The following is a 71,878-nucleotide window of genomic DNA, read 5'->3' as shown; positions in this document are numbered from 1 at the left end:
TTTTTTCATCATTAGTTTTTAATTATTGAACAACGTCGCTTTTCTCTTTAGACTTCTGTTAATCCTTTTTCTTCCCACACAAACTTAAGTTTAATAATGAGTAATCACAAATAGGAATGCTTGTAAAGTTATTTTTTGGATACTAAAAAGTATGAGTTTGAGCCAATGGTGCTAAGTTATATTAGACATTTATCTAAATATCGATTAAACCACCTTCTGGTTATTTCAAATATTAAAGCTTCGCGTAGCCAGACTGCTGAAAAAGTTGTCTATATGTACTATCTATCATAGCCTTATCATTTTGGTCTGTGTGTCCGATTGACCGACATTAGGCTAAAGTTTTGGTTTACTGTAGTTCACATCAACTTAAAACTGAGAGACATATGTTAGTAAGGAAGTGAACTGTTTAATATGTCTAATATTTACTCCAAATTGGTCTTTACCTTGATTTTACGAGTTAACAAAGTTTGATAGGTTAAAGTGTTGGTTGTAATCGGGTAGAGGTTTTGGTTAAAGATAGTTTGCGATCACATCAATTTGATAACATATGTAGCAAATAATAAATCACCAAAAAATCGACAGTCAACTATACAATCATGGAAATGTGGTAGTGCAAGCTGGGCATAGTTTCTTACGGACACATATCATTTTTTCTTAATTAAAGATATAAGGATTGTAAAAAGAAAGTGTCACGCTAGGTGCTGGAATTGTTAACACTTGTGAGCATCTTAGATAACATTCGTTTGAGTATATTTATCAAAGGTACCAGGATTATAATTTAATACACCAGACGCGCGTTTCGTCTACATAAGACTCATCAGTGACGCTCATATCAAAATATTTATAAAGCCAAACTAGTACAAAGTTGAAGAGCATTGAGGATTCAAAGTTCCAAAAAGTTGTGCCAAATACGGCTAAAGTAATCTATGCCTGGGAAAAGAAAATCCTTAGTTTTTCGAGAAATACAAAGTTTTGTAAACAGGAAATTTTTAAAAATGACCATGTTATTGATATTCTTGTCAACACCGAAGTGTTGACTACTGGACTGGTGATACCCTCAAGGTTTGGTTCACAAGTATTGTTTTAAACATGTTAAAGACTGTTTTTCATCTATTCGTTTTTTTCGCTTTTTTAACATTGACGGTTCTTTTTTTTTACTTCAATGAGCCTTTGGTACCGAAAGCCTTTTTGTCCTGATCGCAACAATTGTTTTCAACTGCCATTATTCAACAACTTTATGAAATATCAGGTTCGGATCCAGGAATTAAAAAAAAAGATATGCTGGAAAGTCAACGTTTGGAACATACTTGTAAAAAGTCTATTCATTAATTATATGTATAGCTCAATAAGGATACCAAAATCCTCCTTTAAATATGTTATTATCAATGTATACTTTTACTGCATGACAGGTATATTAACACATAACTTCGCAAACATTTTACTGTAAATAAAGATCAGAATTGATTAAATTTAAATGATGGTTTAAAAATTGGAGTTCTTTTAAAATCAACGTTGCAGGTCTGGAGTAAAAGAAAATGATTGTTAGTTATTTAAACAAAAAGTGTTATCTTGCATGTGCAAGGCCATATAGATTATGTCTTAAACTGCGCAGTTGGAACACAATGCAGTGTTTAACATGTATCTTGGTGTTCTCCGTGTTACATTGGACAACTTATGAAGCAAGTAAGACATTCAAACACATATTGTTATACTAGTAAAACAAATGTTTCATACGCGTAAAGCGCTATAAATTTGATAACCAGACGCCTATCTCAGAACAGAAATTATTGCAACAACATAATTTTATCTTCTTAAATATGTTGCATAAATGAGATATTTAGATATTGTTCACAATAAAATTCATATGTCCAGAGAATAGATTTGACTACTGAATGGTGAACGAATGCAGATTTCTTGCTTCGGATAAGCAAAAGTGGCGAGGCTATACACATATTTGCGTCAAACCGTCTTCTTAATCTGTGATATAAACTTAAAAGGACGACATAAAAACCGACTTATGAAATGTCCTTGGTTTATCGGATCGATACAAAAGCACAAAAAAACACACCTACAAAATCACCAAAGACGTAAAGTAATGATCTGTGAGTATATATGAGAAACACATCTGTCTACATGTATTAGCTCTAAAACGTAATATTTAGTGTCAGTCCATCTTTCTGTTGCAGACTACTTAAGATCTGCTGGTATTGGTTCGACAGCATCTGGTACAAATTCAGCGGTAATTTTTCCCGCCATTAAGCAAACTGTTACAACTACTAGACCTGTAACAGAAGGGACACATCTCAACTATATTGAAAGCAAATTTAGTCTAGGGTCAAGAGCAACTGGGAAAAACCCTGTGAACTTTATCGGTAAAAATATAAAAATTATGGTTATATTGACACTCTATTCTTTAATATCATTTTTATCAGAAACACAAGAAAATGCTAGACTTCAATTTAATACGGATATTTTTTGTGGTGATAATTTTTATTTGACTTTGATTCGGTCCTCTTCACATCTTAAATTATCTTTTATTTTAGATATTGCATTTAATTTTCAATTTTGACATTTTGTTATAATTGAGAGTAAATATATTTGATTAAACACCTTTTTTCATTTAACAAGATATTCGGAGGCAGATGGTTACATGGGTCAATAAGAAATGATTTATGATACAGAAAAGATGACTGTAAATTGTTTACCTGATTTTCAGATTTTGGTTATGGAATATTAGACCTGATTCTAAAGGTATGTTTGAATGTTATTTATTTTTATATAACCTTCATCGAATTATCTTTCAAGCAACTGATCAACAAAAGCTGAGGGTACAGATTTAAATAATTCTCACTAAGTTTATTTGATTTTGGATAGGCACATACAGAATGCAGGCTTCAAAGACGCGTATTTTCTGCAAATTCAAATATCCCGCACCGTTCAACTGTGCCTTTCTTTGGCAAATGTTTAATTACCGTTTGGAAGAGGACTGAGTGATAACCATATCACTATACTCCTGCTGAACCCTAGCGTTTGATTGCCAATATAAATATAAAGCAATAAATTCTTGTTATAAATGGAATATTGTAGTTTATTTTATTCGAGTACTCGATACTGATTGCGCGTTGCTGTGTGTTTATTCATGAAAAGTCTTCATTCTGTGCCAACATATCCCATTTATTTATTATGTGTTCTAATGCAAACAGTATATTTATTCAAAACAGGAATTGTCATGCTCTGTAAGAGTTGTGTATCCCTTTTTTAACATGAAATTATATTAAGATAAAAACAATAAATAATTGAAGTAAGCTTGTTGATTAGATTTTGGCTTTTTTCTCTTTTATGCTAGATGGAGATTGTAGATACCTTTACAAGAAGAATGTTACTTCAACGAATTTCGTCACATTCAACACAGGCCTAGGAACCTCAGTGAGCTTTTATGAACAACGGAAGAACCTTATCATCGAAGCTTTACTTCAGTCTGAAGCAGATGTGTTATGCCTAAATGAGGTATGTTTTGAATGGTTTTACACTAGTCAGTTTTGAGCTCTTCATTGCTTGCTTATCGGTGTGAGCCAAGACTCCGATGAATGTAAAATAAAAAATCAAAGATAATTTCTACTTTTAGATAGACAAAAAAAGGTGAAAAATAGCATGCGGAAAGTCGAAAGCAAACAAACAATGCCACTGTAAAAAAAAAACAAGAAAAAAAAACAGTACACAGTACACAAACAACATCGAAACTTCCAAAAATCCATTCGTAGTGTTAGATCTTTGGAAAAGCTAGTATTCGAATATTTGAGTTTCCGGATAGTGTCCAATTGCCAATCGAGTCTTAATTAAATGAGTATGGCTTTGCAAGGCTGGCGATGCATGTATAGCAAGAGACGTTTACAAAGTCAACAAATCAAGATTTGTGCCTTTTACAATAAAAGTGATTCCCTTTATTTTAATTTGTTTTCTTAAGGATGTATCTAAGTGAAGTTTAGGAATTTGTGTCTGGTGTTCGGAATTCTTGTTTTTCCCCCATCAAAATGTGTTAAAATCTATTGACAATCTTTTTGAATAAGACTTAAATAGCTCATAAAAAGTCATTTTCCAAAATGTAAGCAGTTTCTTGATTTCTTTACATTCGATTTGAGACCTCAATAATATCAATGCAAAATAAGGTGAAAGAACGAGTCAGCCTTTTTCCCGCAATTTAACAGAAAATATCTCGAAAAAGAGCTCCATAGTCAAAATTGATATCTTATCCTGTTCCTTATGCACTTCTGATTTACAGTATATCTTCTAAATTGTTTATTTCTTTAATTTGATCTAAGAACATCCTTAATTGCTGTACGAGTTTGAACTTTACTTAATTGATGTTGCTCCATATACAACAGATAAGGTGGAGTTATCGAATAAATTTTGTGTACTTTTAAAACTTCTATCTGATATAATTCAAGGATATAAATATTGTTATATTTTACAATCAAACAATTACACATTTTTAAATTCAGTTATGGTATGTAGAAGATTTGATACAGATCCAGAAAGCCTTACAGGGCAATTTTCCTCACTCTTTCAGCATAATTCACGATGACGCTGCCATTATTAAAGACAAACACACATTAGCTCAACCTCCGTGTGCTTCTGTCATTTTTCGAACAACGATGAAGTGTTTTATGACGCACTGTAACACATCGCGAAATTTGATAGAACAAGCTGGGTGCTTCTTGGTTACTTGCAACGCATCTCGTTTGCTTTCTGTGGAATGTTTAACATGTGTTATCATTAGCGGTACACATACTGTTAATGTAATAGAAAAATGTACCAACACATCTCCATCACGACAATTCAACGCGTTCAATCTGCCTGGACTTGCATTATTCAGCAAATTGCCTTTGGCGCACAGAAACCGACAGAACCTTATCCCTAATGTGAAACGGCTTGTTCCTAGATGGGTGCTTTCGGCTGAGGTATTTTACTTTTTGTACACTGTTAATCATGTTAATATAATTAAAAATTGTAGGGGAAATGTTGCATTTTCTAATAGTGTGTTAATTTATTTATTATGTTAGCAATGAATTCGCTACAAACTTCAAGATTTCATTCTACTTATTCAAAAAAACCCGGAAAAATATTCTCTGATTCAAAAATCTCATAATGTAGTTTTACCCATTTTTAGTTGCTAGTTATCATTCAAACATAATTTTGCAGGTTGAAAAAGTAGGCAGAATTGGTTGTACTCATTTTACAGCACTTATGCCATTTTCATACGTTGACCGTAAGTTATGTTACACGTAAAAGTTGTGACATGTGGTATTACATCTAAAATAGAACAAAAACGTCAAGGGTGTTATACACATACGTTTCCTTTGTGTTTTTCATTAACTACCAACCATACTAAACATTTTGATCGATATATATTATTTTATATGCACAATCAATTACTAATAAAATAAAAATTGCTTTAAAAAAATATTCGCCTTCAAAATATTTTATAACCGAAAACGTTCAATACATCAAATGTTAAAGAAAGGCAGAATTTTAAAAACATGGCTTTCATTAATATATAGTGTACTTTTTTACTGCACCGAATTAGCATTTCGACCAAAAAAAATGTTTCTTCAATATTCTTAACTCTATTCTGTAACCATTATAACATGTCTAGTTTTCTTTTCCTTTCAAACAGCTATTGTGCCACCTTTGTTTTCAAGCTTTGAAGAAGAAGATTTGAACAATACTTTACAAATATTAGACTATTTCAAATTTGCAAAGCAATATATGTTGATGGGCGATTTCAATCAGTCACCACTCAGGGCAAATGTAACACCTACATTGTCAGGTAAGTAAATTAGTTCTTCACAATATCTTTGTTCATGCTACTTGAATTGCATAACATACATGTATAATGGTTTATTTTTTTTAAATTGTTATTTGGATGGAGAGTTGTCTCATTGGCACTCACATCACATCTTCCTATATCTATATACACAAACAGAAACAAAACAAAAACAAAAACAAAAACAAAACAAAAGAAAAAAATAACAAAAAGATAGCATAACAAAACAAACGGAAAAGCAAAAACAATAAAAGTTATCAAAAGTACCAGGATTATAATTTAATACGCCAGACTCGCATTTCGTCTACATAAGACTCATCAGTGACGCTCATATCAAAATTGTTATAAAGCCAAACAATACAAAGTTGAAGAGCTTAGAGGATCCAAAATTCCAAAAAGTTGTGCCAAATACGGCTAAGGTAATCTATTCATGAGACAAGAAAATCCTTAGTTTTTCGAAAATATCAAAGCTTTGTATCAGGAAATTTATAAAAATGATCACATAATTGATATTCATGTCAACACCGAAGTCTGACTACTGGGCTGGTGATACCTTCGGGGACGAAACGTCCACCAGCAGTGGCATCGACCAAGTGGTGTAAATAGTTATCAAAAGTACCAGGATTATACTTTAGTACGCCAGACGCGCGTTTCGTCTACATAAGACTCATCAGTGACGCTCATATCAAAATAGTAATAAAGCCAAACAATACGAAGTTGAAGAGCTTAGAGAATCCAAAATTCCAAAAGGTTGTGCCAAATACGGCTAGGGTAATCTATTCCTGGGACAAGAAAATCCTTATTTTTTCGAAAATATCAAAGATTGTATCAGGAAATTTATAAAAATGATCACATAATTGATATTCATGTCAACACCGAAGTCTGACTACTGGGCTGGTGATACCTTCGGGGACGAAACGTCCACCAGCAGTGGCATCGACCCAGTGGTGTAAATAGTTATCAAAAGTACCAGGATTATACTTTAGTACGCCAGACGCGCGTTTCGTCTACATAAGACTCATCAGTGACGCTCAAATCAAAATAGTTATAAAGCCAAACAATACAAAGTTGAAGAGCTTAGAGAATCCAAAATTCCAAAAGGTTGTACCAAATACGGCTAGGGTAATCTATTCCTGGGGCAAGAAAATCCTTAGTTTTTCGAAAATATCAAAGATTGTATCAGGAAATTTATAAAAATGATCACATAATTGATATTCATGTCAACACTGATGTGCTGACTACTGGGCTAGTGATACCCTCGGGTAACCTTCTTCTGCCCCGGCCAGAGTTGTCTTTCTTTTATCAAAACTATTACAGCGTTACATTGCCATTACTATTTTTTGTTGATAAAAATTACACATAAATAAGCTATTACAGCAACCCTGTGTGTCATATGTGGGAATCGCAGTGTAATATCAAGTTATAGTTGATACCAAATATAGTTATTGACAAGATTGACAATAAAACAAAATCGTGTTCTTAAAAACTTTAACTGCATGCATAAGCTTTAATAGTTGTCATAAGATTTAATTCACATTTAAAGACTGTGAACGTGTAAATCAATATAGATTCTATGAGTTCTAAGATGATTAAGATATTGTCCATGCATTGAATTTGTTCAATTGCTTTAACTATACCCCCGCTTTAAAAAAAATGGGGTTATACTGTTTTACCTCTGTCTGTCCTTCCGTCAGTCCGTCAGTCCGTCCGTCCCATGAATATTTTTCGTCGCATTTTTCTCAGGAACTACAATACAAGGATTTCTGAAATTTGGTTTCAGGGTTTATCTAAGTCAGCTATACCGTGTGATGCGTTTTCAGATTGATCACTTGACAACTTCCTGTTTACCGAACACTTGTATGATTTTACTCATGATAGCCAAGTTGAAAATTTTCGTCACATTTTTCTCAGGAACTACAATACAAGGATTTCTGAAATTTGGTTTCAAGATTTATATAAGTCAGCTATACCGTGTGGTGCGTTTTCAGATTCATCACTCGACAACTGCCTGTTTACCGAACACTTCATATTTTTACACTATTAATATTATCCACTTGCGGCGGGGGTATCATCAGTGAGCAGTAGCTCGCAGTTTCACTTGTTTGTATTGTAATATAAATTGCATTTTTTCTTTTGGTGTTATATTGAAATAAATTGCTTAAAATGTGTGTTTAGGGAAAACCATGGTATAATATCTTCAATTTGATGTTGTAACATACTTTCGTATTTAGATAATTTTTATGCAGCTCAACTAAAACCTAAAGTAAGAAGAAGGAACTTAGCTATGGTACAAAATGTTCATTTTCATGTTATTTATGGTTGAAGCCATACCCCTTTTATAAACGATACCCGTCTCCGAAATATTTAGAAACTGAAAAACATATAAGGTCATGAACATTTATTTGTATTTATTTTATAACAAAAAACAATCTGTTTAGTTAACGCATCAATGTAAATATAACGGAATTTGATGAGACTGTCATCAAAGTGAGAGGGTTAGCGCTATTAAACCAGGTGTAATCCACCATTTTCTACATTTGAAAATGCCTGTACCAAGTCAGGAATATGACAGTTCTTGTCCATTCGTTTTTGATGCGTTTTGTTATTTGATTTTGCCATGTGATTATGGACTTTCCGATTGATTTTCCTCTAAGTTCGTTTTTTTTTGTTATTTTATTTTTTTCATGTGTACTACATCTCAAGAAACCCTTTTCAAACTGTCTAAATACTAAGAATTGTAACGAGATCTCTTAATTTTGGAAAAAATAATTAAAGATTCTTCTTTTAGTTCTGAAAAGAATAAAATTAACAGTTCTTGTCAATTCGTTTTTGATGTGTTTTGTCATTTGATTTTGTCATGTGGTTATGGACTTCAGTGTTTTTGTGATTTTACTATTTAATACTAAAATGAAGTACCGTTAGGCGTTTCATTTGCGAAAGTATTTAATTTCTATTCAGGGAGGGGGAGGGTAACTCAAGGAAAAGGAATAAATTTCGGCTAGCGAGCAAGACAAAAAACATTTTTGAGAGATTTATCTATTTTCTATTATTCATATAATTGTGAAAAAAACATGATTTTTCTTTGGCAATCGAATAGACCTGGAGACGTACCTGTACACTTTCTATACGCTCCATGGATCTGCCACTGTTTAGTGTTTTATCATAAAATATAATTGTGTTTTAAAATAATCTGTTTATCAAATTAATAAAGTTATGGAAGAAATGCTGTTTGTATCTAAATTTAAATGTATTAATATGGATTTTTTCAATGAGATGAACAACCTGTAAAATAAAACTGATTTGTATAATATCTTGAAAATCAACAAAAGAATCCGATATTTTTGTTTACAATTTCTGATGACATAATGAAATTACCTGCGCATACGATCATACACGGGGTGCAAAACTGACTTGCACGAGCTTCCATCTCATTTGATAAAACGGTACTGTGATCAATTGTTAACATTAGTTCACGCTGTCAATTCATTTATATTACAAGTTATATTTACATGTTTGCTCATTAATATATTTAAACAAACTCATTATTTTTACAAATGTTTCCGCAATTTGATAATAAGCTTAACACATTAAAACGTTTAATGTGGTTTTGGTTTATCGTTTTTTTTACATAGATTGGCTTGCTGTTCGATGTGACCAAGGCTCCGTGTTGAAGACTTTGACCGATAATGGTTTAGTTTTACTTGGATTGAGAGTTGAATCATTGATACGCGTACTTAGATATAGTAGTGATATGAGTGCCAATGAGACAAGTCTCCACTCTAATGACAGTTTGTAAAAGTAAACCATTATAGGTCATAGTATGTACTTCAACACGAATAATTTGCTTACACCGAACAGCAAGCTATAAAGAGTCTCAAAAATTACTATTGTCAAACCATTCAAACGGGAAACCCAACAGTCTGATCTTTATCAAAAAATTAGAAACAAGAACTTAATATGAACCACATAAACAAACGACAACTACTGAACATCAGATTCCTGACTTAGGACAGGTGCAATCAATTGCAGCGGGATTGAACGTTATAGTGGTACCGAACCTTCTCCCTTTTCTGAAACTTTATTATAACATTGGTTTTCTTGTATCTTATTTCGACCGGCAGAGAACCCACGCTTAAAAGGAGTGTCCGTTTTGCTGTTCGGGATGTATATATATATCAAGAAAGCAGCTAAAGTCGGGTCATGGTGGGGATGTTAAATATCTCGCGTAAAGTGTAGACAGAAGAACCCTTGCAACAGTTCTTTAAAGTTTCATTATTTGAACTGTATTAAGGTCTTATTTCTGTCTCTAACCAATATACCCTCATTTTAAGTGGCATCTGAATTTCTCCGACCTTATCCCTGAGGAATTCAAGTACAAGACCTACCTATTGTATGGATTTATAATGTGTATGCACGACATACTTGCCACTGGACGTAAAAAAGCAATTATTCTCGATCAATTACAGCATTGAACGTTTACTTAATTTCGCATTGTCTTAGTATTGTCCGGCAATGCGTTGTTTGACTGAAAAAAAAAATTGACATGAGTTTTTCATAAAAACAAAATAAATATATACATGATGTAGAAAAACACAAGAAAGGCCATTCTGAAATTTCAGTTTTTAATATGTAATTAATAGTGAAAGCGCATACATGTACTGATTTAAATATATTTTGTTTATATAGATTAGACCGTTGGTTTTCCCGTTTGAATGGTTTTACACTAGTAATTTTGGGGCCCTTTATAGCTTGTTGTTCGGTGTGAGCCAAGGCTCCGTGTTGAAGGCCGTACTTTAACCTATAATGGTTTACTTTTTAAATTGTTATTTGTATGGAGAGTTGTCTCATTGGCACTCACACCACATCTTCCTATATCTATTATAAAAATACTTATATTTCTGAAATTCAGATCATGCAACCACAACAACAACAAAATACGAACGGAATAAATATAAAACCAAACTAATCCAATTAAGGAACTAAATAAAATAGAACACAGTAAGCATATTGAGGGTCATGTCTTATCATTGATATGCTTTTGATCTTTTCAGAGAGTATTTGACAAATTCATAGGTGTAAAAGGACATAGTATTCCTTTATCGCATCATTTTGGAGTATCTGTTACACTGCAACTGAAAAACTGTACAGCATTACCATAATATATGATTGAATGTCTTTCAGAAACACATTCATTACCTACGAAAGCCGAGAAGAATCATTAAAAATTCATCAAAATTCATAATTCATAATTCAAAATTCAAAACCCAAAAATAAATATTGCGAAAACATAACACGTGTTTCCGGTATGATCAGAATATGCAAATGACGTTTACCAGTAGCTAAGATGCGATAGATATCTAGACATTGTTTACATCACTTTTTGTAGATAAAAGTATAAACCAGATGTATGCGTTTCTCAATATTGATATGGTCCCGTCTTATCAGAGGGACATTAAGTATTTCCATTGCCCGTATGTACGTCCGCCTTTCCGTCCGTACATACGACCCGAAATAAGTTTCCATTCTCTATATTTAGTTTCCTCAACCAAATGTTATGAAACTTATTCACAATGCTTATTGCTACAGCACACAATACATAGATCAAGTGTGACTTAGGGTGGCGTCACTTCTATTGTTCAAGATTTATGCTCCTTTAGAAATTAAAAAATGCAATTTTTTTCGTCATTGATTTTAACTTAAATCACCTCAACAAATTGTATTAAACTTATGCACACTGCTTACTACTACAAATCTCAAATCAAGCAAGCAGGGCAAAATAAATGTGTGTCAGAAGGACACATTCCACCTTTATTTTTTAATTACGATTGATCTTGAATGAATACAGGAGATGTATCATAATGGTATATCAATTTGAAAACAATTCTGAAACTATTCTGATTAATATACCATTGCATTCCTTACAGAATTGAATTCGATACAGTTTGTTTTCAGGTGAAATGATAGCAAAACATAAATGCTAATCGGATTTCAATAAAAGATCTAAAATATTTTATACACACAGCCGAGCATCTCTACCTGTCTCGAGCTGAGTACAAATACCATTGATATTTCGAGACAATGTATGGTTATTCTTTATATGCTGCAACTCTTATAACTGTTCTAAATGAAGCATTTAGGGTAAAAAAAAACACCATTTCTTAATTTTCAACGGAAGACGTACAATTTCCGCGAACCTGTTTGTTTTATTGACGTCATAAATAAAACTCTACGGAAACATATTGTCAACGTCATAAACAAGGTGATATACGGTCAGTGACTGTATATCACATATGAATGTATGGTCAATGCAATTTGACTGCTCAAATAGCAAAGCAGCAGTATATAATGTGATATGAATGCAAACGTCACTACTCTCCTTGAAGACCAAATGTCCCAGACGTGAAATCTTACAGGTCATCCAATGGCCTTCGACTTGTGTATGTCATATGTCTGATAGCTATAGAGAATTGTACGCACATACATACATAACATTTATTTAGTACAAGGTTGCTTAAGTGTGTCAATTTTTATACAATGATTTATTATAAAATATGAAGTATTTTGAGTGAACAAACGATTTATACAAAACCATGAAAATTGGGAGGTTGAAGAAGTCTATGTGATTACGATCATTTCTTACCTGATGCTTTTGTCAGTTTTTGCTTTGCTTGACATCTGTATGCCGCTTTTGGGTCAAATAAGATAGTTATATAATTCATAAAGCCATCAATTCAAAACTATGTTATGTGGACACATAGTCAGTCGTCGACATGATATACATTTTTATTTTTTGAAACAAATTTATTTGCTTTTATAATATTCTACCGGTAAAGCAATGACTAAATGATCTTTCGTATCAAATTAAATATTATAATCATTCTACTGTTAGGTGTGACAGATTACTACTCGCTAAAAATTAAAAGCAGAAAAAACGACAGGTTCGTGTCCTTAGTTGTTTTTTTTTTTTTTTTTTTTTTATATAAGCAACTTTTGGTTAGAAACTATTCTCTCTAGTTTTTTCATATATATAATTTATATATATTAATTTCTCTTTCTTCTTTTAATACATAAAGAATTTGATAAAATATTAGAAAAATGCTTTGTTTTAACTATGTGCAATAAAGTTACGAAAAGAAAAGTAGAGGTTAGTGGTCAAAATATATGTCATATACAATAGCACTACTTGCAATTGGATTAAACTAGAGGATCCCGATGCAAATGACAAATACGAACAACCTTATGCCCAGCGAGTAGTAATCTGTCACACCTAACAGTTAAATGATTATAATATTTAATTTGATACGAAAGATCATTTAGTCATTGCTTTACCTGTAGAATATTATAAAAGCAACGACTCGGGTCCAGTGCTCACATAAAAAAACCACCTAGGCACAGTACGAGTTTCATTATTTGAACAGCTTTCTTGAGTTTGAAGAAACTGTTGCATGTTACGTGTTAGATTCTGTATGAAAGTACAGATGCGGATCTAGAAAATGGGGAAAACTCGTGGACTCAAAAACTAGACAACATTTTAGTGGAACCAGTAAAGTCTGGATTTATAATAAATGAAACTCAACAAAGGGATATGTCCCGCCGTTAGTGGCGGTCCCTAAATCGGCATGTAGAGCATGTTCACAATTATAGCTACTAGTATATAAAAATTCAAATCGGCATTAATAACACAAAAGAATATTACTATAGAATTATCTATATGCAAAACATAACTGGTCTGAAATATTAAAAATAAACCACTATTCACTCAGTAATTGATGTTATATCTTGCTTATACTGTTAATATTGCTTACTATATTATATTTTGGGTCCTGAATGCTCTTCAACTTTGTACTTGTTTTGCTTTATAACTTTTTTGATCTGAGCGTCACTGATGAGTCTTATGTAGACGAAACGCGCGTCTGGAGTACTAAATTATAATCCTGGTACCTTTGATAACTATTATATATCAACGTTCAGAATTAAAACATGCTCCATCACCAAACATATGATATGACTTGATTCTGGTATACAAATTAAGAATACAATTCGTCTTTAATTTCCAAAATTTTTGAAGGGAAGACGATATTATAATGAACGTTAGGACCAAGATTAAAATTCTACTGAATCATTACATGTTGGCAAAACACATGTATACATCATTGGATACTCCAAAAAAATTATTATACCATTTATATGGAACATTACAGTTGTTATCAAATAGTGTGTTTTTGTGTATGTGTGCGGTTATTTTTGTGTTGCAGTTCAGTGTTTCTGTTATTTCGTTGTTTTCCACTTATAGTTGATGTGGATTCCCTCGGTTCTGGTTTTATTGGCGGATCCAGGGGGGCGGGTCCGGAGGCTGGAACCCCCGTTTTTTTTGGCCGATCAATGCATTTAAATGGGGACATATAGTTGGACCCCCTCCTTTTCCTGGGTTGGGAACCCCCTTTTTAAAATGGCTGGATCCGCCCAATCGATTTATGACTATTTAACAAAGTATATTACTAGTGCCTTTATTTAAAGTTATAAACCATTGTCTTGTGCATTTAAATCAGCATGCACTCTTAGATCTGTTCCTACTGTCTTTTTGTAGTCGGGTTGTACAAGAACTCGGCCACGTCCACTTGTATTTTTGTTCATCTAATGAGTTACGCCTTTTTCAACCGATTTTTATAGTTCGTTCTTATGTTGTACTGTTATACCACTGTCCCATGTTAGGGGAGGGTTTGGGATCCCGCTAACATGTTTAACCCGCCACATTATTAATGTATGTGCCTGTCCCAAACCAGGAGCCTGTAATTCAGTGGTTGTCGTTTTTTTATGTGTTAAAAGTTTGTTTTTTGTACATTATTTTTTATACAAATAAGGCCGTTAGTTTTCTCGTTGGAATAGTTTTACATTGTCAAATAGGGGCCTTTTATAGCTGACCATGCGGTATGGGCTTTGCTCATTCATTGTTGAAGGCCGAACGGTGACCTTTAGTTGTTAATGTCTTTGCCATTTGGTCTCATATGGATAGTTGTCTCATTGGCAATCATACCCCATCTTCTTTTTTATATGATCCGTGCACGTTAATATTGAAAAAAGATCGATTTTTATTTTTCAAAAATGATATTACCATAGCCTTTGGAGTAAATTTCCCGACTTTCTTTAATAGCCATTATTTAAAACTACAAAATGTTTATGGTGAATTCGTAATTGATTCACAAATTAAAACCCCTTTGCTACGTAAATGAAAAAAAACACGCTTAATGACTACTAAATGTAATATTATGATAAACTTAAGTTACTACCTTTTTCTACACGCCGGACGATTTCCACTAAATATGTATATATTGTAAAGAACCTTAGTAACAGTTACTTGATTATTTCTGTGTTGACCAAGGCGAAATGATTTTTTTTCAGTGTGTTTATTTGTCGTTTGTTTGCTGTTTAATTATCTTTTACATGCAAGACAGTAAACTAAGTTTTAACTATAATTCGTCCTATCAGAAAATAAATAATTGCAGCTAATTAATGTTCCTCGAAACAATACCAACACATACTGAAAGAGGGGCTTCCGTTTGGATATGTAGGCTGCATGATAAAAACACAGCCTCATTTTGAAGGATGTTACTATTGTCTGGTGTAGGAAGAGTATACATATTAAAACATCCTTCCAAATAATCGTCGAAATGGTAATAGGTGTTCCTTAGCAATATATTTCCGCCTCTTTCCGACATACACTTTCTTTGAAGTACCAATCCTTTGCCCGTTAAACCCTCATTACAGATTTTAGCAATATGATTAATTGTAAATGTTTTCTCCTCATAAATTTTGTTTGCATGAAAGGTTTTTAGTAGAAATTCAATAACTAAATAAAACAATTCTCGAAACCATCAAAATTCTAGTATTTGAATATAGGATCAAATGTCGGGTCGTGTCTCAGGATTCTTCAGTTCATATAGAGTCGTCTTGAAAATTCATGGAATATTTGCCACTGGATGTTTAACGAACAAAAACCAATCCATCGGTTAATATATATACTTTAGGTATATGTCATTCAATTTGGTATGGCAATATGTAATCAAGCATTTTTGTCCATTTTTCAAAAATCGCTAATTATTTGTTAATTTACAGAATATGGTGAAAGGTGAATGTGAATGTTTTTCTTCAAACTGCATTCTGGAACCCATAATCGAAAGACGTAGAATTCCAGAAAGGTTATACATAAATTAGTATTTCTATATGATAAAAACATGCATATATATATATATATATATATATATATATGTAAGACTGAAAAAATGAAGATGAAATGCATGTATGTGAATATTGATAAATTTACTAATAGTGCATATGTCAGCTAAATACAAACAAACAGAAACAATGTGTGGAGTAATAACTTTTGAACTAGATTACAAAAGTCAAAAATTGATTAAAAGGTTATCTGCATTTTGCACTGTACTGCACAACTCAATCAGAAATCATGAAAGTCGTAGCATGTGTTTTGTTTGTTTCCCTTCTACATTCAACGACATGTAAAGCAGGTAATATATATTTTTTATATCAACATTCATACATATATTACTTATCTATATTTCTTACAATTTTGAGGAGAAAAAAGTAAAATCACAAAAATACTGAAATCAATTCGGAAAGTCCATAATCAAATGGCAAAATCAAATAACAAAACGCATCAAAAACGAATGGACAAGAACTGTCATATTCCTGATTTGGTACAGGCATTTTCAAATGTAGAAAATAGAAAATGGTGGATTGAACCTGGTATTAAAGCTAGCTAAACCATCACATATATCTTGCTACATTTTGCATCGTATTAGTGCTAATGAATAAACTCTGTTTAAACTTTTGCCACTTTCTTTCAATGAATTAAGAGATAGTTATGCGAATTTAAAAATTCTTCCATTTAGGCAAAAACGAGAAGATATTTTGTGTTGTTAAATCTGTTGGATAATCCTACATACTATCAATGGCTTTTACAACTGTTCAAAATATGCTTTATATACTTGTCTTCTAATCAATAAACTGTCGACAACTGTTGTTAAAAAATAAAAGTTGCTTTTAAATTACTGGTCCGGCTACACAGTTATCGTTCTTTGATTTTCACGAGTACCTACACGTGTAGTGTAAACATGTCTCTTTTTGAAGTCAGTTGATAAGATTAAAAAAATAGTATATCTGAAGTAGTTCGACTATATTGTGGACCCTTTTACATAAACAGTCTATGTTTTGTAGTAAGAACTGGTGCTCTTTTTTTTTTTTTTTTTTTTTTTTTTTTTTTTTATAGTTTTGATATAATGTATTCCAAAGGTAGTACACTACACTGTCAAACTCTTTCGAGAATGAACCGGTGCGATTTTTAAAAAATTTAATTGTTTTGTTTTAAAGAAATGCATTACACAATAACTATGTATTTGAGTCCTCAAATACAAATTGTTATATTAATTGATAGTTTATACATGGAAATCATGTCATATTATAATTTTTTGTATATCCCATATTCACTATTTCATTGTAGTACATTATTTGCCAATTCATTCTGAATACGCAGATTTATAACAGTAATTAAGATATCAATAAATGTCTTTAACAATCACATGACGTTTATAATCTGATTTTAATGATTTTAATGATTTTATCATTATTGAAGAAAATATTGATTCATAGATTTAACATCTATGTGTAACTCTTTAAAGCAAGTAAAGCAAATGTCAATTGAAAATGCACAACGCTAATCAACGTATAAAAAAGTATATTAAGTAATTATTTCGCACTCAGTATGTGTTTCCGTTGTAACATTTATCAGGTTCACTCTGACCATAAATTTACGAATGGAGAAGATAACATGAAAATAAGATTCAAAGAAGGATTTTGTCAAACTCTTTTCAAACAAAACATTTTTAAAATAACTTATTACTTGGTTGTTTTTTTTTATTATTGATCATCATTGCATTTTTACATCAATTATAATGTTAAAATGTTACTGTATTTATTGCTTTAGTTGTTTTGTCCGTATTATTGATATACGGTTATCAGTTACCAAGGGTCTCAAAAACATGGGCAAACAACCTCGAATTTATATGGTTTGGTTTTCTAAATGTTTTGATTCGAGCGCCGCTGACGAGTCTTTTATGAATTTTCTATCTTTTTTTCTTTCAGAAAGTTATACAATTTGTTTTACATTTTTACTTTTTCAAAAGAGATACATGACATTTGTACATAATTTGCTTTATATAACTCTTTAAAAGAAAGAAGATATTGAGGCACTTATTTGAACCGAAATTTTACGCATTCACCATTGCAGAATATGTTTTCCGTTTGCAACATACTTATTGGTGCAAAGAGTTTAGACTGTGCACTAGAGCAACTATCAAACATGTTGTTTAACAATCAAAAGTCCAGACAGTGCTTTGATAGATCACGCAGTGACTTATAGATGACAAGGCATGTCTGCTTCCCACGGGGAACGTTTGCTCAGATAACCCAATATTACCTGTCTGAATTGTCTTATCAGCAAGGTCATTCAAGGTGAAGGTCGTAACAAATAAAATGTAATCCGGACCATGACACAATTATCTCTAGCATTAAACTAGTTTCTCCTATCGGTTTTTGGTCTGGAAAAGGACACATATTTGCAGGCCACCAAGACCATTCTTCCAGAGTAGAAATCAAAATGAAACAAATTATGGAAAAGAAAAGTAGAGTACCCAGATCAGACCGTTAGCTCGTTGTCAATTATACCAAATGTCTTCATTTATATAAGGTATAAAATTTCGATAATCTTTTGCTACTAAATCATGAATTATATTAGATAAATTTTGTTTTGACTAGACTTTTTTTCTTTATCTTCATATAAAGCAAGCATAAATTTGATTGTGTTTTTGTGAAATATTTTGTTGGCTACTTTTTGTATTCTTGTATTTTTTTAACCATTGTTGATTGTTGACCCTATCTGTTTAATTTTCTTATCATTGTTTTTTGTCAGTTTGTTATATTGGATACTATACTAGTTACATTGTCTTATCGGGGCCTTTTATAGCTGACTATGCGGTATGGACTTTGCTCATTGTTGAAGTTCGTACGGTGACCTATAGTTGTTAATGTCTGTGTCATTTTGGTTTTTTGTGGATAGTTGCCTCATTGGCAATCATACCACATCTTCTTTTTTTTTATAGTATATTGCAAATTTGTCCTAAGTTCCTTCTTATCGAATTTATCGATGTCCAATGGCGATTTTCTATCACCCATTCTTTGTCATTTATCTGGGGGTAAAATGGGGGTGGGGCAAATGTGTTTATGTGCTGCAAGGACAATATAACTTTGGTTTGAGAAGAAGAGAATTATGTTTGAATGTTGGGGAAAGTTACACATGTTGACCACTTGTGTTACTCTTAAGTCTGACTTATACAAACATTTATTCAAAGAGAAAACTCTCTAAAATCAGTTTTTCTCACATTAATACTCATTTATCAGAATTATAGCCTTAAAGAAATCCCTGTATATACTCTAAGTTTTTCTTAACTGTACATTTTATACACCCTCCCCCTGTTTCAATTTTTTTAAACAATTTGAAATCAAGACTTTAATTATTGCCAGCTTACCCTTTTTGCATATTTTCTGATATAAAATGCCTAGAACCTGTTTAAAAGTGTTTCGATAACATATTGAAAGCATATCAGAACACTATAAACGCGTAATGTTTAGCAGTCAATCATTACAACATTCAAGATTATATAAAGTATCCAATCCTGCCTATGTCTCCAGTCCATATCTTACTGTATGCCTATTTGTCAATTAAAGTTAACATTTTCTGCCTCAAATGGTCAATTTAGAATTCTTGTCACAACAGTTTCATCTATAACCATATATCTGACACAATTTAGCCAATATATATATAATTGAAGTGTTCAAACAAAGCCATATTTGCAATAGTTGTATGTATGAAGATACCAGTGTGAGATGTAAATTCACTTAAGATGACTGCTAACATCTGATTTTTGCATAACTTCCAAGCATAGTTATTGTTTTCTATATCAAGAACTTTAAAATCATAAAATCATAGCATTTACAAGTTAAACTATTTGTTTTATGACCCAGGCAATTGTAGGCCATTTTCTATGTTTTTTTGCCCCTGTGGTCTCAAATTTCCAAAATTATTCTGCTGTTTCTAGCAATTTGAAATATTTAGTACATATTCAGGATAGAACATACTATTGTAAGTTTTGTTGAGAAATTTTTGTATTTCTAGATCGTATTTTTTATGCCGTGGTGACAAAAATGCAGATTTTTTGGTTATCGACAGGACACAAAAACCTATTACTATATTAAGGCAGGATCTATTAGTTTCAATGACTGCGAAGAGTAGATAACAATTTAACTTACATATATGCAAATATTATGATTTTTTTTATTCAGGACTTTAATAAACTATGCATACTGTAAACTGTGAATTTATGCTGAATCATCATATTTAAGGCCCAGGATTCTATCAATCTTCATGAAATATTTATAAAACTTCATATTTGACATGTTTGAGTTAATTTCTATAAAATCTGTGAGACAAAGCAAATATGGTTAAATTCTGAATGTTCTCTTTTTTCACCCAATATAAGTTGCATTAGTGTGCAATTTCCCATAGGAACTCCTTTTACGGCTAAAACTGTACCACTTTTACTATGAAGTTTTGAAAAAAATATTATCCTAGAATTGAAAGTTCATATGCACTACAATTTTTTTCAAAGGTCAAAATATAGGGCTGTGTGTCATATTTTCAACGTTTATATGCCCTGAACATCTCAGAGTTTAAACTAACACTAATTTTGCTAACTACCCCTACCTCGAATGAAGGGTTACCACAGTTTTCAAAATAAACAATATGCACATGTTTATTTACTGGTAACATTCCCAAGTTATGTCTCTTTGAGATGGAACACAGAGACCATAACTGGGAACCAGTATGTAAACAAAATTAATTTTCTATGCATATTCAAGATCACACCAAAAAAGGCGTGGTTTGAGAACAGCTGTATTTACAAAATGCAACCTATAAAATCAAGTGAAATCTATATATAGAACATAACTTATTACATTGATATTAAATGACAGAAAGGGGGATGAGAGGTGGGCATTGACTACATAGAAGGGACCGCTTTAGTCATGCTTCAGTGATTCCTTAAATAATTAGCACATGTTTTCCCACAAAAGGGGGTCCTAGGCACCCTCCCCCTAAATTCTCCTCTGACATCAGAAGCGGGTGTTTGGTAGAGAAACTATATTTGTTTTAATAATTAACGGAATTAGGAAAGGTCGTAGGATCTACAATTTCAATAAATACATGTACAATGGTGAGAATATTTTGTACATCTAATGGTAGTACCGGGGAAAGGGACTTGTACATGTATTTAGTTCACTTTATATAATATTGCCATCCTCCCTTTTCTTTTCATGAAACTAAGTTATCAAATTACATAGGTGTTACACAAGGATTTACCAAAACCTGTCAATTTATTGAAACAACAAACCAGCAGCAAACAACTATCAACAAACATCCAACAACAAACCAGCAGCAAACGATAACCACATGACCCACTGGATAACATGTTTTGATATATAAGTTGATAGTTGACACTGTTTATGATTATTATTTTCCTTCATTCCATTGTAGTCAATCGTAGATCAGTTGGAGCTGGGGCGTCGGCGTACGGTAAAAACCCAGACTTATTATTTCCTATGGTAAATGAGACTACAACTATGGCGCCCGTCACAGCTGTGACTCCTAACAACAACATACAATCAGCGAGACTGCAGGAACTTTACAAAACATTAGTCTGTTTAAATGTTGGGTCAAGTGCAAACGGTAACGATCCCGACAAAAAAATAGGTAAATATGAATTTGAATTTAATCATTTTTTTTGTGCATTATAGCCACTTATTTACAAACAAGACATTTTGAGCCTGATATATAGATTTGTATAAAAGAAATGAATACATTTATGCACTATTAATTAATAGTATTCATAAATTTAGGATACTTTATATTTTTTTAATTTCAAAGGCAAAAATTATGTCCATGTACTTCAGGCATAAATGACTATTTGACGACAAAATATTTATAAGGGCACATTTAATCACAAATTAAGTATATCATATCTGTTTGCAGACTTTGGCAAGAACAGCATGCTCCCAACATGTAAGTTTTAAATTACTTGAATTTAAAAAAAAAAAGTTTGACACATTATATTCTCAATCTTCACAAATAAAGATACACATTGTTTTCAACATTTTAATATTTTCCAGTTGCAACAGCATATCAGTTTGAATTGTATATGAATAACTCTCCTTGCCATCAAGAGACATAGTCACCGTGTTATGCATGTATAAGCCAGCCTCTCGTTGGTCGGTCAAACCATCCGAATCAATTAAAATGTAATGAATCAAAGTGTGAGATAACTCGGCCCGGAGACAACTCGGACCGTCAATAAGCCAATTAGATCATGCCACTTAAACTCTTTTTAAAGAGAAAATTACCCTGTATCGGTCGTTTGTTCGGCAGAATGGATGCATATCTTGAGCCAAGTTGTGCTTATATTTTTAAAGTTGAAGAATTTTTGTTTTTCTTCTTCAGATCCTACACATGTAAAGGACTGTTTCTGTGAGTAGACACATTAATACATATTCATACATCGCTACCATCCATTTTATCTGTATTGTTTAAATTTGTTGAAATGTTATACTCCTGCCATTTTTTATGAATACATTAAATGTGTGATTTTATTTCTTTAATTTATTTCCATTCACCTTTCTATAATGCTTTGCATTGCTCTCTTGTAGTTTTGCTTTTAATAATCAATTGCATTTATCTTGTACATTGCTATAACAATCAAATTTTAATATCTATCAGAAGACAATTCATTCAGCGTATATAAAGAGGTTGTTAAAAATAGTAGAATGTTTTGAATTGAACTCCTAATAGACACATATATTTTTTTTTCTATCTGAATTTCGTTTCAGTTAACTATAACTGCCACGAGAAAGTTGATTTAGTGTTCCTCTTGGATGCCTCTGGTTCTGTTGGAATAGAAAATTTTGAGAAGGAGAAACAATTTATTATTGAGTCATCCAACCAATTCATTATAGGGCCTAATGACGCTCAAGTTAGTGTCGTTATGTTTTCTAACCAACCACACAACCAGTTCAACTTGAGCGAGTTCGACAACATTTCATCCATCACAAACGAAATCAACGCTATTCCCTATGCAGCAGGAGGTACTTACACTAGTTTAGCTCTTCAGTTTGCTGGCGATAATAGTTTCACTGCTGAAGCTGGCAACAGACCAGATGCAATCGATGTTCTGGTGGTCGTCACAGATGGCAAATCTACTGATCATGCGCAGACTCTTAGGGAAGCAGCAGCTTTAAAACAAAGAAACATCGTTATTGTTGGTGTAGGGATAGGAAGCGGAGTTGATACACAAGAACTCAATGGTATTGCAACAAGTCCTCTGTATGTCATGTATGCTAATGACTTTGATGCACTAAGACATTTTTACAGAGATATTCATGATATTTCCTGCATCGTTGGTAAGTTAAGATAACAAATACGAACTGTCTTCTCTAAATACCGTCATGATTAAGGTTAACCCGAAAACACCTCTCATCCTCTTTAACAGTGTTTTTTTTTTCTAAGTCAAGCATCTTTCAAAATTAGTCAAAAAAAATAAAGAATAAATGAAATCAGTTAAATATATATGAACTATCATCATCATCTCTGATAAATTCATGCATATTTAAGATGTTTTAGAATTAATTTGATTGCTAGCTGTTTTCATAACGTTCAGTGTCAATATTGCATGCATAAACAGGTCGATTTGCAATTAGGCTCCTTAAAGCCATGAGCTTATGCATCACAACACTATTTTAAATAAAATGTTATTGTTATTTCAAAGTATGTCATTTTATGAAAAGAACGTGAAAAAAAATGTGAATCAAAACAAACACTTCACAAAAGACAGGGGTGATACAAACAGAATATAGCATGTATAAGTCGAATAAATAGAAAAAAATAGACAAAAGGAACTCCACCAAAAACAGGAGATTAATTTGGGTTCTACGGAAGGGTAAACATATCCCGGTCTACATGTGGTACCCGTCGTATTGCAATCATATGTACACATTTGGCGATTAGACTCATTCCATGAACTCACATTTGAAGAAAAATGGACGGATTGTGTTACCATATTAATCTAAATATCATAATCTGTGAATTAAATATTTCATACCGGTCAAATTTCGTGTGTCAAAATTAACATACATTAATGATGTATATACAGTCGAACCTCGTTGTGTCGACCTCAGTTGTGTCGAAAACTCTGATGAGTCGAAGTAATTTCTCGGTCCCGGCATAATATCCGTTTGATCAATGCATTTTAACCTCGAGCTCTAATGAGTCGAACTCGGATGATTCAAATTATCGGTTAAATCAAGGTAATATTTAAGTCCCGTCTATGTAAAATTGATGTAAATTGACCCCGGTGTCTCGAAGTTCAAAAGTAAAAAAAAAAAATCGAAAGAAATCAAAACTTTAAAAATAAAATTCATAACGGATGTTTTTCTTGTTTAACCTATTCATTTCCATAAGTGATTAGAGCTGTGTAAAATCCATAAGTGTTTAAAGCTGTGTAAACATACTTGTTTGTATAACAGTTAAAATGACATGTTTATGATGGCCGCTAATCAACACCTTTGTTGATCGTCCAAGCGGAACATGAATGTGCTGAACCTATTTCACTTGGTATAAAAACGAAACGAATTTAAATGACCCAAGCTGAGATTAGATTAACCGTTAGAATAAAAACAATAATTAGACGAGAAACACTTATGAACCACATCAACAAAACGACAATTACTGAACACCAAATTCTTGACGTAGGACATGTGCAAATAAATGCAGCGGGTTTAAACGTTTTAATAGATACCAACCTTATCTGGAACAATAGTGTAACTTCACAACATAAAACATACACACTTTAAAATTTCAATTGAAATGGCTTAACACGTCATACATCATTTCACACAATGTAGAATATCTTGTTAGTTTAAATGATGGATGGGATAATACCTCTACAATTACAATAATTATTATTTCAACTTTGTATTTTAGAACCTGTTGTGACAACACCAGAGCCAACAAGACCTCCATTAGGTATTCACATTAATTTATTTATCAATACGCACTCTTTTTTAATTTCTTTTTATACATAATAAAATTTGATGCGACTGTCATACAAGTGAGAGGTCTAGCTAGCTATACAACCAGGTTCAATCCACAATTTTCTACATAAGAAAATGTCTGAACGAAGAAACGAATATGACAGTTGTTGTCTATTCGTTTGATGTTTTCGAGCTTTTGATTTTGCTATTTTATTAGGGACTTTCCGTTTTGCACTTTCCTTGGAGTTCAGTATTTGGGTGATTTTATTCGTTGTTCATACTACGCTTTTATTTTCAACGAGTTCTCTTTGACATCCAAAAATCAGTAGAACAAATGTGAGTACCAGGTCAGAAATATGACAGTTGTTGTCCATTCGTCTGATGTGTATGAGGGTTTTTTGTCTTCGATAAGGGACTTCTGTCTTGAATTTTTCTCGGAGTTCGTTATTTTTGTGATTTTTTTTTTAATTCCCTGTAGTATTAATAACATTTATATTAAGTGATTGATTGATGTTTTCTCACCATCTGTTAGTTATTATTTCACAAGACGAAAAGAACTTAATAATAATTAGAATACGTAAGGTTCATCAACAGAGACGAAGCATGAATGAATCAAGACTGTCAATAGAACACATTTTACAAAGTAACAGGATATGTACCCATGAATCCCTTCATCAGATGTCATACATATACAGGGACACATGACATTAGAATATATATGGGCATTGCTCCGTACTGATGTATATACAAAGTCAAACGGACTCCTATTGATGATGATTCGTAACCTCAAATGGAAAACCTTGAATCAATCTATATACAACTTCGTAGCCTCGTTGTACTGTTATGGTGCAGTCAGCAAATTCAACTTTTTTTAGCGATATTACAAATTTAGAACTTTTTATATGTCTTAGATAATTATGTTAATCATGTTAATATTACATGTATAATGAACAATATAATCTTTAATGGAAGATTTTTTTTTAAATTTCAGATTGTCACGACAAGGCAGATCTCGTTTTTCTACTGGATGCATCCGGATCTGTTGGAATTGACAATTTCAACAAAGAAAAGAATTTCATCTCCAACTCTTTATCTCGATTCATCATAGGTCCTAATGATACTCAAGTCAGTGTTGTAATGTTTTCTAATCAGCCTGTCAGTCAATTTAATTTGAGCGAGTACCAGGACCGAGAATCGATTGTAAATGAGACCAATTCAATTCCCTATCAAGCCGGAGGTACTTACACAAGCTCAGCCTTGGCATTTACCAGGGACTATAGTTTTACAGCACCAGCAGGTGACAGACCAGATGCCAGGAACTTTCTGATTGTTATAACTGATGGAAAGTCGACAGACCCTACACAGACATTAGTTGAAGCAGCTAATTTAAAGCAAAATCAAATAGTGATAATTGGGGTAGGAATAGGTAGCGGAGTTGATAGAACTGAACTCTCGGCGATTGCAAGTGGTCCACAATATGTTTTGCATGTGGATAATTTCAACTCACTCAGCCAGTTTTATGGCGACATTCACCAACTAGCATGCATCGCTGGTAAGAAATCTTTACCAATGAAATATTACAACTTAACAATAGTTTTCAGTATATTATTTTTCTTTTTGCAAGTGAGGTTCAGAAATTTCTAATAGTTTCTTTAAATCATCAAACTGTGAAACTGAATTCAATGATTGAGACAGAACATGAAAAAGATCGTCAAATTAAATGTAGTTGTTGTCGTTTTTCTTTCTCAATGGGTGAGCAGTTTTTGTAGCTTAAATTATTTGAACGATACTGTCATTTTGTTGGCTCCTGTACTAATACACGGTAAAAAAAAGGGACACAGACATTACCGATTATAACGTAATTTCTATCTGTATATACCAATTGCATCAGTTGGTGATTAGATTGACATTAATATATGTTTGGTGAAAATAATTAACTGCAAATAGATAGTAATTTTACATTTTCCCCCAACAAATTAAAAGTAAGGACATAATTCTAGGCTAAGCATTGTTAATAATATAAAGGGGCGGTTTAAATCTTAACTGCATTTGTTAATAAAAATAGAGAAACAAAACTCATATATTTTAACCTGAGACATGGGACATCAAAGGTTACGTGTGTCTTTTGTAATTGTGAGATTTAGTATAATGATAACATTTGTAGTAACGAAAGAAAGATAATTATGTGTTACCGTATAACGGGTTATTTTCGCGGGTGTAAAATTTCGCGATTTTCATGGAATAAGAAATACGAAATATTTTGGCGGTTATTATGTCGGCGGATTTAGTATTTCTATCAATACCTTTGCATATGCATTTTTGAATTGGCGGAATTTATTTTATCGCTTTTGTTCTATGAATAAAAATAAGCGAAAATTAAACCCTGCGAAAATAAACCGCTATACGGTATTGTAGTTGCTTTTATTGTTTTAACAATTACACTGTTAAAGTAAATCTTGTTTTGATAAATAACTAATGATTAAGTGATTATGTTGACAAAACAATTGTGATTATTTTATCACTTGGACACCCCATGAGGTGTCTCTGTTATAAACTTTTATTTTACTTGCAGATCAAACCACTCCACCTCCAACTACACCAGGTAAAAAGTTCTTATATGCTAATATGCATACAACCACTCCTGTTAAGAAATCCAATCGTAGTAAAACTTATCCTAGGACAAGTTGAAAAATGTGTCCGTTCGGAACAAATCTAAACTCAAGTAGTTTTATGCATATCAGCCCGTTTTATTTTTCTTTAAAATGACACTGATAACCCATGTTTGATTAAAATAAGTAACATGCAAAAATTCTTAAGGTTTAAACATTTTTTGATACATATTCTGACCAGTATGATCTGCCCCCCCCCCCCCCCTTTCCCCCGATACCATTAACGATAATCTTTAGTTTGACTTTGGGATACTATAATAAAAAGAAATTAAAAAAATTGGAGACTAGTTATGTGACAAAAATTTTAAAGCAGAATAAGATATGAACATTTAATTTATATCGATTCACACTTTACAAATTCCATGAACTAGTTTAACTTAACAATATAGGTTTTTCTGAAAAAAAATTTCCGCATTTAATCTCTTTAACCTTTAATGTGTGTATAATATTAGAATGGCGTTTAAAGGTGTTCAACGATATGTTTTCACATCGACGTATAAGTTGATAAAATGATCCTATTTGGTTTGCTTTGTGTTGAGATCCCTCCGATATATCAGGTGTGAATTTATCAACAACTTGAAACATTGATAATATCTATCTGGATACTTTACTAGTGTTTGTTTAAGATAACATGTGACATTTCAGTCATTATCTTAGCGATTGTAAGATCACAAAAACTTCATGGTGATGTACAAACCCTTATAAGTTCTTTAATAATAAAAAAAATATTTGGGGAGACACATAAAAATAAGAAACTGCTTACCGTTCCGGAGTACCCCATTTCCATTCGTTTTTGTAGTTGGATTCATCACGTGTATGTTGCTGAAACTGTATATTCTCTGCATGCATATTTTGAGGACTGGTTTGCATTTCCGTTTGACTTTTCTTATTCTTTATTCTTTCTGAAAAAAAGATGGGGGATGATAGCATATGAGACAACAGTCCACCAAAACATCAAGGAACATATACATAATCACCTAAAATTAAAAGGCTATAAACAATAGCCATTTTGTGTAAAATCCCCCCAAAAAACTTAGATATGCATATAAGTGTTTCTTAATATATATCTTTCGAGACCGTAACAGATCATGATATAAACCTTAGTATTCAAAAGTCGACGGTTTTTTCTATTGGTAAAACTTTATAATTGGACATAACAAGAGAACGATTTTTTAATGATACGATATTAAAGTTTCTTTCGTTTTTCTATCATACATTATACATGAATAGGTGAGCTTTTTGACCCAGGTTGCCAAGGTGTCTGTTTGTTTTAGGTTTATGAGATTGAATATCGTGTTGGTAGTTTCCGACTATACTGAATGGGGGATAAGAATATACCAAATGTTAACAACTTGATCTTAAATCATAAATGAACTATAACTGCATTTGAATGGTTTTACACTAGTAATTGTTTGGGAAACCTTATAGCTTGCTGTTCGATTTGAGCCAAGGCTCTGTTTTGAAGACCGTACTTTGAACTATAATTGTTTACTTTTTTAAATTGTGACTTGGATGGAGAGTTGTCTCATTAGCACTCATACCACATCTTCCTATATCTATAACTGCATGTCTTAATTTGTTATAGAACCGACAACAACTGGAACTACCCCAGAACCTACAACTGGTGAACCAATTACAACAGGTTCTACCCCAGAACCAACGACAGGAGAACCAGTAACAGGAAAGAGATCAACAGGTTTGTATGATTTTTTAAAACTTTTGAATGTTGGTCAAATGTTGACAAAAGTAGGTTTCCATTAAAACATTTTTTGACTACCTACCTCCCATAAAAACATGGAATAGGAATAATAGTATTAATACTTTAGCAGACAACACACATAAGGGACTTTCATTTTTAAATTTTCCTCAAAGTTTTGTGATTTTACTTTTCAGCAGACAACATACATTTTCCTCTTGAATACTATTCTGCTTAAGATTCTTACAGATGAAAAATAATAAGAAATGTATTGCCTACCATTGCGTTCCTAAAATACGAAACAAGGAAAGCTTATAATTCCCATAATCAGTGTGTTTATTTTGTTTTTACAGGACCCGGTGTAGGCACAGGATCTGGAGTAACAGGTATGTAACAAAAATATGATATCAAAATTGAACAAATCTTTTATATGTTCCTTGAAAATTTCCTTTTGAAATAAGTATTAGGCAATTCATCTTGTGACATTGGTTTTACCAGGGATACCAATATTTACCGAAATAAATCATTAATTTATTAGACTTGTGTGTAGATGTATATTGTACTAGAATAACTTCTTGTAACGTGTTTAACTGTCATAAGATCGTACTCGTTAAAGCCAGTAACTGTCTCGCAAGAGATTGTTTTTTTTTATATTTCACGACTATGAGCAAGTATATTTTTACAGATTGGCTTTTAATTACTCCATAGTTTACTAAAAAAAATGAACAAGTGACTGTATTACAGTATTTAATCCAGTATAACAATTATATTTTAAAAACTAAAATGCACGGTAGATAAACAATAGCTTACACATATTTTCTGCCCACCATGCAAGTGATACAGGTTGACAGTCTGATTTAGAACGTTATTGCTGATTTTAACATAAAATGGCGCTTATCTCACTCACTAATTGTAGTTAACCCCATGCCTAGGTTTAATATCTTTTTATTATTTTATGCATAGATTCAATATTATCGAATAGATTTACGAATAGATCTAAGAAACTTGTAATACAAGAACATGATGATTAGTATTCATGAAAAAATAAAACTGTTTCAATTGGTGATCTGAAATAAAATTAAAAAAAAAGATAGTTATTAGCGTGAAAAAATAGAATAATTTAACTCTTTTTCTTTGTGTTAATTTTTCACAAATTCACAGTCTTAATTTGTATAATTGATATTTGATAATTACACAAATAACGGATGAATCGGCTTGTTTAACACACTATAAGATGTCAAAACTTATAAACATTTGCTATTTTTATATTAATACTAATCAGATGTGCGAGAGACATGATTCTCACTGTGTTTTTGGTGATGTTCGTATTGCTCAGGTTTAAGTATGTTTTGCAGTATTTTTTTAGAATGTGGTTTGTGTTTTCATCATTTATATATTCTGATCATGAATTTTTTTTTCTTCAACTTATGATTTTCAAATTTTGTATATGAATAATCTGTCTCTTTTTCGAACTGCCTACTAAAATATATAAGTCTTGTATATGACATATGCAAAGAACAAACCAACTTTATTTGTCTTCAAATCGCTTATGAGATTCAATGTTTGCACACATGGAGACTTACAATCAGCATCAATAAAAGCAATTTTATACCAATTCCTAGTTTGTAGATTACTTTTTATGTGAACATTATCTTAACTCTCTACATTTATTTTATGTCTTACTCCTATACTACGTCAATTGATATTAATAAAATGTGCCATCTGTTTCTTTTCGTTACTTTTATTATGCTACATGCATTATATTCAAGTTATATTTTTACTTGCAGCGGGACCTTTACCAACACCAGTATATAGATGATTTTCATTTTTTGGACAGTACAACGACTTCACAATTTATTAATACATGTCGTACATGCACATTGCATGTGTAATAAAATTTCAAATATGTACAATGTATTTTTCATTTCTAATACTAGAAAGGAGGGACGAAAGATACCAGAGGGACAGTCAAACTCTGAAATCGAAAACAAACTGACAACGCCTGGCTAAAAATGAAAGAAGACAAACAGACAAACAATAGAACACATGACACAACATCGAAAATCAAAGTATAAGCAACATGAACCCCACCAAAAACTAGGGTTGATCTCAGAAGCTTCCCTAAAATTAACTATAATGTTATCTTAAGAATATTACAGAGTCCATGTTTAACATCAAAGTATTCTTATTGATATTTTAAAGTGTTTGTGTCTTACTGAAAGAGAGGCCAAAGATAACAAAAGGACATTCAAATTCATAAGTCGAAACACATCTGGAAACGGTTTGAGAAACAAATGACCAAAAAAAATAAACAATAGTACACAAAACACAACAAAGAAATCTAAATATTGACTAATTCTGTAGCTACTGTTCCGTATCCAGGTTTTCATTTCCAGATAAGATTTGGTGGTCTTCTATATAAAAAAAAACATGGACAATCGGGAAAACAGTTTTAGAATCAACGTATGCGTCTTCTTTTACTCTACCATATATACTTGATACTATGATTTTTAGAAATGATATTCCCGTCCATACATGTATTCAAATTGTGTTATTGTTCGAATAAGATAAGACCAACTATACTAGAGGGGAGGGGGGCAATACCTTTTTGTGTTAACCTGTTATGGCCCTTTTCAAGGTGGTGTTAACTGTTATCTGAGATCAATTTAAGCTGTTAACTGTTTTCAACCCTGTTTTTTAACTGTTATCAGCATGTTTGCATTTTTTGTTAACTGTTTTTGTCAAAATCGAGGTGTTTTTAACATGTTAACGGGCCCCTATTGCCCCCCTCATACTAATCCGGAAAACTAATCGCAGTTAATAGACAATAGTACGTCAACAAACAATTCTACGCACTATCAAAACAAATTCAAAACTACAGAGTTCTAAAGGACAAATCTATCCTTATTTTTAAATACGGCTATTTTATGCCAAATACTCTCTAATTGGTAAACACTCCCATTAAGTGGTTGTTGATGGTTTGCAGTTATCTTGTTTAGATTACAAATTCGAACAATGTGTTTTTTTATAATCCGCAAAAGGTAACCATACGATTTCGACAGTTGAGTATGCTTGCGACATATTTTGTTCCTAACTAGACTTTAAACTTCACTGAGATTTAGTGGAGGGAATGGAAATGATGACCATAACATGCATAAGTTATGGAATGAATAAGTCTATTTCGTGGTCTAAAGCATTTCATTTAAATTTCATACACTATCTCCATTTATCATCCAGAAATATATCAAGTAATATATAATAACATCATTATATACTACTGTTGCCTTAATATATGTTGTATAAATTATAATTTGTACAGTATTTTTGTTCAAGTTATCAGTATTTTGTGAATCTCTTTACATAATTAGATAAAATAAGCACAGTGTCTTTGGTTAAGGTTGTCCCACCCTTTATGTCCACTGCAACATACCAAAGTCTTGCACATAGCCCCGTCACACAGTTTATTTGAAAACACTAACGAAAAGTATTCTCCCTTTGTTATCCAGAAAGTTTAGAATTTTTCCAACAATCAAGTACCATAACTTTAGAAAATTAAAAGTGAAAACGACGAAAAATCGAGTTTAACCTATCTTTACTTGAACACAATGCAACATTTCAATTTTTAATAAATTTAAAGGGAAACTTCGCAAAAAAATCAAAAATTGATATTATGTTCATTCTGTATAAAAATGCTCAAATTCATAGATATTAAAGTTTTATTCCGCTAGATAAGAGATCACCATCGATTTTAAATTTAGAGTATCAGTTCTCTGCGTTCGGCCATTTTGTCTTCTTTTCCGATTAATAACAACGATATGTCTATAAACCACAAAGGAACAAAACTACAGTAACCGATGTAGTCGTAATTGCGTGTCGATATCTTGTCAATCGTACGGTTGTTTTATCCGACTAACTAACTTGATACGGAAAATATTCTTGTTTTTTTTTCAAATTACCATGGTCTGTTATTTTTAAACTGTTAATATTGGAATTAGTGAAAATGTCAAAGTTGAAATCATAAATAAGTGTTCCGTGAAAATTGTTTTCGAAAATCTAATTTGTTCATAATTGTTTGAAGTAATAAACTTTATTCAAATAAATTCTGATCTTCCCTCATCTGATCACCAGCATGGCTAAAGGTATTACTCCAAAAGGTATTGTGAGGGGTGTGAGGTGACACGTCCAGGTATTCAAGCGATTTCCTGTCGGGCTTGCAAGTTCATGCATCATTTCACTTCTGTAGGTATTGATAAGTGTACACGGCCGATAACTTATAACTTGCCATTTTGAACTATCAGGTGTATAATATACATCTCTGTCTTCCGTGTCCGAAAGTGATATAGTATACTAGTCATCACTTAACTCATACGCTTGTTTATACATAACATTTCTGGTGTAAAGAATATTATTTATAAAAATATAAATAATACCAAAAAAAAGATTTGAAGAAATAGAAGGCTTTTTTTATTTATAAATTTATTGAATTAAAATAATTCAGTATTTTATCGTTACAAAAGTAATCAGAAGTCATAATTCATTTAAAAGTGAGCTTATGCAAAATATACAACAGCTATCCAGTTATTGTGCGACCTTATTACTCCTGTAAATTAATTTTAATTCTTTTTCTTACATTTCTGTGTCTAAAACTATAACTGACTCCCGTATATTATTGGTGTCATCCTGGTTTGCCCACTTTTAATTACATGTATATGTAAACATAGAGGGAATTGTTGTTTTAACAATTATAGTTTATTTCTGAATTAGTCATATTTTTTACCTTTTATTTTACCTGCAAATTTTAAAAAGAATATTATATTCTGCTATTAAATCATAAGGAAAATGTGCAAAACTTTTCTATATTTTATATATCTTTGGCAGGAAAATGTATTTTTATTTATAAAAAAAATAGGAAAAAATGTGCACTCAAAATGAATTATTATTCCAATTTATCAACAAATAGTTTTAATTATTGTGAACATTCGGAAAAAAAGTAAAAAGTAAAAGAATGAAACTAAAAATTTATTAGAATTAATCTCATTTGAATATCTTTGACTTTATGTACAATTTCTGTATGACCATTCTCACAAACGAACAATAAAGGTGTCAAACTGTCGTTAATTTTAATAAAATACACTTTTAAGAAATTTAATATAAAAAAAAATATCAAATTAATTCTAACAACTAGAATATAAATGCAACTGTTCAGCAGCCAAGCTATAATATGAAACATTTGAACAGTAATCTGCATCCAAGCTAACATTTTCTTTAAAAAAAACCAACAACAACAATAAAATATCTTTAAATTAATAATCATGATTGCTAACAACACCAGTAAGAATTTCAACCAGAAAGACTATTTATTGACTATGAGACAGCAACCAACAACGCAGCACAAACAGTGTGGCCAGGGGTAAATGTGAAAGACTGCCTCTTCCACTTCACATGGTGTGTTTGGCAATAGGCACATAAATATGGACTACAGTCCTATTTTAAAGAAAATGAAGACATTACTCAACTGATACGAGGAGCCGCAGTACTACCTCTTGTTCCAACCCACCTTGTTGAGGATGTTTGGCTAAACACTTAAGAAGACATTAGAGAAGCTAAAATCATACCCGCTACAACTTCATTTACAGAATACATGACAGAGTTCTGGGTTGAAAGCAACTGCTTTCTATGGAATCACTATTACACAGAAGGACCCTGCACCACAAATCACATGAAAGGGTTGGCACAACAAACTTAAGAAGAGACTCAAAAAGACGACGAAACAAAGTAATAGACACCAGACTCCAACTACTGAAAAACCGATTCCAACAAGGACTCATCAACGTGGTAGATTAATCTTACGCAGCCGCTGATCCCATCTTCTCCATTGAACTGAACAATGAAGTGAAATATTGTAAATTATGACTTTGTAAATATTATGTTTTGTGACTTTTGATGTATACATAAAAGATTGTATTTCTCGTCATTTTACATATTTCCTTATGCAATTCAGAAACTAATCAACTATACAGACACATATTATTCATACGAAATGTTGTTCACACCTGAAATGGTGAACCGTGACGCCTAGATGTCACTGAATGAAGATCAAAAGATTAGAATTACCCAATGCTAATCTTTTAATTACCTTGAGTTTAACTACGCATTCAACATTCACTAAGTGTCACAAATTAATACACATTTTATTTCCACAGTACAAGCAAGTGAAAATGTTTGCTTGAAGCAAAAAGTTAAGAATTCAAACATGTATTTTTTAATACACTATCGATCATGTCAGTTTCATATATTTGTTTAAAGTATTTGTAGAAAAAAATCATAAAAATGTTCTATAGTATTATTTACTTTAATTACTAAAATTCGTATTTAAAATATCCACACATAAATCCTACACTCTAATTTTAAAAGTTGCATGGCTATCACTTACTTTTCGTTGGTTAATAGCTACACCAAAAGTCGTTAATGCGCTTTAAATAGCGTTATTAGATGGTTAACGAACAAGACTTAAATGATATTAATTTCACTCCCGGCATGAAAAAAAACTAAAACTACGTCAAATAACTCAGTAAGTTTTAAGATATAAAATTACTAATTCCCAATTTTCTTCTTTATTACTTTTCATATCAAAATAAAACTTGGTGAATATGTTTTTTTATGGTATTATGAACATAATAAGATGAAAAGTGAAAAATCGCGAATTATCCCTTTAAAAAAAACATTTCTCATTTTTTTTCAACTAAAAATGTACTAAACGGGCGGGTAAGTATGATGATTCCAGTATCTGTCGAAAGCGAGTGTAAAAAAATTGTTACGATGAATAAAATGCATAACAAAATACATATATAAGTAAGGTCACATGAAAAATGAACCTCACATTTTTTGGCATTTAGATGAAATCATTTGATATATAAGAATACTGCAATGCACAAGGTATATACAGAAGCAGATTCCGAACTCGTTAAAATGTACATCATATTATGTTTCGCAAGTCCTATAATTTAGAATAAGCAATATTGCGTAACCATAAACCAGAAACCAGAAACAACAAAATACTAAAAAACGAACACCTTAGTACTATTAGTCATGTTAGTTGCATTGTAGTTTCAAGAAAAACGTCACGTTTTCGCCTGTTGTAGATTTTCTCATTACAATAAGCATATAATGAGCCAACAGCTTTACAAAGCTTTATCATTTTCACGAGGAATCACAAAACTAAAAGGGACAGTTTAAAAGTTATCAAAACCATGGAAACAATACTTATTTTCAGAGTCTCTTTCAGCATTGATTTTACAAATATGAATATTAGAGATTTACGGAAAGTCTCGGATCCGACTTTCGACTCCGACTCTGACAGCAAAAATTACAGGGGTCGTCTCAAAATAAATTAACAAATAGATAAACATATCCTGCATTCTGGTGTATACATTTTCCTGTTTCACAGATACAAAAATAAATGGAACATCAGGGTTATGGAGTAATCTTTAGGATAGATATCGGTGTGCGTGTTTTTTTTTTGTTTTTTTTTTTGGGGGGGGGGGGGTCTACCAAGTTTTGTTCTAGACAAAACAGATGTAGATAAATATTATTTACATAACGGAAATGTTTGGCAAAATTTTGATTACCCCCATCCCTCCCCCTTTTTTTAGAGCACGTAGCATGGTCCGCTTAGAGTCACAATATTGCGTTACGGGTGGTTGACATATTTTAATGCGCAGCGGACAGTTACCTTTTGAAATGTAAAGCTAAAAATCGTTATGTTTTTTTTGTCGCAAAATATGACGGAAAAAACTACAGATGCCAAGTGATCAGGATTATAACTCACAAATACCTTTGAGCTAAGAAACAGTGAATAAGATTTGTGAATGTTCAAACTATATATATATATATAAATTAAACAAATGAAGGAAATACATTTTATTTGTTTTCTTAATCTATAAGCAATCGGAATCGTTTTCAGAAGACTAGCTCCGATAACTTTCATTATTTTGGGATTTTTTTTGGGTAATAAATCGGTCATATATGTCATCTGGTTCTGGAATGTGTGCTGTTGGGAGATAAAATTTATCCAAATCGGCATCCCGTAATTACGCTATTTACGCGACGACAAATTACCAGAAAACCAGATTTCCTTTCCAGAAACGCAAAAGTAGAAAATTTAACAGAGCTATTGCAGAATATAGAATTCTTGTTGAAAATGCAATGGGTGACCTTAAAAATATAAAGTGATGGGTACTTTGTGGAGGCACCCACGACAAAAACTCAGACTGATTGTGGAGACTTGTGCAGGATTTGTTAACAGAAGACAAACCTTATTTGAATAATAAAATCTTTCTTGAAAAACTAATTATTTAGTACTTTTTTCTATTGTTAGATGACCCCCTTAATTTTACCTGTCAGAGTCGGTGTCAACAGTCGGATCCGAGACTTTCTGTAAATCTCTAGTAACAATATTAACATCCTTTGGTTACTCTGTCGTACTTGTTTTAATTGGATGTCATAAATATACATTTCACGAGAAGTATATTCTTGCAGTCATGCGAATCAACACTCATTAAAAAAATATCAAAAAGTTTATACGACCATTGTTGCATATAAACATCTCAGACCATGACATTTTTAAATGACCTATCGGGTACATGAAGGTAATTGTCGAGAAATAAAAAGTTTACTGTTTATGTTATTTGACAAATTGTGATCACTTCAGTAAAATGTGTGAAATGAATTACATTCCATTGGTATAAAAGTTACGTACTGGTCCTTCAGTTAGAAAAAAATCTCATAGATACTGGGCTTATAACTTTGTTGTCCAGATGATCATGTCGTCTTCGGAAAACTCTTTTTAAAAGGTTTAAAACTCAATTTACTTCTTTTGTTTTCTTGGTAATTATTGTGTTTGTTTGTTTCCTAATTTTGTGTGTCAGTCTGTGTTTTTCTGCTTTCTTTTGTTTAAAACCATGCATTGTTTTGCTCTAAAATATTTAAAGGTGATTAGGTACGAATTCAAAACAAAGCACCTGTTACTGTCCAATGATTCGTGCGTAAGAACATTTGGTTGATTTGTTTACTTTTGATGTCAAATGTGCTTATCTGAACTGCACCAAGAGTCTTTTGGTTGCACCTAAGCACATTTAGAAATAGGTTAGTACGTATGCGCTTTGTGATTTGTGTACGAATTTGGACAATTGCTTACACAAAGAACACACAGTATAAATTTCTGCACAAGTAGTTCCAATACGTCACTTATCTATCACCTTGGACTCCATAGATAAACTTTTGAATTGCAGAGATCTTCACTTACATAACCAGACATGGGGAAAACGTTGTGTTCTTTATTGCTGTTAGCTACAGTCCTTTCTTACGGGAGATGTAAATCAGGTAAATACTTATACACTTATACACTTATATACTATTCTACATTTTGGAGAATGCAATTGATTTAAGTATGTGAATCATTGGTCATGTTCATTTGACGATCATTTTTTTCTGTATGGGATGAGTTATTCATAAGATTTTGAAATTATTCGATAACTTACATATAGATTTTGAAAATAATTATTGCTACCTTAGTGGGAACATTTACAAAGGAGAAAAATACCATTCAAATTATGTTTTCATTTAGTTAATAACGTTGATTTTCAAAATAACAGACATCAATGGCCATCACCGAGAGGACACTGCGTTTAAGACACTTAGTGTGGACCAAAATTTGTATATTGCGAATTGCAATTAGATGCTTTAAAGAAACAGTTTAACTCGTTTAATAAGATTTTGAGTTGAAGTGTACTGTAAATTGATAACATGTGATTGAATTCACATATCGGTCATTTAATGCATGATCATCCCTTATTCTAAATAAAGGATATATAATTGTTTGTCGAATACAGCAATACAGTGAGAAAAATCACGAACCGGAGCCGTGCTTCGGCCGGTCTATTAACACAAAAGTGTACCAGTTCATTGATAAACTCCGAAATGTATAAAAGAAACATATCAGGTTTTGAGAAAATGAAGCATAACTTTACATAGAACGTTTAGCAAATATACAAGACCGAGAGAAACTTTGTAAGAAATTGACGGGGTTGTTTTTTCTTGCTAAGATATGGAATAAAATATTATGTTGTTGGTTTCAATATATAAATCTATATACAAACTCGCAGCTACGAAATAACACAATAGTGCTTAAAGTGTCTTTAAACACCAATCATTCAATTCATTAACAGGTACATTTAATTGGGTCTTTATATGAGGCTCTGAATGGTAATAAGGAAAATCGGCCAACCCTTTTTTTGTATTTTTATCAATAGATTGATCTCTAAATGATGTGCATCAATCGGTTCCATTCAGTGAACTAATATTTCATGTTTATGTCTTGATAGTTGCAACATTTCAAAAGATATTCCAATTAAACATGACTAATTAAAAAACATGTTATAAAGCAATTTTTTCAGTCAACCCATTTGTCTATACCCTTATTTAGTGCTTTTTACATTTTAAAGCCTCCAATCTATTTGTGTAACAAAGGACGGGGAACCGATTTCTTTGGATTGTCCGTACACCGATAGTCCACGAACAAACATATTGATCTGATAAATATAACAATATTTGATTAATTTGCAGTCCTATCAATGCAAACATCTAAATTCGTATTGTTGGTATTTATTTTTGACACCAAAATTATCATTTAAAAAAAAGAAGAGGTGGTATGATTGCCAATGAGACAACTGTTTCTTAACAACTATAGGTCACCGTACGTATACCCATTTGATTTATGTTTTTTGATTTTGACTTAATTTGACCTCCACGCTATGGGTCATTCAATATAATGTCAGTACCTATCTAAAAGGTCAACACTATCTGACATATTTAAAAATGCCAGGTAATGTTATAAGTTCATTATTATGTCTTATCTTTTTAATCAAATATTAGTGTATACCTGGCAGACAAGCTTACTGTCTTATCTTTAAGTACTAAATTCTGTGAGAAAGTTAATGATAATGATTGTAATAAAGGTCAAAATATGATGCAATTGAACTACATTAGTATTGTATTACCAAATTTTCTCTCCGTTTCGTTTGTCATCATGGTCATGTTCTTTGTCGGTTGAGCTGATAAGCCAACCTCGACCTATATTATGACCTAAACACATTAATTTGCAAAACAAATAGACAGACAACCAATAAATGCTGCTTAATACCAATATTGAATTGTCAATTAATACATTTAAAAAAAAAAAGAACCGGTGTATTCTGCGTTTCTCTGTAACCATATTGTTGAGTTTTTGTAACATGTGTATACTATCTTAGATCATCCAAACACTAATAATTTTCATTTATTGATAAGAAAAGTATGATAACAAATCGGAAATTAGTATATGTAAGTTAAAGAATCATGTCTTAACTAGGAAACAGATAACCATTAAAATTAATATAAATACTAAAAGTTAATCTGAAACTAAAGGCATACATAGTTGTGCGGATTTCCTAAAGCTGACAATTGTTATTGTACTAAAGGGTAGAACTGCCTATTAAGAAAAGAAAAACAGTTTCCTTTTTACAAGACCCAAGCAAAATACATATAGTAAATTATATTTAATTAGTTTTCTTAGTATATCTTAATCAACAATGAGTGCTGCTTACATCAAAACACTTAGCAAATATTCATTTTTATAACACCTTTTATTTTCAATATATTTCAGTTAATCCCAGAAACACTGGGGTTGGTTCTGGTGCCTCTGCTGGTGAGAAGCCGGAAGAGTTGTTCCCTCCAGTAGCTGCTACCACTACATCAGCACCCACAGATCCTCCAAATACAAACACCAATGTTGACCCAGCTAGATTGGCAGAACTGTATAAAGCCCTTGGATGTCTGAATGTAGGATCAAGTGCTACCGGAATTAATGATAACAGTATTAACTATATAGGTAAATTCGTGTTACTTGGACATGTTTATACTAAAAATATATGTTCAAGGGATTTGTGGATTCATTAATATTCGTTGGATATCAATGTTCGTGGGTTTCGTGGGTACAAGTGAAACACGAGTTCAAATGTTCAACGAATAACAACTTTCAATAGACTTTGTATACAGAGATTGGCAAAACCACGAAATCAAATATCCACGAAAATGCAAGTTTTCAGCAATCCACGAAAATTGATACCCACGAAAATAAATAAATCCACGGTAGTTATATGTTTTTATCTAAAAGTTACTCTTGAAACCCAATTAATCAATAATGGTCATTAACAAAATTGTAAATAAATCATTTGATTCAGTTGTAATTCTTGACGTATACATTGCATTAAACATTGGGATAATAAATAAGTTATAAGTAGTTGAGAAAAAAGTACTTGAACCCTCTTAATATTTGAACTTTACCTTCTTGCATTCACGGATTAAAAATGTGTTAGGATAATTCACGCTTTACTTCGAATGAAATCGTTATTTGACACTGTGTATAGTAAACTAAATAAGTTCCTGTTTGAATAATTTTACACAGGTCATCTTTTGGGCCCTATATAGCTTGCAGTTCGGTGTTGAAGACATTACTTAGAACTTTTAGTATAAAAATTGTGACTTGGATGGAGAGTTGTCTCATTGACACTCATACCACATCTTCTTATGTCTAAGGACACACAAAACGTGATTATTGTTGCATGTACAAGGTATGATGTATTCTGCTTACTCTTACTTTTAATTTTAGATTTTGAAAACGGAAGTCCATCTTCACAAGGTATGTATACCTTTAAATTTAACCTCTCGAGCTATGGGGTTGTTTTATTTTCGACTTATGAGTTTAAATGTTCTTCGGGAATCGTTCGTCTCTGTTTAACATTTATTCAAAGATAGCCGAAAAGAGTGTCAAGAGTCGGTAGAGCCAGGAAATCTTAATAGACTCAAAGACAATTTTCCTATTACCAATTTTTGACGCCGAAGTTTATATTTTTTTCGACAGGTTAACTGCTCTGTGGTCGGATATGCTGGTACCAAGTAAAGTAAGAGCAACATAAAGTTACAATTGGTATAATTTTGGATGAAACTAACTGATTTATATTTTCTTTACACGACAAAAACATCGGAAAACAGTAAACTTTCCCTTCAAAAGGCACAGATTACAATTTTGATTTTACTAATTTTGGTTGCTCTTTCTTGTTGGAGTACCAGAATGTCCTACCAGAGAAAAGTTAACCTGCAGGAAAATTGGATAATTCCGGGTCAAAAGTCGCTAATATGAAAACATTATAGTTGAATTGCTTTGGTATTCAGTTAATTATAAAGTTGTTGAACAAGGTGAGTGCATTATCCCTCATATGATCTATGGCAAACGAGGTAAAGAAAAAAGGATAAAATGTAGTGTCTTATCTTACTCTTTTGTAACACAATGCAAATCTGGTCTATATGTAACTCACCATTTTACAAGCTGGCAAGCCTTTATGATGTTGCCTTTGCACATAACATGATGACAGTTTGCCTTTTAAAACTGTATGTTTAATTGTAACACCATAAGGAAATGGCAACAAAAATGATATCAAGGTCACGTGAAGGTGCAATATAAATAATTGCTTTTTCTTTTTTTTTAGAAAAAGTAGGACTTACAAAGACATGTTGTTTGAAAATGTTTGCAAAATAATAATATCAGTCTATAAAATATTTGACGAACAAATAAACATTACGCCATACCAATAACTAAACATTACACTATACAAACAAATAAACATTGTGACATACACACAACTAAACACTACGTCATACAAACAAATAAACATTACGCCATACAAACAGCTTAACAATTCACCATACAAACAACTTAACATAACTCCATACAAACACACAAACTGTATGCAGTAACCTCTACACGACAAACTATTCCAAGCAAGAAAAAAAATATATACATAATTTAATGTCATTTTTTAATTTCAGGAGAGCAACATAGAATAAATTGTTCAGGTGAGTTAGAAATATAGTTCTTGATATTTCCTAACGAAACAATTCTGATTGCATGTACATACCTAGTTCATAAAATCATTGTAATGGCCAAATTCATTTTCTTAAGGTTTTAAGCATCAATGCATAATGGGAAACTGTACTAAAATTGCAATGCTAACGGATAAAGAATGATCTAGTTAGCAGGTACACAGTATGATAGATCAGACTGTCGTTCAGTTTTTCAATGTTGTATCAAATCGAAATAGATCTAGTTGTGTAACATGTCTATTGAGATAAGCATTTGCTTCTGGTCAACATTTCCAATACACGAAAACACTAGTTTTGCTCTGTAGTTTCCATTCCACAACTTATACTAATCTAATGATAGGTATTTTGAAACAATATTCGAAATGTTGTTAAATATAAAATGCTATTAAGTTGTGATAGTCACATAAATGTAACAAAGCAGATACAGTAATTACCTGCTTTACACTTGCATAGGTAAAAATGTCCGTGTGTCTGTGCATTTCGTATATCAACTTAGATTTGCTTTTACATTTTTTTTTTTCAATTCGATCAGTTTATCTCTTTAATTCATAATTTGTATTATTTAACATTTACATTATTTTCCTTTTCAGTTCTTTTACCAGGTAAGATCAATTTCGAAAATCACACATCGAATTTTTAATTTCAGTTTCTCCTCACTTTTGAAAAAATATGTAAAAGATAAAATGGACAAATAAAAAACAATCGGTCGAAGAAAAATATAACACTATTTTCAGTCGACAAAACTACGGTATGACAAAAAATGTCAACAGACCACTTCACATAAAACTAAATAAATTAAAACTAAAACTAAAGACAACTCGATCAACCAAAATAAAACCAAAAGTCTATTCTACAAGTAGCGTTTGTCGTGTTAATCATGGAAACAAATATGTGATGAAAAAGGAACAAGATTTCGGAAATGACAAGTGGAGCATATCATGCATATGCATGGTATGCTATGACACATGTGTTTTCCTAAGGTCTCTTACATCATGGTGGTGAATGAAAATCGTTTGTCTTTGGGAACATTTCTCAGAAAACAAAATATATCGAGTAATTTCCAAAAAATAAAGAAATAAAATGTTAATGTGCACTTGTGTCTTATTCATTCATATACATATATTAATAGTCAATTAAATGCAAGAGGTGCAAAATGTATTTATGAGATCTTCAAATTCTTGATTTCTTTATGAACAGCCTGCCATGACAGAGTGGACTTAGTTTTTCTGTTGGATGCCTCCGGGTCAGTAGAATTGGCTAATTTCAACAAAGAAAAAGATTTCATTGCTCAGTCTATATCACGATTCTTCATTAGCCCAAAGGATGCACAGGTTAGTGTTGTTACGTTTTCCAACCAACCTGCAAATGCCTTCAACTTAAACCAATACCAGAACAAAGCGTCAATCGTTGCTGGAGTCAATCAAATACCTTACGTAGCCGGAGGAACATATACAAGCTCAGCGTTAGCCTACGTCAGAGAAAACAGTTTTACTCCAGGAGCAGGGGACAGACCAGATGCACGCAATGTTCTTGTTGTGATGACAGACGGGAAATCAACTGATCCTATGCAAACTGTTCTCGAAGCAGCTAAATTGAAGCAATCAAACATAACCACCATTGTATTAGGAATAGGAAGTGGGGTCGATCAAAATGAGCTCAACACTATTGCCTCAGCACCATCATATGTTTTGAACGTTGACGACTTTGATGCACTCAGACAAGTGTATGGTGCTATTCATGAAATATCATGTATCATCGGTGAGAAACTTAATATTTTGTTATTTTCTTTTTGGATTATAAAGTATGAAATATTAAAGATTGCGGAGTGTTCAGATCAAATCTTCATTTTATAGTTGTTGTAAACTTTATGTTAAATGAGATTATGATATACGAAATAGATTTCTTCTCAATAATTTCATTAGATCAAAACATCATTATCAAATAAGCCCAAGTAAATAATAAAATCGTGTCTCTATAGCGCAAAAAATAATGAAACAGTGACGTCAAAAGCAGTAATGCTACTGACATAGTTGACTTAAAATTGTATGGTATTTTGTCCATTTACTAGTATTACTTTGACAGGAAACATTTAGAGGAAAAAAACTGAAACTAAGAAGAATTTTTCACATAAGTAGATAATGTGCGTTTTTAATTATGTCAAACATTTTTTCATAGCGCTGAATCAGATATTTAGCGGAAGAACAATTTGGGGGGAAAATACATTTAATAAAACCAGAACACAACGCTTTTCGTATTCTTACGTGTATAATGTAGAACACTTGTGTTATGCATGTTTTATATAAGTTTACAATGCGTACAGCATCCTTCGTACAACATACGTTACAATCCACGGTAAGAAAAAAATATTCTCTTTGGTTGAGTTGTTGTCTCTTTGACTCATTTCCCATTTCTCATTCTCAATTGTATTATAAAACGAGGTATAATAACAGCACGAGATCAGAAGCAAACATTTACAAATGAACAAAACACATATGCAGAAAAAGTAAAAAGAAAAAAAAAATTATTCAGATTCGTAAAACATACTAAGATATCATCAAACTACAAAAAAAAACTATGTGGAAAGTTATATTCTCATACCTTAAGAATCAATTCTTAGAATTGTATGCAACTGTTATACACATGAGAGGTTTAGTTCTCTATAAAACCAGGTCTAATCCTGCATTTAATAACAAAGGAAATACCCGTACCAAGTCAGGAATATGACATTTTGTTCCAATCGTTATATTCGTTGAGCTTTTAATTTTGCCATTTTGTGAGGGAGTTTTAGTTTTAAATTCCCTTGGAGTTCAGTATTTTTTAATGTAATTAATTTTGTGATTTGTTTTCCATTGTAGATCAAACAACAACTCCAATACCAACTACTACCCCCATTCCAACAACAACACAAGGTAAAATAACCATCAAATTTTTTGTTCAATTAAAATGATAAAAGATACCAGGGTCCTATTTATACGCAAGACGCGTTTTTCGCTCAAGACGCTCAAATAAGAAAAAGAACAAAGACGAAGTTGAAGAGTTTTGAGGACCAAAACCCTTAAAATTATTATTTTTAATAAAACAACTACGATAATCATTTCCTTTTTGGGCCATTGTTATTTGTGAACTAGTTGAAGGACCATGAAGTAAGCGAGACCCAACTATCAAACATTTTTTAAAATATATTTTTTTCTAAAGCAACGAAATTGGAAACCTAACGACTGTACTCCAATATTTAAAACAGCGAATTGTTGATCGTATGAAAAATAATCCCCAAATTAAAATCTAAAATATAAAATATAAAAACTCGGAGTATATGTTTTATATCTTAATATAACCGAATGTTTTTCATCATTTTCTGTAAATTCACAAGACTTAAAACTGGTGTTCTATTAGAAAACATGAAGTTGTAGACAATTGTGTATTAAAAATTACGACAAGTGAATATGTGTATGAGTTACAATAATGAATAAGATCAATAGAAAATGAATTCTTAAACATATTTGATAATACCACAGCCCGCATATTAAAAAGAATACACATAAATGCAAAGACACAGTCATTGACAGGGAACACATTGTACTAACAAGTCAGCATGCTTTAATAAGAAACATCAAAAGTTATACATAATTTATCAGCATACTGAAACAAAAAAGACGTGAATAGATGTTATACTTCGATGTGATTCTTAATAAAAGCAATTTTGCAATATATTTTGAAAATAAGTATGTATTTTAGAGCCTAAGACACAGGAACCAACCACTCAGGAGCCCACTACAATGGAACCAACTACAATGGAGCCAGGTACACAAGAACCATCTACACAAGAACCATCTACACCAGTACCAACACCAGTAGGTCTGTATCGTCAGTCAGTATTACCCTATAGAAATTCTCATTTCTCTGGTATCATAAATATTTAATGGTAGGAGGGTGCTTGTTCTTTTTACAGTCTGTTAATTTCAGTTCCTTTACTATGAATGAAAGGACATGTTACATAATTCGCCGTTTCAGAATCTAATGCATCCTGGGTAATATTTTCAAAAGTGAACATCAAAACGTCCTGATTGGTTAAAAATGTAATAAACAATGGAAATTTAACCATTGCCGTGACGTTATTGGCATTTTGGGGTACGAACTATGAAATTACCCATGATGCTTTAGATTCTGAAACGGCCAATTGTGTTTGGCCTTACATAATGTAATGTATGCCTTATTATCAAAACGTTAAGATATTTATTCATTTGCAGTATGTTCGTCAGAATAATATATATTATCGCTATTTTGTGCATTTTTCTTTTGATCTTTTTTTGTGATAATTTTCATATCATGCTTCTCGCTTGAGATGGAAAAGTTATCGCTAGAAACTAAGGAAGTTACGTGGCGTTGCTAACGAAGAAATTGACAACGTCGTCATAGGTAAAATAGCGATAGACAGATTACCATTGGTCATCTCAACTCGATTGCTTTTCTCACTTTCGCTGTACCAGCTCAAGCGAGAAATTCAATCTTGTTGAGATGATCAACGATAATCTATAAATATATAATAAATCAGCGTTCACATAAGAACTTGTAAGATAAAAATAAAATGCTTTGAAAAATTCCATTAAAATATTTAGCATATACATACAACTACCTCTATAAGCTGTCTAGATAAATGGAGAAATGGTTGGATAGACAATAAGCACTTATCAAGCAAAGTCTTAATGTAGCGGATCTAATCAACTGTTTGTCACTGTGCTGGTTTAAACATTGAGCAAAATTCATATTTCATAGTCAGCTATAAAAAGTCTCGATATGACAAAATGCGGAATAATTAAAACAAAATATCGTCGGCCTCATTAATGACCAAACATAAAGGGAAATATATGAGCAACCAACGAACAACATTAACTGAACTACAGGCTCATGATTAAACTGCTCATAAGTTTAAAAGACGTTACTTTTGAGCTGTTGCAATATACATGCAATTTCAAATTAATTCAATATATTTTGAAAGATTATATTAATTTTATAATATAAAATACTTTTTCAGTTTGCCGTGACAAGGCAGATCTGGTTTACCTCCTCGACTCATCAGGTTCAGTCGGAATTGGTAATTTCAAAAAAGAGCAAAATTTTATCGCACAGTCATTGTCTCGGTTTGTCATCGGACCAAATGACACACAAGTTAGCGTTGCAATGTTTTCTAATGAACCAGTCAGTGCTTTCAACCTGAGTGATTACCAAGACAAAGCTTCTATCGTCAATGCAGTCAATAACATGACCTATATAGCAGGGGGTACCTATACCAGCTCAGCACTTGCATTCGTCAGAGATATCAGTTTCTCATCGGAGGCTGGTGGTAGGTCAGACGCACGTAATGTTTTGGTTGTGATAACTGATGGAAAATCAACTGATCCTGCACAAACTATCAAGGAGGCTAAAACACTACATGGGACAAATATATCTGTCATAGCGGTAGGCATAGGAAACGGAGTGGATAAGAATGAGCTCAATGTTATTGCAACTGATCCTCAATACGTCTTAAATGTTGATGATTTCGATGCATTGACAAAGATTTATGGTTCAGTTCACGAATTGGCATGTAGAATTATTAATAATGGTAAGTATAAAATTCACTATAACCATTGATAACGTTGATATATATTTTATGTATATGTGTTTGCTTTGGTCTGCCTGCGCTTTCTAATTATTTGCATGCTATAGGGGGAGGGTTGAGATCTCACAAACATGTTTAACCCCGCCGCATTTTTGCGCCTGTCCCAAGTCAGGAGCCTCTGGCCTTTGTTAGTCTTGTATTATTTTAATTTTAGTTTCTTGTGTACAATTTGGAAATTAGTATGGCGTTCATTATCACTGAACTAGTATATATTTGTTTAGGGGCCAGCTGAAGGACGCCTCCGGGTGCGGGAATTTCTCGCTACATTGAAGACCTGTTGGTGACCTTCTGCTGTTGTTTTTTATTTGGTCGGGTTGTTGTCTCTTTGACACATTCCCCATTTCCATTCTCAATTTTATTTATAACATAATATGTAACGCATTAAAATTGAAAAGTAAAGAAAGTTCCGTAGTTTCACTTTATATACTAAATACGTGGAAAGTATACAATTAAACTCATCATTACAAGAATTAAATTTTGTATTTACGCCAGACTCGCGTTTCGTCTATCAAAGACTCATTTGCGACGCACGAATCCAAAAAAAGTTAAAGAGACCCAATAAAGTACGAAGCAGAAAAGCATTGATATCCACAATTCCTAAAATAATACATTGTCTGATGAAATGTATTGTAAAACATTACATTAATAGGTGAGACAATAAACAGAGAAAACATCGTTTGAACATGCAAAGTCAAGTTTTGTTTCAAAAGCAATTACTTCGATATCGATAAACAAATTGAAATTAGAACCTAATAATCAGAAAACTAAATTCTGCTATCTAAAGTAAAGTATCAAATAATACTCATTTGCTTTAACATGATAAGGATGACTTGACATCTTACAATACGTTCCTTATAATACGTTCCTGGTTAAACAATAAAATTAAAAAGATATAGGTAGTCAAATTTCTTTCCTTTATGTTAAAGTTCAGAATCTATATTTTTTTACAAGACAAAAATAATAAACAGATACGAAAACCTAATATAACATAATTTATATGATTATGATAACAAGATGTTAACATACTTTTCCCCCCATGATGATCTACTCGGTATGGACTGTCTCTATTACACCATTTTATGTAATTATTCGTGCAATGTTTTTGGATTCTCTGTCAAGCCATTATTTTAGTTGAATGTATTCCGACATATTAATAAACACAAAGTACTTGACGCATGATTACGGTTGTTACATTGAGGCCAATTATAACATTTTACTTCAGTTGGTGCCGGAACAGGATCTTCAGTTGGTATGTACTAAATTTTCAAACTAATAATATAGCATCCGGCAAAGCTTGTATTCATAAATATATATGAATGCCTAAGAATGTAACTTTAACACGCTAATGAGTGTTATGAAAATATTTGTTATATTATATATTCTCGAAATATTTCGCTAAACAAATAAGTTTCATCAGGCGCTTGCAGCCATCCAGGTAAAAATTAAATGATGTTAGGAAATTTCTGCAGCTTATTGTACATGTCCTTCAAAACAGCTTATTGTGCATTGCGATTATTACATCAATAATTTAATTGTGTTAGTGAAAGAGCATGAAATTCAAAATGTATTCATTGATAAACTAATTTTCATCTATCCCATTCAGGCCATCAGGTTCATGAGTACGTAATTGATGTAACATATCTCTCTCTCTCTCTCTCTCTCTCTCTCTCTCTCTCTCTCTCTCTCTCTCTCTCTCTCTCTCTCTCTCTCTCTCTCTCTCTCTCTCTCTCTCCGTTCGGTGTCCCAATTTTGGTTGACTTCTATTATTTGAAAGGGGATATTTTCAAAAGTAAAAGTATGTTCTGTTCTTAAGAGGTGTCCATTGATTGCTCAGTTTCATTCTATAGTATAAAATGACCGATGACTAAAAAGTATGATGTTTAATTTCGTTTCTGTTTAGCCAACATATTGCATCTTGCAAATTCCACAAGTAAGAATATATTGACTATTTTCCGTTTTACAATTAGATGTTACATAAATGTTGTATCGCTGCGTTCTTACTATGCCGGTATCTCCCGATTTCAGAGATTTCTTGTGTTTTTTTTGTTTGTTATTTTAGATGTAACAAATATGTTTTTGAGATGTTTGGATCGGCGATAAGAATTGACATGAGGATATGAAAACATAATTTTCAGGAACAGTCATGTTTAACAAGATTCCATTGCGGGACGTCTTATCTTTGTTTTCTGATTTGCCCAAAACGGAAGTTGTGTTTAGATTGTGAGGAGCAAATTCACTTCATTTTAATGATTTGACTATAAGGAATACGTCTGGATCGGTGTTTGAGATGGCAACGTTGTGGAAACCGAAACTGTGTTCCTCAGATTACTTTGTGTTGATATCAATTAGCATGACCCCGTGTTTTGTTGGGTTTTTTTTTGCACATCTATTTGTGTCGAGAAAAGCTATATTCACGCTTGAAAATTCAAATGTTTTTTTTAATGATGGAACTTGTTACAATTATCATCTATAACAACTCATAAATGTTGTACACTACCAGTCTATTTCATGTCAATATCATCAATAAGGGGGGACGAAAGATACCAAAGGGACAGTCAAACTCATAAATCTAAAACAAACTGACAACGCCATGGCTGAAAATGAAAAAGACAAATAAAAAACAGCACACATGACACAACAAAGAAAACTAAAGAACAAACCCCACGAACCCCACCAAAAACTAGGGGTGATCTCAGGTGCTCCGGAAGGGTAAAACACGCGTTATATTATACTTAAGGTGTCTATCCCGTTGGTCATGGAAGTGACATTCATTTTATGTTCAACAAACTCAAAAATGAGGAAAACCAATTGAGCATAAAAACACATAGTTTCACGGAATGATATCGATTAGAAAAAAAGCATATTGTATAGTTATTATATGTCTGAAACAAACCAGTTGTTGTAATCCTCATTTAAAAAACGAATACTCTCTTATTCTAACATTCTCCGACTATGGGTATCATAAATTGATATGATCACTTTATATTGTTTTTTCTTCTCTAAAATTAGCTGAACAATGCTAAAAAATATTCTATAAAAAATCAAATGTATGCATGCAAAAAAGTTCACAAGAAGTCGACTTTAGGTATGATAAAGCCTTAAACTTTCTTCTTATGCATTATATACAACTTGTAATGTAGTATATAGTTATCAAAAGTACCAGGATTATAATTTAGTACGCCAGACGTGCGTTTCGTCTACATAAGACTCATCAGTGACGCTCAATCAAAATAGTTATAAAGCCAAACAATACAAGTTGAAGAGCATAGAGGATCCAAAATTCCAAAAAGTTGTGCCAAATACGGCTAAAGTAATCTATTCCTGGGACAAGAAAATCCTTAGTTTTTCGAATAATTCAAAGTTTTGTATCAGGAAATTTATAAAAACGAGCATAGTATTTTTGTGAATGCGATTGATCAAACAAGATGTTACGTATACATCTGAATAATGCTTTATGAAAGGACAATTAAAGGTAATGTTGTAAAATATTTGTATATGTTGTGTATGTCGGATCATTCTTTGTTGTTTTATTTCTAGGCAAAACTGATAAACCCAGCGGCGCTGTTACAACTGCTGCAACCATGGGCTCTGGTACAACTTCTTCAAGTGGGGGTAAATTTAACCCGTTATTAATCAGAAAACTATAACCATAAATTACTAATGATTTGTTGGTAAATGCCAATATCTAGTGTTTCACTTAATGCACACGTCTGCTGTATGCTTTGACGCCAACAGAACCCCTGTATTAGGTCTCTAGGGTTTCATTGCTGACGTATTGTTGTTTAAAAACGTTAAAAAAGTACACGAGAGCATATACATTGGTTAAAAAAGCCAAATTATTTATTTTCTATGTTTCCGATAGATGTTTTAACCAGATTCAATGTATTAACACAATAACTTAAACAATAATCAGGCTTTGAATTCAGTTGAAGTAATGTTTTAATGAACATAGCCGGTAATTTGTTCGTAAACACGTGTTTCAGTCATTTCATTTCCTATGTATATTTTCCATAGTCGAAATCAACGACCAGGTACACCACATATAAAAGTATATTTACAAAATGTGTACCTTCCATCATTTCCAAACTTCATCGAAAACATATCAAATTGCAAATGAAACTCTTACATGTTATCCGTAATAATGAATATGTTTATTATCATTGGGTTTTTGTAAACACTGTTTCTTTAATTTTTAATTTGCCAATGTAAAATGTCTGTGCAATGAAACAATATAATCTCCAATGGAACAGTTTTTAAAGAGAAATTCAGAATATAGAACAGAGTTATTGTTTTCTTTAATAAGGGTTTAAGAAATGACCGACGCTGCCACCAGACAATATTGAAAAAAACAAACATTTCTGTACGAGTCCATTAAACGCGATAAGCACACAGACAAAAGTACAGTTCCTGAATTGAAAAGAATTTCTCCAAAAGTTCAAATTGACAATCCCAATTCATTATTTTACTTTCATCATCTTTTGTTTTCATAGTTTAAATAGTACCGGTATTTAACTATCTACAAAAGTATTAGTTGTTGTTGTCGATGTTTGACGCTTGTCTGTTTTCATTTATATGAACAAAATCATTGTAGGTGTCTCCGGTGGCGTTTCTTCCGGAACTGGTGGAACTGGTACTGGAACGGGTGGTGGTGAGTATAAGCATTATGGGTATTTTAATTAATGTCTTCCCCAAAATAGAGTACGCTACAAGTCCTATCTAATCGGAATAGATTCCCTTAGCTGTATTTGGCAAACCTTTTAGGATGTTGGGTCCTCGGTGCTCTTCAACAAAGTATTTTATTTGGTATAATAACTTTTTTGTTTTTGCTACACTCATGAGTCTTTTGTAGACCTTAGACGAAACGCAAATCTAAAAAGTATGGCGTTTAGCAATCCACTCCTTATATGAGTAATTGTCCTTAAATTATGGGTTTTTTTTTTTGGCTCCAATTTGTTGCATTTTTAGTGAAATATCTTTAAAACTATAATAGATAGATTTAAACGTTGAATGAAGAAATATTTTCAGCAAGACAAGATCTACAAATCAGTCGACTATAATAAATCGTAGGTCTTGCATGTCCTTGAATTATTTTTTTTTACAAACAGGATAAATGATCAACAGGACAATATCTTAAATTTTATCAAAGTGCCTGAAATTGTCAGTCTACTCCCTATACATGTAGGTATTCTGGTCCCTAAATGACAATGTTTACTATGGCAAGCCGTTCTGGTCAAAACTATGTTTAAACCATTTTCCGAAAAATTTACACACTGAGATTAAAAAACTTTAAAAAACGCACTGAGATTTCATAAAGATGCACTGAGATTACGAAAAATAAAAAAAAACTGAGAATTGAAAATTGCACACTTAGAATTGAAAATTACACACTGAGATTAAATAAACTGAAAAACACACACTGAGAATTTGAAATACCACACTGAGAATTTATAATTACACGCTGAGATTTGTGCGCACTTTTTATGCGTACATATCTAATTAGCATACTTAATCTGAATCTATTACAAGCTTAAAACAACTAGGAGACAGAACTCGTTAGTGATTTGATTTGGTTCCAAATTATTTATAAAAAAACTTAAGAAACAAGAACAAGAAAAATACCAACTTGCTCTTATTACAAAATATAACAAAATGGTGAAAAACTTTATTAAAATAATAAGAAAACATTGGAACAATCTGCAATAAGACAAACAATGCATTGAAATTTTTACTCAAGTGTCTATTACAGCATATAAAAGTACCAAAATATAAAAGATTACCTTGCGAAATCAGGGTATTAAACAGTTGGAAGACTTTTGGCTTAAACTGTTTTAAGATAATAACAAAAAAAACACCAAAAAAAAACCCCCCCAAAAAAACCGATATACTGTTTTTTAATTTTCATTGTGTATTTTTTTCGAAAAAAGGGTTTAAACATAGTTTTGACGAGAACGGCTTGCCATAGTTTACCATTTTTTTTTGTCATAATTTACCAGAACTACAATAGTAGATAACGATAAACAGCAAAGATGATCAGCAAGATATTTTCAACAAAAACGAGATCTTAGTCATCAAACTATTCTAGTTTGTTCGATGTGTAATAGGCACATACACAAAGGTGAGTGTATAAACTAATTGTATAGATACCAAAATGTTATACGCAAGACATGCAATTCGTCTGCAAGATTCATCAGTAACGCTCGAATCAAAAACATTTAGCGACTCATCACCCTTAGAACCCCTGTTCTGAGGTTACTTTTATATTATTTTTTGTAGGTCCTTCAAATGGTCCTTCAAATGGCGGAAGTACAGCAGGTACAGCAGGTAAATGTTATCTTATATTGAAAATGAAGAGTACCACTACCATGACTACGGTCTGTTGGTTTTTTTTCGACTTCAGGATTTTGATTCACCGCTTGGTACATGAATTTTCCAATTCTCCTCTGTTTATCATTACTTAAATTCTTTTAAAAGTCTTTTTCAAACCTTTATGGTTCTGGAGAAATGAATTGTGGTGTTAAATATGTTTTTTTTATTTATTTCAATAAACAAAAATTGGAAATTAGGTTGAGGTTTAAAATCGGATCAACCAAAAACATAGTAGTCAAATACGAGTATCGATTAACAAACAAAAAACCCAATCGTTCATCAGTCATGAAAATGATACCAACAAGGACCTCCCTCCGTCCCCCCCCCCCCCAAAAAAAAATACCAGTCAATTGCTCTTTAAAGGTCAGCAATTATTTCTGGTTCACAAGTGACACCCACCGTTTTACAATTGTTATGTTAATGAGTAATTTCATGTGATAACACATTAACGGTAGTTAATTGGCAAATGCCTCTTGTCTAATTTAAGGAATTAATAAAGTCCATCAACGATCAATAAATGTAGACTCTCTGACCCTAAATCCTGACAGAATATTAATGTTTAAAAAGCACAAAGGATAGAGAAGACTGTACTTGTTAAAAACAATACATACATTGGATTAAAAAATTGCTCGGAATTAAAATCTGAAAACTATAGCAAAGCAACACGAAGAACCCCTTTTAAAAGGAGTCGACTTTATAATACCAAGGAAAAGCTGTTCATGCTCCAGCAGTGGCAACCATCTTGTTGTCCAATGCATTAAAATAAATGAATTTATGAGTGATATGTCTCATTCAATTGTGTCGCAATTCGGGAGAAAAAAGTACTTTGTCGACGAATAACGATAAATAACATATATAATTATATATTAATGAAAACACATGAAAAGAATTAACCTCCACAAAACAGATATACGATCTTCATGGTTCAACCATATGTCCCCATTCAAATGCGTTGATGAAAAAAGGGAGGGTTTTAACCCCCAGAACATCCACCTGAATCCGCCACTGTTCCGTATAATAATTCAATAAATAGGTATTGTTAAAAGTTTAAATATTTTACTTTCCAGGTTCTGGATCTACTAGCATTCCGGTAACTGCCACAACTGGAGGTAAAACTCCTCTTCCCCAAGCTGGTAAATCATTGTGCTTAGCTATTCTATGTTATAAAATGCATACTGCATACATTGTATTTGTAATATCATTCATTGTACTTATTTTGAAACATAATTCATATTACACTTATCAGTGAGTTTTGCTCGCTGGATTAACTTTGCAGATGATATTTGTACCATTTAAAGATAGCAGAAAGGTAATATTTCATCGTGCTTTTATAAGCTTTGATCTTTATTAAGCTTTAATTGCAAATGGCTTCGTCAATTCATGAAATTGATATGACTAGAAAAAATGAAAATGGTAAAAAGTTGTTTTTTTATTTATTAATGCTTTTATTCCGCCAAAATGCTTCATATTGGTGTGCTTTGCAATGGGGTATACGCCTCATGGCAAAAATCTTTCCGATGCTGCTTTTTGTGCGAGACATGAAGATCCTTACATAAGAGTCTATATAGTGGTTCACAGAAAAGAAAATAGTTGGTGAAAATAAAAAAAAGAAAGAAATTGCCACCCCCCCCCAAAAAAAAAACCCAATAAATATAGAACAAAACATCCAGACGCTCCTTAAACACTTCTGGTTTTGATTAACAAAATACTTTATCAAAGATAATAGAAAAAAGTAATTTCACTTTGAAAAAAAACCCTATATAATATAAACTGCAAGTTTGTATTACTGTTATTAAATAATTGCTAAATTGTTTTAATGTCTTATTTCCATCTGTTATTTTTTAGGATTAACACCCGACACATTAACACCAGACAATTTTACAGATTATAATCATACAGGTATGTAATTTTAAAGGGAGCTACCATTTGTGTAAAAAGGGGGGGGTGAACAAAATGCAGGACAGGAGTTTTGAGTAAAAAAAAGGGATGAGCAACTTTGCCAAAAAAAAAGCAGGATGACAATTTATGTATAATAAAGTCAGGATAAACTAAGCAAAAGAAAGTAGATGTACGATGTCAAAAACTGACAAATTAACGTAATATTGCTATTGTTATTATACACTTACAACAAAGTTTCCAAAGAGCTATAGAAAAATCAAATGACTGACAGAGAAGAAACGGCTACAAACACGAGAAAATATTATTATGCACTATCGACACAATCATTAACTCCACAGAAATATTAATCTATCGATTGAACAGCGATAACCCCATTCAATAAGTTAACGAAGTGAATAAAGGGGCTTCTGAAAGAGAGCATTTAGTTATCTAACCACCTGGACTTTTCTCGTTTTGCTGGTAACCCATTTAGAACGCTGTGCTGACTAATTTAAAAATCTCAATTTTTACAGACTAAGGATCATCCTGCTCAAGATTGGAATTTTGTATAAGCATCCGTCTCCTGTTTAATACTGCATGTTGCCCCGCTCGAAGTGTTTTTATTATCTTAATTGGTGGATTGTCTTATTGAAATCAGTGCACTTCTAGAATTATTCATGCACTTACTTTAAACCCTGTTTCCATGTTTTAGATTGTAGAGATTTAATCAACTGTCGCCCGTATCCAAGAGAAAGGATTTGCCCAACCAATAGTAGTTATTATCCATGGGCAAATGTTAGATGCAGGGCGTATTGTGGCATTTGCATTGGTAAGTTATCAGTATAAATAAGCAATAGAAATAACACTACCGTGGTCGGACGTATTACAACAAAACAAGAAAGAAAACAGACAAAACACGAGCAATGAATTTGGTTGAAGGTCAACAAATTAAACCCCTTGTCGATTTTTATGGAAGAGATACTGCTGTTTTAATATTATTGGTTTAAAGTTATAACTATAGATATAAGAAGATGTGGTATGAGTACCAATGAGACAACTCTCCATCCATGTCATGAATGTATCCTTGTAATCTGTTTGGCTTAAAAGAATACATGGTCAAGGTTAAGGACGACATCAAAAGTTCAATGTAGGATAAAAAAAAACTTAATTCACATAGTTTTTTCACTGACCCCCACCCCCTCCTCTTAACTTAATTTGGGAAAAAAATTATTTACCAATAGGAATATATGAAAAAATAGATTTTAGATATACAAAACTTGCAGAATTTTACCCCCCCCCCCCTCCCCCAACCCCCAAACTATTTGATTTAAGTTTTTTTTATCCTACATCGATCTTTTTATGTCCTCCCTTACACGTAAGCGTATTGCTCAGTTATAGAGACTTGTATATACATGTATAAGGAGGATGCACATCAATTTCTTATTTATAGTTTGAAACAAGACTTGCATTTTTTATATTCATTGTGTTGAAATTGTGTACAGATATTAGACAGCATGAGTAAACAAAGTAGTATATACTTTGATCTTGGTTTCAATAACAGCGAACATGACTTTGTTCGTTTTTTATTATTGTCTATCTTGATTGTGCTTGTGTTTTGGTTATATCTATTATTGGTTTTTCTAGACTCGGGTAATAGCTTATCCTGTGTTGGGTTTAATTGTACTGGGGTTTTTCGTCTGTCTTAAGTCAAATCACCTTTTATTTCTCAAGAAATAAAATCTTAAGATAAAAAAAAAATACATGTTGTTAAAGGATCGAGTGATATAATAAAAGAGTGAAGAGCACGCTGTATACTAAGGAAAAATATTTATGCAAAATATACAAATGTATTATAATAAGGACTTGATATATATTTCAGTCAATACAGTACCACCACCATGCGTCAACAAAATATCTAACTGTAATGAGTATGATGCAGATCTTTGCACAAACCCATTATACAGGCTCTTTAGAGAAGACAATTGTCAACTGTTTTGTGGACTTTGCAAAACAGCAGGTAAGATTATAATAATTATATCTTTACTCAGGGCAAACTAATTGTTCTGTTATTATTCGGGATGCCGACGCGTATTTTCTCGATTATTCCCCGGAAAGTCAGAGTATCAAATATGAAAATATGATTTCTGACGTTTTATTAGTTTTGTGTATTTTCATTTTTTTATACGTAAAATTGAGAAAGGAAATGGGGAATGTGTCAAAGCGAAAACAACCCGACCATAGAGCAGACAACAGCCGAAGGCCCCCAATGGGTCTTCAATGTAGCGAGAATTCCCGCACCCGTAGGTGTCCTTCAGCTGGCCCCTAAAATATGTATATACTAGTACAGTGATAATGGACGTCATACAATGTACTAAACTCCGAATTATACACAAGAAACTAAAATTAAAAATCATACAAGACTAACAAAGGCCATACAGAGGCTCCCGACTTTGGTGTGTACATAATAAATGCCATCGATTTAATTAGAAGACTTCAGAAAATTTCAAATTATTCAAAAAAATACCGAAAGCCGGGTAGCGTAGCAACCTAATTTACTATCTAAACATGTTAATGTGAATATATTCGATAGTTTTATTATATATTTTGTTTTTTTTGTTTTTATAGATGCGGGTGCTTCACCACCACCACCAAACAGACGAGACGATGAAGAAAAAGACATTTTTTTTCTTTGATGCTTACCTAACATTTAGCTAATAGTAAATAAAGAATTCGAATTAACATAATATTGTCTGAATGCAAGCCATAATCACATACTTCTAAAAATAAATTCTCGGTCAAAATTTTGAAACTTTTACCATGTTAAGAGAATAGTGGTTACAACGGTGTAGCTACAGAACCGTACTCTTGGTCTTTGTGATATTTTTCGACAATTTGCGGACCGAAGATGTTCGTACAAATAAAAAAAAATATAATAAGGACCAATAGAGTTGTATTGAATACAGCCGATCGCGAGAGATCCTCATTTATTTAAGCAATGCCACTTCTAATCTGGAGAGTATTTTGACACGGTATATATCAATATTTAAGTATTAAGTATGTGAGCATGAAAATCACCATTTAAAAAAAAAAGTTTACTAAAACAGACGAATATAAACTTTGTTTAAGGAGAAGTTATTAAAATTTTACAAAAAAATAACAGAAAATCTAAATGTAATTCAAGAGAGAAAAAAGATAGAATGATATAACAAAAAGAAGATGTAATATTTAGAGTAACGTTGCCTAGTAAAGATCGAAAGATGCAAATAGTTGCTCATGTCTAGTATACCAAATGCTGAAAATGTACAAAAAAGCAACAACAAAAAAACAAAGACATGAACAGAAAAGTCTAATCAAATATAAAAGTCACATTCATCCTAATTCCGATAATTTACATACATGTGATACGACTGACTGTCATACAAGTGAGAGGTTTAGCTAGCTATAAAACCAGGTTCAATCCACCATTTTCTACATTTGAAAATGCCTGTACCAAGTCAGGAATATATGACAGTTCTTCTACATTCGTTTTTGATGCGTTTTGTTATTTGATATTGCCATGTGATTATGGACTTTCCAAATTGATTTTCCTCTGAGTTCAGTATTTTTGTGATTTTACTTTTTACTACTCTAGATCAGCTTCTGAAAAATTGACATTACAATTATAGTCAAAAGCTATGACACAGTAGCCACTAAAAATGAAAAGAATGCAAAAACCATTTAGAGAACGTGGAACAACACTAAACATGGTTTTGTGAAAAATTTAATCTGAAATTGACCATAAAACTGAGAACGGAAAGGGCAATGTGTCAAAGAGACAATAACCCGACCAAAGAGCATATATATATATATAGATTATACAACTGCATCGAGTGTAATACGATATGTATCCACTCGAGACTTTTAAATTTTCAAATTTAAAACGCGAGGCTTGCCCGAGCGTTTTAAATATTTAAAATTTAACTGTCGAGAGTGGATAAATATCGTATTACACTAGATTTGGTGGTAGAATCTGTTTCTCTAATGATTTTCTAACATTATGCAGTCAAACTTATTCCTTCTTTTCCAATCATCTGCAAAAAGATGTGTTCTTTCTATGTGACGTCATCAGGCATGGTCGGCTTTTTTCATGCCGTCACAATAGGAATTTCAGAGGAAAGCAAGAAAATTCGACGTCAGAATCGGATTTTAACCAATGAAATACTGAGATCAAACGAACCACACGTTGATTATTTTTTTTTTATACAATGGGTGCAGAAACGGATAAATTGACGAAGAATTAGAGAAATGTATTTATACATTAAACCGTACTGCACTGGTTACCGGAATTTTGGATACACCAAAACCAGGCACTTCATGCATTTCTGAGAAACAGGCTATATATGCCGCTCTCAATTTTAGAATTCATTCAGACATTTTTGTATTATTCAGAACTATCAGTGAATTGAGTGTTCTACAAGGATCACCAGTCCTTCGCCTTTCAAGTGACACCTTAATTACTAAAATGTATGCTTCATGGTTTAAGTTTTACACCTGAGCGTAGGAACTATTTTGTTTTAAATATGTACTACTTTCCTGTATGTTCTTTTTTTACCGACCCCGATTAGATGGTGTTACATCTTACAAAGTCTTTCCAAATTATTTTTGGCAAAGAATTCCGCTCAAGCCGGTGCTATGAGCCGTCTTAAACTTGCAGTGAGGTAAGAGTTTTTTTTGCTCCGTGTTGAAGACCTCATTGTGACTTTTAGATGAAGAACAGCAATAAAAGCGCTGTTCCTTTGCTTTTTGTATGTTTTTTTGTTTGTTGTGCATGTAATGATTTTGTGTCATGGATGGATACCCCATATTCTTTGTTTTTCTATTATATCAATTTTGATATTTCATTACATCTGCTGAAAATTTAACACGTTTTACGCCAATTGTATTATTATGAATCAGTGTAGGACCTATAACTATAATGCGTATAACTTCTATAAGATAAGCCGACCTCTGGAAATGAGAACATTTTGGAAAAGGGATGATCTTTTACTCAGTAACAGGTCACCTATGGACCTTTCAGAGTTGTTGAAAGTGGTTCGTAATGTGCAAAAACGTGACACTAGCTCAACACAAGATATCAAATATAACGATCCCATTCCGACTGAACATGGGTGTGTGTTTATACATCCAACACTGTCAAACAGATTCCCCATTTGAGCAATGGTTTTATTGAGAGAGGACGGGAGAATTCAAAGGATAGCCATATTAACCGTGAAGTTCTTTATGCTATTTGTATTGAAAACAATTAATTGTTATCAAACTAATAATGTTTTAGAAATATGTTGATACAAGTGTATCCCCCAAAACAAAACTATTTACTATTTTCAAAAAATGAACCATGCACACACAAAAGATAAATCATTATGTATATGTATGGGTCATGCTTGAGTTCATTAACAAACATTAAACGCATATTTTACCTTTTCAGAACATATGCTGCTAAGATAAAATTGTATGTTGAAAAAGCAAGGTTATGTAACTATATTTGATGATATGTTTTTTAATACAGAGGATGAAATTAACTACTAAATGAGATCAAGGTCATATAAACTCTGGTAGACGCGTACGGATGCGTACACCTTACAATTAATGAATACACTAACTACAAATACCATGTTGTTTTAATGTTGTATATAAACCATCAAAAAGCTAAACTTAGTTTTGTTCCATCAGTATCTAGTGACTTTTCCCCCCGAATTCTAAATATAACAGGAACGACGAGAACCCCTGTTATATGTGTCCGCAACATAGTTTTTTTTAATTTTTTTTTAGATAAGAATTCAGTTTAAGTGTTTATATGAGCAACAATAACAAAAGTTTTTAAATAAAAAAAATTGATATTTAATTATTATTCTCAAAATTTAATTCCAATGTGATATCATTTAAAGGGGCACTTAGCTGTCAAATTCATGGTCACCGATTTGACTCAAATTCTCATATTTTATTTATAACGATGTAAAACATTTATCCAAACTATAAGAAGTGTGAAGTAAACAGTTTACAGAGCATAGGGTCAATAACATGAATAATATGTAGTTTCGTTTCGTGTGTATTTTAGTCTAGACTCCATCGATCTAATTAGATATCGAGTTGACCTCAGATGACCTTATAAGCGATGTAAACATACATATACTAATACTTACTTACTTAATCCTCTTCGTGCTTTGATGCACATAAGGCCGACACTAGCTCTCTCCATAACACTCTGTCTTGTGCTTTCTTCTCTACTTCTCGCCAAGACATCCCAACCTCCTTCATCTCGCTTTCCACTGTTCTTCTCCATGTTTCTTTAGGTCTCCCCCTTTTCCTCTTACCAGTTGGAGTCCACCTCAGTGACACTTTAGCGATGTTTGCTGGTTCCTTCCTTAAGACATGGCCTATCCATTTCCATCTTCTTGTTTTTATTTCGTCTCTTATATCTCTTTGTGCTGTCAGTTTGAAAAGTTCCTGGTTGGATATTTTGTTTGGCCAAAAGATTTTGCATATTCTTCTCAGGCAGGTATTGTGGAATGCGGCCAGTTTGTTGAAGTCAGTTTGTATAATTCTCCAACATTCTGATCCATAAAGCAGTACAGATTTGACATTGCTGTTGTAGATTTTGAGTTTTGTGTTTCTTGCAAGGGATGACGATTTCCAGATTGGTTTGAGTAGACAAAAGGATGTTCTAGCCTTACTCAGTCTTGCTTTGATGTCTTTGGTGGTCCCATTATCACTGCTTATTATGCTGCCTAGGTATGTAAAGTCTTCTGTTTCCTCGATGTTCACGGATCCAATCTTTATTGGAATTTTATTTGATTGGTCGTTGATTGACATGACTTTCGTTTTCTCGATGTTTATTTTGAGCCCAAGTTTGTTTGACATGGTGTTCAGTCTTGATGTTTTCTTTTGCATTTGTGCTCTGTTGTTGGATAGTAAGCAAATGTCATCTGCAAAGTCTAAATCTTCAAGAAAGGAGTTGAGTGTCCATCTTATCCCAGTGTTTCCATTTCCTAAGGTTGATCTCATACACCAATCAACAACTATTAAGAAGAGAAGAGGAGAGATTACGCATCCTTGTCTGACGCCTGTATCCACTGAGAACCAATCAGAAAGCTGTCCATTGTGCAATACACTACATTCATACTTGTCGTAGAATATCTTTATCAGCTTGATTATTTTCGATGGTACTCCATATGCTCTTAGTATGTCCCAAATATATTCTCTTATAACACTGTCAAATGCTCTTTGGAAGTCAATGAAGTTTAGTACTATTTTGTTCTGCCACTCTATGGATTGTTCTATGATGTTTCGGAGGGTAAATAGATGGTCGACGCAGCCTCTGTTATTTTTAAAACCTGCCTGTTCTTCACGCAGCTTACTGTTAATGGAATCAGTTATTCTATTCTTGATGACTCTAAGGAATACTTTACTAGGGATTGAAAGTAGTGATATTCCTCGCCAGTTGTTGCAAAGTTTCAGATCTCCCTTCTTTTGCAGTTTTATAATGATTCCTTTGTCCCATTCAGTTGGTATTTCTTCATCTATCCATATGTTCGTAAATAGATAATGTAGTATTTCACTTGTTGATTGTATGTCTGATTTTAATAATTCTGCACTGATGTTATCTATGCCTGGTGCTTTACCATTTTTCAGTTGTCTTATTGCCTTTTGGATCTCATCTTTGCATACAGCTTCTGTGTCTATTTCAAGTGCATCTCCAAACGGTTGAATGTCTGGTATATCATTGTTGGTTTCAGCCCTATTCAGGATAGTTTTAAAGTGTTCGGCCCAACGATCTAACTTTTCCTTGTCTGTAGTTAGTAGCTTCCCCTCTTTGGATAGTACTGGTGCATCATTATTCCTGGACTTTCCACAGAGCTGTCTAGTGATTTTATATACTACACTGAGCTCTCCACGCTTTGACGCTTCTTCAGCTTCATTTGCAAGTTCTTCAACATAGTTTCTCCTATCATTCTTTGCCCCTTTTTTAACTTCTTTGTCTTTATCTCTATAGTCTGATTGCAATTTGGTTTTCAATCTGTTAGATTTAGATGCATTAAGTTTTATTTTTATGGCTTTCCTTTCCTTGATGTTTTCCCAAGTCTTGTCTGACAGCCACTGTTTTCTTTTTCTGTTCTTTAAACCCAATACTTTCTCAGCTGTTTTAGTATAAATGTCCTTGATGTTATCCCAAATTTCAGTTATGTTTTCACCCATGTTTTCATTATTGTCATCAATTTCACGGAGTACTTGGTATCTGTTTTTTACTTCAGTATTAAATTTTTGTCTTATTTTGTTGTCCTTCAGTCTCTGATGATTAGATATAAATAGATTAAGCCAACACGTGCAGTTGGATTTTACGGAAGCGTATTAGCGCCACACATTTTTATTTTTATTTTTCTTCCTATGTTTGCGTTATAACGCAAACCTTTGCGAAATAACGCAAACCTTTGCGAAATAACGCACACCTTTGCGTTGTAACGCAAACCTTTGGGTTATAACGCAAACATTTGTTTTATCTTATATATTTCTTATTTAAGATTCAAAGGAAACAGTATATGTAAATGGAGGAGGCTGTATATATTAAAATGTATCACCTTTGTAGTCATTGCAAAGTAAAATGCTTGAATAATTAGATCATATCAATGACTAATAATGAGCAGAATAATATAAGAAGATGTGGTATGAGTGCCAATAAGAAAACTCTCCATCTAAGTCACTATTCGTAAAAGTAAACCATCATATGCCGAATTACGGTCTTCAACACGGAGCATTGGCTCACACTGAACAACAAACTATAAAGGTCCCCAAAAACGATATCTATGTCACTACTAGTATATATATTACAAAGAAAATTGAGTATATTGAGGTTATACCTAAGAAAAAAATCAACCCTGCTAATATAGCTATAACCGAATACAAATATACTTCTAAAGTAAGCTCTCGTTTGAGAACTGTGTAAAGTAGGTTAGATTCAAACAAGCTACCCTTTGGCAATAAATGTATAGAATGAAGATGTTTTTATTAATAAAATTATGTTCTCTCTATTCAAATTGCTACCCAAGCATCTTAAAAATACTTCATTATATTGAAATGAAAATTCAATGACTTTCTATCAAAGAATCTTGATCATATTCTGAGATTTAAAAAAAATGTTTCCTTATTAATAATTCATTTTAAAGCAGAAAGATCATTTTGTCTATTTGACTTGGAGGTTTTACAATTGCATGACATTATTTTTGATCTTTCAATTTAAATATGATTATATACTAAACTATATCTATTTTCTTGTTAAATTATATACTTTTCTGATGCACAAATCAGTCTTAATTTATGTGTAATTGCACTTCAAGTATTCCATTATTCCTATGCATATTTATTATAATGATTTGGCCTTGTATGTATGTTTCTTTTTTTTTTATCTCCTAGTAAATCACATCCGAAATGAATGACAGACGGACATATATACAACATTTAATGAATAATTGAAATCAAAATATTTGCGTTATAACGCAAATGTTTGCGTTATATCGCAAAGGTTTGCGTTGTAACGCAAAGGTTTGCGTTATAACGCAAATATAGGAAGAAAAAAATATGTGTGTCGCTAATTCGCTTCGGTACGCTTCCGTAGGATTTTTATAGGTCGGTTTAATTTTATTTTATACATTAAAAATATATGTTTCTCATCGTTTTTACATGTAGAAGAAAGATTTTTAGTGGATCCAATCTAATTAAAATATTGATCTCTGATTACGTTATACTACATATGAGACTCATATGTAGTATAACGTAATCAGATATCAATATTTTAATTAGATTGTTAGTGGATCGAATCAGTCATCAAATGATTTCTTTGTTTCACTTTCAATGTTGATCGACATTCCTTTTCTTTAAATAAACAGTACACGTACTAAGCATGCGTTGTCCATCTCTAGTAAAGGGGTTAAATTGAGAGAAAAAAACGTCACTCGGTCATTTTGAAATTCAGATTACAGTAACACATGTTTAGGCTAAGGATGACGCCTTTAAAGTATTGAGCAAGGACGTATTGACTTCTTTATCACAATTCCACCCAACAGAAAATTATACTCTATTACACTCTAAAAAAAAACCCGGGCGTATTTTTTTTTAGGGGAGGGGGGATTGCATGTGAATCCTATATCTGACGTGACTGAGGTCTGTTCCGCCGAACTGATATACTGAATATTTTTTTTCATAGCCCGACTGCAACCGGCCTGCTGGGTGTGGCCTATATGACTACATGTGTCGAACGTTATTCACAACTTCATTTTCGTTTCTGCTTCCGATTCGTAGCCTTTTTGGTTGATTTGTACCCCTCGCTTCCATTGTTGGGTGAAACATTTCAACCAAACATTAAAATGGATAAAAATTTCTTGTTTGTTTTTCTTCGTGTCGGTCGTGTTGTAAATTTCTTTGAATAGCCGTATATCTTGTTCACAACAAGAAATCTGTAAAGTTATGCTAACTAACCATACAACAGGAATTTCCCATGTCCATTTTTTACTGACAAATTCCACTTCAAATTAATATATTAAATAGTACATAGCTTTGGATTTATTCAATTATTTTATAATAGACAATCAATGTAGAGAATACGGCACCAAAAATGTCCAGCCCCTACACTTTAACTAAAATGCATTTTACACTTATTTCATGTTTTTTGTCAAAAAAAAAAGGTCCCCAAATTTTTTTATTACTCCTCCCCCCCCCCCCCCCCTTTCCAAAATCCTGGATCCGCCCCTGCTTACCGGTATTATGACATTGCTTAAAAAACCTGCCAAGTTATTTATTTTCAATACATATCGTCAGGTTATTTTTTTTCAAACTACCCCATAACAGAGACATATATACACATGTCTCTGCCCATAACAAACCATTTTTTTTTGTTATTATCAAGGCTGAGTTATTTATTTTCAAAGTCCTCCTCCCACCAGAATATCAAATGGCCGTCCCCTTATCGGAAAATATAAAATATTTGTATGAGCTTTTAGAAAAAGCTAGGACTAAGGACAAATTGCTCTTGTGTCTTCCATGAATTTAACTCTAGCACTTTATATTAAGCATGTGTTAAATTATATATATGTTTTCGTGTCACGACAAAACTCAAAAGGTGCACATTTCCTTACATGTATACATACATACAATCAAGTGTACATGTTACTTTAGTATATACATATTATAATTATGTCTCTGACATTTCATAAAATATTTCGACATGCACCATTAATAAAAATAAAAACTTTGAGAGTGATGAAATCAGAAAGAAAAAGAAAAAATAGCTTCATAATTTTAAAAAGACTACAAAATTGAAAAACCCCTATACATACAGGGTCCGTGTAACACTTATCAATTCAAAGTTTTAAAAAGTTTTGAAACTTTAGATTTTTGGAATTTTGATCAAAGTTTTAAAATATCAAAATTTCAAATTGTGTAAAAGTTTTGAAATTTTGAAATTTTACCCAAATTATTAAAATATTAAAATTCTAAATATCGTTTTTGAATTTGATAGTTTAGGATTTTGATCAAACTTCTAAAATATTAAACCTTACGTGCAATGTTGATTATTTCACTTTTTGAAAGTTTGATATTTTAAATTTTTGATTAAAATATCAAAAATAGAAAAGGGGCAAAAAGAGGGGTACCTGTAAAAAGCGAAACGAAATAAAAGCGGAACGAAACGAAACAATATGAATTGAAAACATACTGATACTTAAAAGTTAATGTATGAAATAAAACCACAGACAGACAGTTGTAAGTGGTGAACAATTAGATGACAAAATGAATATTTCTCAAAAGAAGAGAATTCATTTCAAAACAAGACTTACGGATCTGATATTGGCCATTTTACTTGCTGGTTTTTCTAGCACCCATATTCTAGGAGAAACAGGAGTAACAGTAAAAACTGAACTACTCGCAGTAGATCAAATAATATGTTTAGGTTGAGCAAGTATATATATTTTCGACTGAACTTTAAGCAATAGAACAGCTCAATACACGGTGTATTATCTCATTTGATTTCAATTTTTTCTGTTTTGCTCCACGACTTCTTACTTTCTGCAATCATGTTGGCTAAAGAATACATCATTGAATCTGTTCTTTGTAATTTGTTGGCCCTTAATATTCAGCTTTGAGCGTTCCCTAAGAAGGTCTATCTAGAAAAGCGCTTCGGTCGTAACTTTTAACGTTATGTTTTCATTTTTATCGGTTGTATGACGATCATAATTATATTGCCTTATATCAATGATTTTAGTTAATATTTTTTTTGGTACGGTAGGAATACTGAATGCATGGTGTCCCAATTGAGGTTGTGCTAGTCTACAATGTGGGAGGTTTTTGATATATATATATATATCTTATTTACGCTGAAATTAAGAGTACTAAGACCAAATATTAGTAGATTGGAGCCAAGATACTGTTACAAGGTATCTACATAAACTCATCATAGTTGGATACCGGGATATAAATTTTGCCGGTTTTTGCTCCAGACGCGCGTTTCGTCTACAAAAGTCTTATCAGTCACGCTCGATTCAAATCAAGTTAAAAAGGCAAATAAAGTCAAATAAAATTAAAAAGGCCAAATAGATTAAACGTCTATATCAAACTTATAGCTCTGGTTTTGTAAAAGTTGAAACCATTCATATCATATATAAACGTATACCATAAACATTATTTTCAGCATTCATATGTATGTAATAGTTGCCGCTGTACTACATTAAGCGCCCATCTATCTATTTGTAGATGGAAATTCTGTTCAAATTAAAGTTTATATCAGCGATATACTTAACAAAATTGTTAGCGCTTCGACAAATCAACAACACCCCACTTTTAAAGTTAAATGGTTGCTCCCTTATAGACAACGTTTGGACTGGTTATCATATACAATGTACATGTACGTACATGTAGCTCCATTATGGGTCCAAGATCAACCACTGTTTTTAAATAGTAAATAAAAGGAAAGGGATTTTTTGTATTAAGGGATATTATTGTTCCGTATTTACATTTTGTTATTTGAACATTTTTAAGTTATCGTACGACAATCGACTTTTAGCAAACTAAAAGAATACAGGTACATCCAGTCAGAATGGGGCGTGTAAAGAGAAGCCACAGTGTCAGCTGCATGATGGATTTTTTTCAATTTTTGGCCATACACCAATGTTGCTCTCGAAAAACCAGTACAATGTAAAACGCTGAATTTTAAGTAAAGAATTCAACTACGGAACGCTGAAAACTGAAATTTGAAAGTCAAGAAAAATAAGAACCGAAAAATATTGAAGAGGTGTTTGGCCAAAGTGAAGTTAAAACATATCAAAATCCATCTATAAGGGCTACTTTGTCCAAGGGACTGGAATCTTAAGTTTCTTCGTAATTTGTACGTAAATAACCTATTTTAAGTTATTGATTTGTTGTTGCCAGTGACGCATATTTCACGAATGTTCCGGAACAAATTAGCAATAAATACAACAGGGAGAGAGTGTGCATAATGAAGACATAACCTTTCAATCCGTTTAACTGAGGTCTGGAGCTGGCGTATGGCAGTAACTGCTAGCTTTATATATAGTAGTCAGTAGTAGGGTGTGTGGAGTTTTAGGCACCCCAAAAACGCAGGGCGCGAGGGCGCAGCCAAATATGGCCAAGCCCCGCCCCTTTATCGAAACGTCCCCTCCGGTTGACCAAATATGGTCAGCTGACTAGGACGACACAACATGACTCATAAGTCCATCGTTCGTAATTACGCTCAGTTGAAATGACTCATATCCACAAATAAGGTAAGAACGTTACAATATGACTCGTCAGACGTGACTCATGTTGATCGGGGATGATTCAAAAACGGAAGGGTGATATCCATATACGGACATGTATCGAATCGACCAATGGCAAGGACGGAACGAAAGTATAAAATGTCTTATTTCATTTCCCTCGTCTCATTCAAAGTGAATATTCAACATGAACCTAGTACGTTTTCGATATGGTGACCTCTTAACCATAAGTGACGTAGATGTCATATGCCACCAAGTTAATTGCTTGACAACGAAACCTCATGGTTTATCAAAATATATAGCCGATGAAATACCCTGGAGCGATATATATTCCAAACGACGTTCCGTTCGTTCGCGCAATTTGGCAGTGGAAAAAGATAGAGGTGTTCCTGGGAGCATTCGTAGGTTGGGAAGAGTCGTATGTTTTCAAGCGCAGTGGGATTTTGGAGGTCCGAAAGAAGGACGACGCATTCCTCCCCACGTGGACTCTAGGGAAAATAGAGAGAAATGGTTCAAAAATTGCCTATACGAATTAGGGTTGATGGAAGAGCAGAAGATTGGCATGCCGTTTAAACTGGGTTGTGGTTTGGCTAAAGGTCACTGGCCAACATATCTGAAGATGATTAAAAACTTTTCTCGTCAGTATAAAAAACATATAGTCATCGTCGTTCCTGACCAATCAAAATGTAGGAACACGCTTAAAACTTCAGGTTCATCTGAAAAGGAAGTGAAGCCAACCTTACATGACCAAACATTTCCTTCCACTGGTGACCGAAACACCAGTCGAAGAAATCGTACCGTACTTACAAG

The 71,878-nt window shown here is 32.5% G+C and overlaps 2 protein-coding genes across 2 annotated transcripts; both read left to right on the top strand.

Moving 5' to 3' along the window:
* The first annotated feature begins 2,723 nt into the window (after positions 1-2,723).
* Positions 2,724-6,516, top strand: LOC139527832 (uncharacterized). The gene is made up of 5 exons (XM_071323510.1): positions 2,724-2,751; positions 3,347-3,507; positions 4,500-4,958; positions 5,200-5,266; positions 5,675-6,516. The coding sequence occupies exons 3-5, from the start codon at positions 4,653-4,655 to the stop codon at positions 5,833-5,835; spliced, it is 534 nt and encodes a 177-aa protein (XP_071179611.1). The 5' UTR covers positions 2,724-2,751; positions 3,347-3,507; positions 4,500-4,652; the 3' UTR covers positions 5,836-6,516.
* A 9,689-nt stretch (positions 6,517-16,205) lies between these two features.
* Positions 16,206-60,019, top strand: LOC139526449 (von Willebrand factor A domain-containing protein 2-like). Its single transcript, XM_071321598.1, has 27 exons — positions 16,206-16,347; positions 21,486-21,701; positions 21,981-22,010; positions 22,446-22,472; positions 22,832-23,401; positions 24,981-25,022; positions 26,022-26,582; positions 27,603-27,632; positions 29,285-29,395; positions 29,749-29,781; positions 41,097-41,321; positions 42,102-42,131; positions 43,319-43,345; positions 43,963-43,974; positions 44,570-45,130; positions 46,228-46,281; positions 47,108-47,227; positions 48,405-48,974; positions 50,254-50,280; positions 52,569-52,643; positions 53,623-53,679; positions 55,305-55,352; positions 56,465-56,530; positions 57,243-57,296; positions 57,988-58,104; positions 59,155-59,292; positions 59,901-60,019. Exons 1-27 carry the CDS (start codon positions 16,287-16,289, stop codon positions 59,966-59,968), a joined length of 3,930 nt encoding a protein of 1,309 aa, XP_071177699.1. The 5' UTR covers positions 16,206-16,286; the 3' UTR covers positions 59,969-60,019.
* The last annotated feature ends 11,859 nt before the right edge of the window (positions 60,020-71,878 follow it).

Source organism: Mytilus edulis, chromosome 6 (assembly GCF_963676685.1).
Source record: "Mytilus edulis chromosome 6, xbMytEdul2.2, whole genome shotgun sequence".
NCBI classification, from domain to species: Eukaryota; Metazoa; Mollusca; class Bivalvia; order Mytilida; family Mytilidae; genus Mytilus; species Mytilus edulis.
The sequence above is the reverse complement of the archived record's forward strand: the minus strand, read 5'-3'. Positions and strand labels throughout refer to the sequence as shown.

Excerpts from the sequence above, each read along its gene's own strand:
- LOC139527832 (XM_071323510.1), top strand. The coding sequence starts at position 4,653 with ATGAAGTGTTTTATGACGCACTGTAACACATCGCGAAATTTGATAGAA. Across the intron at positions 4,959-5,199 it reads GATGGGTGCTTTCGGCTGAG|GTTGAAAAAGTAGGCAGAAT; the intron begins GTATTTTACTTT and ends ATAATTTTGCAG. Across the intron at positions 5,267-5,674 it reads GCCATTTTCATACGTTGACC|CTATTGTGCCACCTTTGTTT; the intron begins GTAAGTTATGTT and ends CCTTTCAAACAG.
- LOC139526449 (XM_071321598.1), top strand. The coding sequence starts at position 16,287 with ATGAAAGTCGTAGCATGTGTTTTGTTTGTTTCCCTTCTACATTCAACG. Across the intron at positions 16,348-21,485 it reads TTCAACGACATGTAAAGCAG|TCAATCGTAGATCAGTTGGA; the intron begins GTAATATATATT and ends ATTCCATTGTAG. Across the intron at positions 27,633-29,284 it reads TCCACCTCCAACTACACCAG|AACCGACAACAACTGGAACT; the intron begins GTAAAAAGTTCT and ends AATTTGTTATAG.